The sequence below is a fragment of the Brienomyrus brachyistius genome, chromosome 18 (genome assembly GCF_023856365.1).
Source record: "Brienomyrus brachyistius isolate T26 chromosome 18, BBRACH_0.4, whole genome shotgun sequence".
In the NCBI taxonomy this organism is placed as follows: domain Eukaryota; kingdom Metazoa; phylum Chordata; class Actinopteri; order Osteoglossiformes; family Mormyridae; genus Brienomyrus; species Brienomyrus brachyistius.
This window is the reverse complement of record NC_064550.1, coordinates 15186484-15258002: the sequence shown is the minus strand read 5'-3', so window position 1 is coordinate 15258002 and position 71519 is coordinate 15186484. Positions and strand designations below refer to the sequence as shown.

The following is a 71519-nucleotide window of genomic DNA, read 5'->3' as shown; positions in this document are numbered from 1 at the left end:
GGGGGTTGCCGATGGTGTGAGGGGCGTGAAAGCAGTACCTCCCTGATTTAATTGTCAGTTCATCCCTTGGCCCGTTTGACCACCTTCCTGTCAATAATATCACCCCCTGCTGGAGATACCGTGGAAGTACAACACTATGTCTTTTATTACCCAAAGGTGAAACTGATCCTGGCATCCATCATAATTTTAACTTCATCTTCATCCATGTGTTCTTTGCAATGAGCTACAGTTGGGTGTGTGTGTGGGAGAGGGGGGGGGGGGAGGGCTGCTGCCCTGACCAGCAGAGCTCCACCCACCTGCACTGGTGCATATGGTCCCCTGACGACCCAGGGGAAAAGGTGCATGCACATAAACAGTGTTGCCATGGAGACCCACACGGATGAAGGAACGGCAGGGTTGCCATAGAGATACAATACGTGCCTATATATTTACAGTATATATAAAGTGCAGTGATGCCTGTGCCGGCCGAGATTCCTGCAGATGCTCCGCAGATATACAGCGCAGTTGTGTAAGGACTATAACAGCGGGTTGGAGATTCACACGCTGCTGGGCATTTTGCGGGGGTGTTAAAAGAGGAGCGGGCCTGTTAAAGCCCACTTGCGCCGCCCCTGGCTGCACCTCGCTCGCTGACATAAGCTGGCCCAGACTCCGAGAAGCCCCCCGATAGCATCTACCGCAGCTAATGGATGGCAGGGCGAGTGAGGAGACGCGGGACACAGTCAGGCCTGCTGTTTATAGTGTTTGACATGGCAGGTCCTCTGTAAACCGCAGTATCGAGCGTCCGTGCCCAGCCGCGTCGTAGGAGACAGCCTCCCCAGCCGATATGGCGGCGTTTAATAATGCAAGACCCGGGGCATTCCGGAGGCGCCAAGTGGGTCCCCCTGACCCACTAGCTTAAGAGTAGCGTCGCTTAGCATAAAACGGCTATCGGTTTGTTCGCTAAATACAGAGGGGTCCCAAGGTATCGTTGCTGCCAAGACTGCTGGGGGAATAGTGTGTGGTTCATCGGACTGGCACTCTGTGCCTGTGAGTGGAAGGTCAAGGGCTCAGATCCTATGCTTGGCAGACTAGTCGCATCACACTTTTGTAGAGGCAATACTCCAGCAGGGTTGCGTGATTGGCTGAGCCTGTCCTCAGACCCCCAGTGTGTGTTGGTGTCTTAAAGTAGAGCATGATGGGGTATGAGAAAACACATTCTAGTGTACCTGTACTGCAAATAAAGTGTCCCCTCATTTCAGGGTACAGAAGAACCAGTTTCAGGTTACTTACAGAGATTAACTGGAAAAGCCTTCAGTCAGACTGAGGGGCGTCGCCTAGTCCACACTGCTTGGGGCAACCAAGGTTTCTTTTACTTTACCTTTAAGTGCCAGGCATTTAAATTAAGGGGCATGTAAAACTGACATGTTGTTCAAGGATTGCTAATCAACCTCAGATCTGTCAGGTTTAATGTGAGCAGGGTGACGGCCTCACTGCCAGCGAGGGGGAGTGAGTCTCCCAGCCATTTCACTGGATGCCAAGGACATCAAAGCCATCCCATCAGCCTCCTAGCTGGCTTCATTTTCCCTTTCCGGATCAATCCGTAGCTTCGGAGTTTGCCGCTAATTGACTGCGCCGTACAGACAGGATCACAGTTATTAGAAAACCTGGGAGAGTACTCACTTGAGACAAGGCCAGGGCTCCTTGAGTTATTAATTAAGGACATTAAAAATAACAAGACTGCATGTGTTACATTTTTATATGGCACAAAATGGCAGACGGACATTTGTTGATTGCGTGTTTGCTATTTGCGATAAATAATGGTAGACTGACATGCTGAGGCTAATTGGAGTTGCTAAATTGCCCGTAGGAGTGCATGTGTGAGTGAATGGTGTGTGAGTGTGCCCTGCGATGGGCTGGCCCCCCATCCTGGGTTGTTCCCTGCCTCGTGCCCATTGCTTCCGGGATAGGCTCCGGACCCCCCGCAACCCAGTAGGATAAGCGGTTTAGAAAATGGATGGATGGATAATGGTAGATTATTTGCTTCAGCTGAGAGTGACAGAGAGCATGGAGTGTGTGTGTGTGTGTGTGTGTGTGTGTGTGGATAAGGTTTATATTACATTGTGGGGACCAAAACTAAAAATATAAAAACGTCCTGCATTCTGTTTGGTTACCTATAGTTAAGGTTAGGGCTCGGTAGGGGTTAAGGTCGTCATGTTGTGATCATTGTGAGTTTTCCCCATAGAAATTAATGGAGAGTCCCCACAAAGATATAATTGTAAACCAGTGTGTGTGGTGGTAGGGGGTGGTGGTGGTGGGTTGTGTATATATTATATTGTGGAAACCAAATGTCCCCTTATTTTGACAGTGTGGGGACACATAATCTGTGTGTATATTATAGGTGGCATATATATGTTTTATATAAACTCTGAGGTCGCTGTGATGATTCTTTGACACTTTGATGCATCAGATTCCTTTCTTTTTTCACTGACTTGTGTTGCTTTTTTACTCAGGAATAAATTAATCTTTGGTGTCTTTTTATGGGCTGTGATAAAAGTGAAGAGTAACCGTAGTAAAGCCTTTAGTTAATGTCGGAATGTGAAATATATATTATGTTTAACTGTTGTTCTGCTCAGATGCACTGAAGTTGTCTGCGGCGTTTTACCCAATGCGGTTGCCATGCGAGGCGGCTGCATGTGTGTGTGTGTGTGTGTGTGTGTGTGTGTGTGTGTGGGTGTGTGTGTTCATTTCCTGTTTACAGCGGAGAACAAGCCGCTGATCCTGAACCTAAGCGGATCTGACAGCTACTGCTCACGTCAGACCTCAGCCGTCTCCGATTCTCTCCTTCCTCTCCTAGGCACAGGTGATTATTGGCCCGTAAGAGGCACGTATAATGCGGCGAATCGTCGAAGAGCGTGAAATGCTAAGCAGCCTACAGGGCTGAGATCCTGACTTCCTTCTCCGACTCTGGAAAACGAGACACACGATTACAAAAGTGACCCAACGTCTCTAGAATGGAGGAAAGGGTTGGATCCTTCCTGCTATTGTCAGAAAGCATCAGCGTTAGTTCTCCACGCCGCTTCCTCTGCGTGTGACCTATAGGCTCGCGTTGGCGTGCGAGCGGGATGTTTCAGCGCACAAATGGGAATGTTTTCTGTTTAGGGAAAAAAAAAAAAAGAATGGGGATGGAAAAAGGATCAAGAAACACAAAGGGAGGTTAGGGTTAGAGGTGACGGTGCAGGAGACTCTGCCTTACATGGCAATGCACTGATTCCATAGTAATGACATCAAAGTAAGATGGATGGATGGATGGATGGATGGATGGATGGAAGATTGTGTGTACATTACGGTAAGGAAAACTCTGTGTAATGGCAATTACTAGATAGATAGATAGATAGATGGATGGATGGATGGATGGATGGATGGATGGATGGATGGATGGATGATATCTCACCACGCTTCCCATGGGGGGTGGCGTCTGAACCTTGTGGTCCCCGTGCTGGGTGGCCGTCCTCCCCCACTTCTTCGACCTCGTTAAATTATGCAGCTGGTCTGGCGCCTTCTCAAACCTCCGAATCTCCCCCCGGCCTCATGCAGCCACTTCAAATGGCCTTTTTTTTGCCCAAAAGGCTGTGCGCCGAATCCCCCCCCCCGGAGGTACCTGGAGAGAGGAGGCTGCACGGAAGTGAAAAACAGCCGGAGAGGGAACGGAATGAGCAGGCAGGGGCTGGGAATGTGGTTTGCCGTTACTTAAAAAAGTTTGCATGTCTTCCATTTGAGAACAACCTGAGGGGAGGGCTGGAAAGGGGGGGGCAGCCACGACCCGCAGAGCCACATAATCCCACCACTGGCTTATTATCTGGAAACCGGAATTTTCTGGCAATTTATTGACCATTAGCCTCCTTGCAGCCCTAAAGCCCATTCACCAGGGCTAGCCGGTGCTACATTAACCTGCAATCCCTCACAATTTAAAAGCAACCCTTTTCTGGATATTTTCGATTTTGGGTGCACTTCAGAGCATAAACATTATTTGGACGACTTACAAAAAAATAGCCAATGATTTGTCATGCTTGTATCCAGATAATGTATATGGATTTAGGATCTATAATTCGCGGGAACCTTCCTTGACCTTTTCAGTGTGAAGGAGATCTACTCTTTCCCCATGCAAAAAATCATAGAGGAGTAATATTTTAAGTAACAGTTTGTCATCCTTGCGTGTTCAGTCCCAGTTTTAAAAGTGTGGTGTCATTCTTGAGGAGGACAGAAGTATATTTATGTTATATTGTCTGAAATTGCTGTGAGAATTCTTTGACCTCTTGATGCATCAGAATCTTTTTTTTTCCACTGATTTGTGTTCCTTTTTTTCAGGGATAAATTAATCTATGGTGTCTTTTTAGGGACCGTAATCAAAGTGAGGAGGAGCCCTAGTAAAGCCTTATGGTCTCATTGTCTGAATGCATATATTATGTCTATTCTCAAGTTACCTGAGGGGTTTTTATTGATTGACAGATGAATACTGGTGATATTCGAGTTTGATTGGTGTTTATCACCACTTAAACCATTTGCCTGATGCCCCCTGTTGGCCACAAACTGTCACTACACTGGGGATGGAGCTTTAAAGAGATCCACGGCACCCGAATCCACGTCAAGACGCCTTTGAAATGCCAATGACACGCCTTTACCGTCCATTGTGGCAAACGAGCGCTAATATGCATGTCTGACTTTGATGAATGAGCAAGAATCCTCGTAGGTGTTTTAGCCCTCAGAGAGGCACTGTGATATGGAATAAGGCACAGCCAATTATCAGCCCCGATTCTGCACTATAATTAAGACCGGACGGGCTCGGCTTAAAGAGAGCACCTTAAAACCCAGAAAGACACCAAACACCAAAGATCCGATCCTCCCTCCAGGAATAGCCCAGCACTGCACGAGTCACGCATAGCTATATTTTGGGAAAAGCCTTTTTTGTTCTCCCCATATACCTCACTCATCCTACCTAACAGGGTAAGATCTGGCAGAACAGTGAATGTGTTAAATAGCACCTCGTCTGGTATCTGCGGGTTGGTGTCTGGACTGATCGGTACCGCGAGTTCTAGGTGTCTCCAGACTGCTGGGGGAGACCCCCAGACAGATGCGTCCCTCCCCATCTCCGTACCCCAGCCCAGATGTTCCTCATTGTGCCATGGGGAGACATGGAGGTGCGGCACCTTGCTGCCCAGTGGGGCATCGCAGAGGCGCTGCATGCGGGAGTCTAATTAAGCTGTTTGTCACATAATGAAGCACAATGGTGGCACGTCGATGGCATCTGCTCACCACAGCCGATGTACAAGCGTGACGCCCATTAATGCATAGCTACAATGGTGAAAATGTGTATTTATTTATTTTTTTACTTGTGGGATTATCATAGTTATCTTCTCGTAAAAAGATATTGTTAGGTAGCTATTATGCAGATGTGATTATCGAGCGGTGAAAATGCGCTTACACTATTTACCTCCTGGACAGTAGGGGGCAGTGGTGGGATTGTGGAAGGCATGTGAGTTATAATATGCGTCGCTAGTAGTTTCCTCTCATTTTTCTTCTGGATTCCAAACTGCGAAGCTACGTCTCTCTGTCTATTTATCCCCAGTTATCAGAACCCTAATATCTGTCATGTCGGGCAGCCAACGTGGGACACATGTAATCCCAACGGGGAGGGGGCTGGGTCAAGATCCAACATTCAGGTAATGTAGGGGGGTGGGGGGGGAGACCCAAAATCAGCCCATTTTCCCCTCACACTTCTGTCTCTTTGTCCAGCAGATGCTTTTATCCAGTGAAGGACACTTAAGAGGAAGCGTGTCAGACAATCCCTGGAACAATTGGAGGTTAAGGGTCTCGCTCAAGGACCCCATGCTGAAACCACTCTGCCAACATAAGGACTGGAACCCGCAACCTTCTGACCGCAGTCACAGCCCCCTTAACCACTGAGCCATACACCTTCCACAGAAACGCACCACTTTCTCCAGAATCCGATTTAATCTTCCTGCGCTAAAAGCATTAATGCCTGCATGCAGAAGCCCCGACAGACCCCTGCAGCCTCCACCCATGCAGGCCTTAACGAGCGTCCTCTCTCATCCGCGGCTTTTAAGAGCTACACTGGTCTGCTGTCTGACGCCGAGTTAAACTACAGGAGAACCTTCTCAAGCTACTGGAATATTACTACCAACTGCCATATTTGATCTCTTATTGAGAGTCAGAGTTTGAAGATTTAGAAATGCTACCTATTAACATCTTGCTACTTTTTTTTTTGAAAAAAGGTACATTTTGCCATTTGTTCAATGATGTGTAAGGCTCCTATTGAATAGGTAGGTAGGTAAGGACATAGAGACATACATATCAATGTGAGATGGCTGGAAGGATGGACGGACGTATAGATAGATAGATGGGAGGATGGACAGATATATACAGTATATATATATATACACACACATATATAAACTGCAACCTGGTTCTTCTCTGCTTCTCATTAATGAAGGGCTTCTGTCATGGCAGAACTGAGGATGCAGGAACAGGATTCAGGGCAAACAAATGGGGTTTATAAGCTGAACACGACTGGAGAAAAAAAACCAAAAGAGGATCACAGTGGATCAAAAAGGAGAGGCGAAGGCACACTGGACCTGGACACAGAACATAAACGACAGAACTAACCCAAGCCAGGGAAGCGCTTATAAAAAGGGCTAACGAGGGATCAAACAAGGAGCAGCTGGAGAGAATCACACGAGGAAGGACAAACGATCAGCAGGCGCGGCTCGTTAGAACCACGCCAGGGAGGAAACAGGAGGGTCAGGCAGGGCGGGACTTGATAGCTTCCTTGCTTTATGGGACTTCAGTCCTGCTTCTAGGAGCCCGATATGAACTGTCCTAGCAGTGCACTTCACACCCGCACTTAATGTTTCCCATTCCTTTTAAAGGTCATTTGATGTCATCTTCTGTTTCATGAGGTAGAGTCAGATAATTTGATGGTCATCTCTGCCGTTAGACAGTCGCTTCCACCCTCTACCTGGCTGCTTTCTGGCTGTTCCCAGTGTCTCCTGCTTCACCTTATTCTTGTGTCCTGCTGTCTCAGAAATTTTTAACCTGAAAGCAGCTTGCTGGTCTGTGTAGCCTCCTGCCAGCAGAAGCAGGACTAAAGCAGGATGGATGGATGGATGGATGGATGGATGGATGGATAGATAGATAGATAGATAGATAGATAGATAGATAGATAGATAGATAGATAGATAGATAGATAGATAGATAGATCTGCCAGTCCATCACAGGGCACATACCAGGGGACGAAAAGAAATAGGTAGATCTATTTTACAAAATACACACAGACAGTAAATAAGATATTTAGATATAAATAGAGTAATATTAAATAATACATGACAATAAACAATAACAATGTAAAGTGCATCAAGGAAAGTATTACATGGAATTACTGGTATTGCACTGTGGATTGTTCAGTGCAGGAAGAGGGTGACTCACTGTAGAGTGTAATGGCTGAAGGTAGGAATGCCCTAATATAGCACACTTTGGACCAGGGGTGTGCAGGGCGTCCATTGCCAGACTTTCCCTCACCAGGATCTGAAGGGGGCCTGACTGCTGCAGCGAGAGATGTTGACACGGATTTGTATTAAATGATTGATGCAGGTGCTGATGTGCGAGACAGACACAGAGCGTGACGGATGAGGGAAGCGTAGCCATGCAGAACTGCTCTCCACACATCAGAGCGTTTCCGATGAGTCCCGAGGCTCTCGGACATCCCGGCCCCCCTGAAGCACGTCGAGGAGGATCCACGAAAATATCCTGTGTTTGCCCCTCCTCTACCTCCCCCCTCCCCCCCCGTGCTCACATCCTGGACAGCTGAAGCTTCTCTTCGCTAAAAATCGTAAAATAGTGATGCATGTCACCAGCAATCGAGGGCAGTGATGCTAGGCTTGTCCACAACTGTCCACATTTAGAGGAGCACGAGTAGCAAGTCTGGTCACGGATTCTCCTCAGGGTCTCTGTCGCCGTAGGAGATTGACGTGTAAATTTGTGAGAAAATAACAAGTGTGATAGTCCCTCTGTTAGCAGAAGCCATGGGCTGTCAACAGCTCACAAGTTGACTAGGATCCTGTTCTCTAACCAGGCAACATGCAGCTCTGCATAAAGAAAGATTCTGCGTAAATCCGGGTTCTTTTCTGTTATAGTCCTTCATCAGCAAGGGCTCAATTTACTCATTTCAACCACACATTTAATAATTATCATACTGAGAAAGTCATCACTGTTAATAACTCAATTGCCACTTACCCTCAGGCATTCAATAAAAAGCTTATAAACCAATGATTACATCCTATTATGCTCATTATGTTCCAGACAACCAATCGGCAAACCCTTCACTGAAACACAGAAAACAGTTATTCTGAGTGAAATACTTAAAAATAATAAAATAAGCAGTTGGAAAAAAAATGCTGTAACAATGAAGAAAGGCCAGGAAATTAAGGTCAGAGTTGGAAGTCTTTGAAAATGATCTTTGACAGTGATAAGACTGTAAACTTTTAGAAATAATTAGTCTACGAACTATCGCCTATATGATTCTCCAACCACCTTAATGGGGAAATCTTTATACAGTAACAAATGGCCATGGTTTATATTTGGAGAAAACACACACACACACAGACCTGTACTCATATCCATGTGGGTCATTTCTATGGACCTTAACCATAAGTAAACAAACCAAATACAAGTCTTTTGGCATTTTTAGTTTTTTTATTTAGTCACAGATTTTTATAAAATAAAATAAAATTTCCACTTCTGTTCCACAATTGGTCTCCTCAATGTAAAATAAACCTAATCCACACACACACACACACACACACACACACAAAGAGCAAGATCAGAATCTTCCATTTCATTTTGAATCCAAGCCAACACGACATGTGTAAAAGATGACTTGAAGTTCAAACCAGTTGCCTGTCTACCATTTGAATATTCGTGATACTGTGATATCTTTGGACCAGCCTAAATGTTGATTTGCGACATCTCCATGGGGTCCAGAGATATGCATTCATACACACACCCCCCCCCCCCTCGTGAAGATATCCCAAAAAAATCATCACAACAAGAAGGGCGAAATACATAACAAAACGACAACAATAAGGAAATTCTCACCGTGACAAAATAATTTCAAACGGCAGCCTAAGCTCTCTGTCCCACTGGGTATCGGAATTACGGAGATAAAGTTCTGAAGAAAATCATCTGAGGATTCGGAGGGGGGGGGGGGGGACTGCAAGGCGGCAGAGAGGAGCTTGAAATGTAGTCAGCAGAGAACCTACAGGAGGGCTTGTGTCTGAGCAGAAAGAGGCTGCACATGTGTCTGGGTGACCTAGCCCTGCAGTCACTACTCTAAGGAAGAGGAGCTCCATTTGACATTCGGACGAGCATGAGCACAGCCACATTGGAATGTGTTCATTTTCACATATCCCACCATGCACTGCATTTTGAAGAAACACACACATATATAGAGATGAGAGTGAAGCTTGGGGTCTGAGCTCAGGGTCAAGCTGTCCATCCAGAACCCCAGAGCATTTTTCAGAGGTTAAGGGCCTCCTATTCAGGGTGTCCCCTACCCTGTACCCGGTGATGGACTGGCATCCCGTCCAGGGTGTCCCCCGCCCTGTACCAGGTGATGGACTGGCATCCCGTCCAGGGTGCCCCCCCTCCTGTACCCAGTGATGGACTGGCATCCCGTCCAGGGTGTTCCCCGCCCTGTACCAGGTGATGGACTGGCATCCCGTCCAGGCTGCCCCCTGCCCTGTACCCTGTGATGGACTGGCATCCCGTCCAGGGTGCCCCCTGCCTTGTAAAGGACTGGTATCCTCTCTCCTGTGTACTGCGATGGACTGGCATCCTGGCCAGGGATCCTGGCCTCCCCTCCCTTGTGCCTTGTACCACCTGGGTTTGGACTCCAAGTAAATTGAACAATATCTGCCAGAATAATCTAACATCGGCATCAGTTTCCACACACCAGATGAGGTATCTCGCTGTGGTTAAGTCTCACTCAATTGCATATTAAAAAGGTAAATAAATAAAGATCCTGAGCGGGAGAGGTTTAATTCGAGAAGAATGGCCGATAATGAGGTCCAAACTTTTTCATTAGCACCAGGGCCCCTCTGAATATTAAATACCGCAAAATAAATTTGTGCAACACCGTGCGTCATTGAGGTTATTGGTTTTCATTCCCTGGGTCCAAGCCCAGCTGGCCCGGGTGAGGGGGGGGCTGAATGGGGGGAAGTGATGGCGAGGAAGAGTGCGTCTCCTTCATTAGAGAGACTCCCTCTGCTGTTTCCACGGCGACTAGGGCGGCTTTCATTAGCAGAATGATTAATCTGGACGCCACCGGAGTGCTAAGGAATTATTATGTTGTAGACAATGGGATCTGGGCCTGCCGGAATCTCACCAGTGCTGAGGGAATTTTCCAGAAGGAGAACCGCAGGACTGGGGTGGAGGGGGTGTGGCTTTGAGGACTGCACAGGTGATGGCCAGCTTAATGAGGGATAGCAAGTTTGGGGGTGGGGGGTGGGACCACTTGTCAGAGGCATTGCCCCCCACCTGCACTGCCCACACACACACATGTGTTCACAAGCATGCATACACACACACACATACAGGTTTGTAATTATATCTTTGTGGGGACTCTCCATTCATTTCTGTGGGGAACACTCTAATCACAACATGGCAACCTTAACCCCTGCCCAGCCCTAACATTAATCATAAGTAACCAAACAAAATGAGAGACATTTTTTGTCCTTTAATTGCATTCACAGATCTTTGTGGGGACCCCCCCCACGACATCTAAATAACAGGCTTTTATCATTGTGGGGGCCACAAACACACACACACACACACAGCTTTTGTTTAATGTATGAGAAGCCAAGCTCTTGCTCCTGTGACTCCTGCATGGTCACCCTGTTCGGCCCGCTCAGCTCCCCTGTGACAGCTGAGACGCCTTCAGCAGGGACTGATGGGAGATTACAGAGCCGGTATTGTCGCAGTCAAGCTCACCCATGTGTCCGCCTTCAGACGGGAGCAGGTCGTTTTGCATCGCCATGCCAGCCGGTCCTTCATTCCTCCTGCTTCCCTAAGCCTGTTCTCCTTCCATACCTTCTCCCTGCCTCTTCTGAGCCCCTCGGATCAGCTTAGCATAACAAACACACCCAAAGTTTGATAGAAAATGGCAGACCTTTCAGAGATCGGCGCTTGACCCACCCTGGAGGGGAAGGTGTCACCTCATACATGCCCAATATTTAGACGAATGGAAGATCTGCTAACTGGCTGACTAGCTACCATCTTCTGACTCTACTTGCTAGCTATTTACTTAGTTTTTGCCATATCAGAAGTGACTTTCTGAGTGGCTCCACTGATAGATACAGGGAAGATTTCGTTCAATGTAATGCAGTACAGCCTGCCCCTATAGATCCACCACATATCAGCAACCTCCATTACATCTCCAAAGTTCCCTCAGGAGAGACGCAGACATTGACGACTTCATCTCGCCTGTGTGTTCCAGATGATTACGTTCCCGGACATCGGTTTGACACGGGTGTAAAATTATACAGCGCAAAGCAGGCAGGATGCAAAGTGAGGCAACCCAGGCTGGAGATAAAAAGAACATCAGGATCCTTGCATGCCAGAGGTCTGTTTTCATTATCGCTTGATTGCAGCCATTAATCTAGTTAATCACAGAGAATGAGGCGCAGAGAATCGCATTTATCAACGCAGCGACACAGTGAGGGGCCACTACCTCCTGTCCAGACATGAATCACTCACTGTCACTGGGACGCAGAGGATGTGGGATGGCAAACATCCGAATTCGATTCTTCCGGAACAAACAAAGAAATGCTTCACGAGGCAATTATTGATGATGGCTGCAAAGAACGGTTTTCTCAGTAAGGAGGGACTCTGTCTGAAAACACACTGGAGAGGGAGTGTGTCCTGAAAACACACCAGAGGGACTCTGTCTGAAAACACACTGGAGTGGGAGTGTGTCCTGAAAACACACCAGAGGGACTCTGTCTGAAAACACACTGGAGTGGGAGTGTGTCCTGAAAACACACCAGAGGGTGTGTGTCTGAAAACACACTGGAGTGGGAGTGTGTCCTGAAAACGCACCAGAGGGACTCTGTCTGAAAACACACTGGAGTGGGAGTGTGTCCTGAAAACACACCAGAGGGACTATGTCCAAAAAATACACAAAGGGGTGAGAATGTGTCTGAAGACTCGCCGGAGTGGGAGTGTGTCCAGCGTTGCTATTTTAATTTGAGTAAATTAAGGATTTTAATGGAAACTCAGTCATCCTGAAACACCAGATTAGACGCGGGCATTTCCCCCATCTTTTTATGGTGTTTATTTAATTCTTTTTCTTTTTATAATTAACATGTCAGCTTTTGCGGGTTACTCCATGAGCACAATGTTTGTCACTGGACAGTGTCAAGGTTTTCCTCACAGCTGTGAATTGTTTTTAATACATTTCCATGATTTAGATTGCAGAGCAACGAAGCACTTCAAATAATCATTATTTGTTTTAACCACGGCAAAATTCCTGTAGTAACAGTATGGAAATGATATTTACTGTACACACTGTGTCTAAAGTATTCATATCACTGTGAAGTCTTTCAAGGAGAGATCAGGTCTTCCATGCTATCTATCTATCTATCTATCTATCTATCTATCTATCTATCTATCTATCTATCTATACATCCATCCATCCATCCATCTACCTAATCATCTAAAGTGAAATAACTCTGCCACTCTATTGAGACTTTTCCTGCCTCCCAGTTGTTGGAGGAGCTTAATTACTCTCACGCTTATTTGGCCGATTCCAATTACCTTGTTCATCTAACCATTTATATCCTGCGTGCGGGCTAATTATCCCATAGACATCTTTGCACAGTCTGCGCCATTATCAATCAATGGCTAGGATCCTGGGGCATGACAGGTGGAGTCGAAGCCAAATATCACAAGAGTCACTCTGTCGTTGCCTTTGAAAGGTCACTATGCTACCCCCTTGGAAGCTAATTTACCGCTTTCCTGCAAAATGCTAATTTATATGTAGCATCATTTTTTATTTTTTTTTACCCCAGGTATTTTAGACGTGCAGCTTAATATTCGACTCATGAAATGCATTTGGTTGAACATGTCTGGTAAATACCAAGTGCTTCTTTCGGGGGTCGACACACCTGGTCGTACCAAGTTGCACTATGTCTACTTTTTCAGGGCAAAACTCCAGAGGCCAAGAGGATCTGGGCTGCTTCACTCAGCCTCGGTTAAACAGAGGCTTCAGCAGTTATTCTACTTTATGCAGCCCAATGCTTAAACACATCCCAAGTTTATAACATTAATGCTCATTTTGTTAGCAGTCCAGCACCACATGGAACGCATAAAGAAAGCCTCTTTTATTCAAGTCACTGCACTGTTGGGCCGTTCTCAATGTAGTCGATTTTTCAATAGCGTCAAAGGCGATGTTGTTAGCTTTCATTGTCTGCCCGTATTTGCTACTGCAGAATTAGTTCTTCTTCTGGAATATCCCTGGCTCTTTTCTTCATTCCCTGAAGTACTAGTGATTCTTGAAGGCATTGTTATATCGTAATCACATTGATTATATTACTCGCAGTTTCAGTTTCACGGAGCGGCTGTGGAATATCTGTGCATTGTGATTTAATCCTCACAAAACATCTGCTCCTGATCTTATTCCATCTGATCTGCATTTTCAAATCTCATTCATTCTTAAATATCCATCTAGGTACAGTGTGTGGCTTAGTGGGTAAGGATGGACATCAGTTCAAATCCCGGAAGCAGCATTGTGAGGTGACTACGGGGCCCCTGAGCAAGGCCCTTAACCCCCCAGTTGCTCCAAGGATTGTCTTTTCCAAAAACAAGTATGTTGCTTTGGATAAAAGTTTCTGCTAAATAAATAAAACGTAATTGCCTCCTGCAGCAGGACAAAACACTTAGCGCACGGCAAGACCATGAGTCGATGGAGCGATGAAGTAGAAACTACTCCATGATGGAGGGCAGACCTAGAGCCAGATGGCTGAAGCAGGAGACGAGCTCCGTTTATCTCGCAGACCACCTGCTTCATCGATCGCTGGGTGGGACAGATGTATTCAGAGTCACCTGTAGGCACGACACTCTTTGCATTGCCTTTTCATTCATCTTAAAATTAAAAATCTCTAACTAACAATACTTAGGGATTGTTCATGGATTCAGGGATTAACAAGGCATAGGCACAGAGGTGTGGGATTGTATAGGTTTTAGTCTTACTTAGTGAGAAAAATTACAAAGTGGGTCAATCCAAATTATTTCAGTAGCGCTGGTCTGAGTGGGCTTCTTGTGGCAGAATGGAATTCAGTAAAGGGTGGACTCTGCCTTCATTTATTTATCTAGCAAACTGGGTAGGACATTGTGCCTGTGTTCAGAAGGTCACCAGTTATATATTCCAGGGTCAGCAGAGTGATGTCACTGTTGGGCCCTTCAGAAAGGCCCTTAAATCCTGGTTGTACCAGGAACTGCCTAACCAGCATAGCACGGTTATGGGAGGAATGAATGGAGTCAGCCTTGTAAGACAGGTTATTTTTCCTTTCATTCTCTGTTGTCCTATCTTGTTTTTTCGTAGCTCATTTGTACAGCTTCAAATTACTATTTTCTCAAGAAATGTTCTGAATGATTCTGCTGTCTTGTGTATGTTGTTACCGTGTGTTTCTTCGATGCTCTTACTTATACTTTTTTTTTAATTATGGTGATTTCCTCGATAAGGAGTCTCGCAAAAACGCACTAGAGTGGGAGTGCGTCCTGAAACGTACTCGTGACAATGAATCTGACTCCGACTCTGCTTTCAAATGGTGCTGCGGCAGCCAAGCCAAAATGCACACGCCATCCCATCCTGAAAGCTGGAGGTGGAAAGTTCAGGTTGGCAAAGTATAAATCCAGACCAATATTTTGTTCCAACCAGCCAGTTGAACATAAAGAGTCACAGTCACAGAGTAACTCAACTGGCTGGCTGGAACAAAATCTTGGTCTGGATTTATACTTTGCCAACCTGAACTTTCCACCTCTCGTCCTGCATTTTGCTTTGTCCATTCCTGAGCAGAGCAAGGGCAGCGGGGGGCAGCGGGGGGGGATGGTGGGGCGGCTGCCTCTGAACAAACTGACACCATCTCTCTAGGTCTCCTTAGCTCAGACGATGAAGAGTACAATCGTTGTTATCCTCCCTGCTCGATCTGTAATGAAGTCTGTAATGAATACTTCATATTCCTAACGGCGAGCGTCTCGCACACACACATTCACATTGAAGGTTCCTCCGTATGACACTTAAAATCTGCCCTCGATAGCCGGGCCTCGGCGGAGGACTCCTTTAAAGGTCAGGTATGAAGCACACCTTCACTTTTTAATCCCTCGCTATTAAGACTACTTAAAATATGAGGACAGAATTATGCACACGGAGCTGTGCACACAGATTGTTTGGCATGGCTAATTAGCTGCTTAGCATACACATTCTTCAAAAGCGACTGCTTGCGTTTTTATTCCTGTTTATGCCCTTAGCTCATTTCAAAGAATCAGTGTCTATTTCAAAGGCACCTCAGGTAAGACCTGGTGTGACTTTATCTGTAATCACTATGATACCTTCTGACCTGGAAGTTGTACAGATAACAGTAATTCATACGCACACGTCTTACTGTATAAATTATACTGATAATATTTATTCATATTTTCCATTTATCATTTTCATTATCCAACATTTCCTCATCTAACAGTGCAACTCTACAGCAAGCAAAAAAGTGTTACATTAAAGTTTTTGAGTAGCATAATAGCATAACACTTAACCATCTCTCCCATTCGACTCACCCTGCCGGCCCCTGGAGGATGGGCTCCCCCTTTGAGTCTGGTTAGGGTTAGGGCTTCCTCTGCCGCCCCCTGGAGGATGGGCTCCCCCTTTGAGTCTAGGTCCCTCCCAAGGTTTCTTCCTTCTAGGGAGTTCTTCCTTGCCACTGTCGCCTTTGGCTTACTCACTGGGGGCTTTGGGTGAGGATGCTATAAAGCGCTTTGAGACGATGTAATGTCGTGATACTGCGCTATAGAAAAATAAATTTATTTGTTTGTTTGTTGTATCAAAGTTTTTTTTTTGTTTGTTTTAAATAATCCCTAACAAACTGTGACCAAACCAGTGCTTTAAAGTTCAAGCTTTTGTTTTAATAAAACATTTCCTGCAGTTCTGAATCCTCATTTGCAGGATATGGAAGACGGGAATCATAGATCACGGCATTTCCAACCATGTGATCAGCCCACCGTCCTGCTGGGGTCCGTTAGCGATGGCACACGTTGTATCGTCTGGGTCTCCTTATGTGAGCTGAGCTGCTGGGGTTTCAGCCACCCATCGAGATGAAGACAGCTGTCTATAAGAGTCCAGACGAGCACCATACACCTTACGTCAGCTTCACCTGGGTTACGTGCCCCGGCCAATCAGAAAAGGTGTTGTTTAACTGCATTCTATCGACACCTGCAGGTCAACTGTAGGACAAGCACATTCAGGAGACTACAAAAACAGCATTTAATTCATTTTTTATAGTTGATTGTAAAGTAGCAGAGAAACCTTTTCATTTGAACTTATCTTGGTAATTACATCCTGTAAGGGGGAGTGGATGGCTTGGACACCCCAAGGCAGAGAGGAGTCGGCAAAAAGCTCCTCATTCAGCTGTAGCCAAAGTCAAATAAAATACAACACAGGTCTGTCCGTCTTTCTTGCCCTAAAGACTAGATGTCCAGACCTTGATGTCCAGTCTCAGTCCCAGTCCAGTCTCAGTCCCCCTAAACATAGACCCACACCAATCGTGTTTTCTTGCTTGATCGCCCAAAAATAAACATTCTATCTGCCACCCAAGCAGTACGAGGACAGATTTGTTGGTCCTAGCCCACTAAAAAGTCATATTGGGCCCCCATCAGTGTCGGGACTGTATGTGGCCCCCATGCAAGTGTGTGATTTAAGTGGTGCTTATTTTTGGTATATTAAGCAGCAGCTGGGAGGCGTGAGTGTCCATTATTAAATGGCGAATGAGAGTGTCTGTTATATGTGCATTGTTCCGAAGAGCAAGAGTCGTATCATCTACAAATGGGCAGAAGGTGACGTTTTACTGGCGCTGGGCGAATCCTGAAATTTCAGCGTCATTTACCGCAGCGGCGCTCGTACGAGCGGCTGAGCAGGGGACGGGTGCTGCGCCTGTTGAGCCTCAACGCTAAGCAGGCTGCTGTCGCCCGAGTCCGTCAGCCAAGACGCAATAAACACACCCAGTGCCCCCCCCCCGTACCGTCTTACGACTTCTCGCTCAGGGGCCGTAAAAAGGCTCAAACCAACCGCGTCTGTTTCCGCTGATCGACATAGACTGCAGGTCATATTGTGAGTCACTTTGGAGCCTTCCGGAACGTTCCAGAACGATCTCCCTAATGTTGCAGTGACATTAACGGTGATGCCGCAGTGAGTCCATCGGGGACAGTCTCTGATTTCACGATGTGGAGAATTAGTGCCTCCACAGAGCAGGCTAGTGGCACTTCAGGACAGTAGTAGTTCTCTTGACCTAGCAGAGGATTGATTGAAGACTTACCACCCTATGACCAAGACTCTCTCGACTTTCCATGTAACTAACAATATGTTATGTAGCTGCAGGGCTGGAATTATTATTTGTAAATGACTCACTAAGGTGCAAGCTTCTCTCTTTATCCATAAAGATCTCACTGATAGTTTGCAAAGTCATTTTCTTGAACAAAAGCATCATGTTTAAAGGTATGAAAGCTTGCCCTTGGATCTGAAACTCTCTATAACAAAGTCTGTAGCAAGATTCGAGGTTCTTTATTTGCCTGTTATACATCAGTACCTAGGAATTCTTACTAGCGCCACTCAGCGAGTAACGCATAACAGGATTAGACAGCACAAAACATAACAAAGGCACTCACAGACATCAAAGTACACATGTAACTATAGGAACTGCTGTGCTTGGAGTGGGGGGAGAAACAGGTGCTAGAGCTCCCCTTGTTATTCAGTACCAGCGGATACCGAGAGACGCCAGAGAAAAGCGACGTGGTGCTGGTACTGCGTACTGGGGGGTACCGGCCCACTTCAAGCACTGCGTGTTTATGGGATGCAGATGAAAAAAGTACAAGAGATGCCTGAAACAGGAAGTATGGAGGAGTAAAATGCATTATCGTTCTGTCCAGTAAATTGTGTTACGGATTTATGAAGTATCGTTGTTTTGTATTGAGACTCTCTGTAACATGATCAGCTCTTGTATGGACCAATCAGAAGCAAGATTGAAGATCCAAGATACTTTATTTAGCCTTTTGTACAGCAATACGTGGGAATTCTTACTCACGACATCCAGTCAGTAACATGTGACTCGGGGGGCACAGGGCAAATACTCTGGCACAGCGTCAGTGAATCGCACACTCAAAGAGCCAATTGTTAATCCGGCCAATGGCAGCACTACTCTAAAACCATGTGACCTCCAGGGAAAACCTCCAATATTAAAAACCCTCTAAAGGGTGGTAGACCGAGGAGGCCTGCATTTTTATTTTTTCCCTTTAAAGCAGAACGAATTTGTATGTGTATTTTTGCATCAATCTAAATCCCCAGGCCTTCTGCGATGGGGCCCATAAGTCTTGCGTGATGAATATTGCATGGGCCGCCGTGTGACTGGCTGGCCAGCACTGGCAATTTAAAAAAAAATCCCAGGGAATCGCAAGGGTAAATTATCCAAAACAGCAGTGGCGGCGATTAATAATGTATTAGTAACTTCTTTGGCTCGGACTACATAAATATCTCCCCCGACGAAGGTCCTGTAGGCCAGCTGTTATTAGCATTTTAAAAAGCCCCCCCACACACCCCCCCCACACCCACAGGCAGGGGAAAAATAAATGATTGGGGCCTTTTGGCATGGGAGGGGCAGTCAAAGTGAATAGAGGCCCCGTGGTTGCATTTCTCTCTCAAATGGCCCTTGAGGATACAGGAGAGAGGGGTCTCGCCGGTGCTGGAACTGCCCCATCAGTCAAGGGATGTAAATATGCCTTTGTAATGTAGGATTCATGTTACGCACACCCGCACCCCCCCCCCCCCACCCGCCCCCACCCCCGTCACCCAGAGATGTTCATGAGTCACAAACTGCAAGTCTGACTCAAGTCTGACGTATCTGAGTTAGACTCCAATTCAAGTCGGAGGTCTCTGAGGGACGAGTCTGAGTACAGTGTCAAGCCTTTGAATTAGAATCCAAGTCAAGCCTCTGCTTCCAACTTGATATACATTCCAGGAGCTTTTGAATTGTATCCAGTGCAATAACTAATAAGGGCTAATAATGGAAGAACCACAATTACACTACCATTCATGCACAATGCCCAAATTCAGAATGAAGAAACCCCCCCCCCATACAGGTCGGGACCAATCACTCTATATTTTAAAAGATGCATTTTAAAATCCTGGTTTAATCGTGGTTCTGCTGGCAGGAGGCGACGCTGAGCAGCAGGTTGCTTCCTGGTTCAAGATTTTCAGAGACAGCAGGACACAAGAATAAGGTGAAGCAGGAGATACTGGGAACAGCCAGAAACCAGCCAGGTAAAGGGCGGAATTTCTATATATATATATATATATATATATATATATATATATATATATATATATATATATATATATATATATATATATAAAAATTCACAGACACACACCCATAAATTGAGAAATGCATGAAACAAAAAAAATTGTCTTTTGGCTTCTTCGTTTTGTCCAGCACTGCATGTCAGGAAAGGTTTTCACTTAAGCAGATGTTGGCGTAAATGCAAACATCGCCTCACCGAGTGGCAAAGATACAAGGGCAATGGCAACTTAAGTACAAATTAAGGCCTGAAGCTAATAACGAAATTATAAAACGTAACGAAGGCCCTGGAGTGAGGGCTGCGAGTAAGTACTGCGTGGACTTCCACAGTTCAAACAACTGAAAAAATATATCATCTAAAATGTGCCCAAAACTCAGCATCAGCGATAACATCTTGTAGAAATGCTAGTTTCATAACCAGAGTCGGCTTATATGAGTCTGTCTTTGCCTTCTTTTTCCATAGACTTTGTTTATTTGTGCTCTTTGTGAGATGCACTCGCAGTGGAGCCTAGCAAAAGACACATATGAATGCACAGAAAGCGACAGTACATTTGCAAATATTGTGAATAATGTGAACTAAGCTTGCATGACTTTTGCACTAATTGTGGTGAGACTGGTTAAAAAAATCATGGAGGAAAAACAAAGACTTTGCTCCTGCGGAAATGTTCAGCTCCTCGTTAACTTATGAAAGTTAATGTTCATGAGTCTTTGCCCAGGAGTTTCGAGTCAAGTCTGACGTCAGGAAAACGTGACGAGGTTTATGTGCTGCTGGACTTCAACTCTAGTAGGAGTTGCCAACTCAAGTACCCAACTCCACCGTGGTCTTCTTTCACAGTGATGCTTTCCAGTTAATGAAACTGGGGGTCTGTGTGTGGCTCGGCGGGTCAGAACCCTGTGTCCATGATCAGAAGGTTATCAGTTTGAATCCCAGGACTAGAAGACTCTTGCTGTTGTTGGGCACTTGAGCAAGACCCTTAACCCTAATCACTCTAGGGATGCTGAATGACCCCACACTGTGACCCCCCCCCCCCAAGCCTTCCTCTCACCGGTGTCTCCTGGAGAGCAAGATGGGGTGGGTGAAACGACAGTTTCCCCTTAAGAATGAATAAGGTGTCACTGTTTTATCAGAGAGAGCCAGCCTGCATGGCAGTTTGGAACTCAAACCCCTGCTGGTGCAGGTTTCCTGCTCATCCTGTCATTCCTTTCAGTCCCCACTAGACAAAAAGGTCTGTGTTTCAGGTGAACAGCCCACAACCCGGTTCAATCAGAGGGCGATCGTTTGCCCACAGCGGTGGCCTTATTAAGTTCATTCTGAGGCTGTAACTTGGAAAAAAAGTGAAAGCCACTATTAAACATTATTAAAACAAAAGCATTTTGATAGCAACTCAATGCTACATCACTTGCTGTGGTCAGAAAAAAAAACAGATTTCTCTGTGAGTTAAGGAATTCTGTCTGTGGTGGTACAATTCCCATAGCTGGAAAAGTCACCATATCACAATTGGAGCCCTGAGCCTGACCTTTAACCTCCCCTGCTCCAGGGACATGGTACTCTGGGTAAGCAGCGTGGAGAGGAGAGGAGAGCAGGCAGACTTCAGGAGAGTGGAGACAGGTGGACAGCAGATGTCTTTCACACAAAGACGTCAATTTAAATGACCAGTAGATATGTACAGGTGAACCGATAGACTCTCCTGATATCACCCATCCACCTCCCATCACAGCCTTGCGTCAACTTGCGTCTGCATTTGGGGCCGGGACCACCGGGAGCAAGTCGATCTGGGCGTATTTCGATGTAGTAGCTGTCCATGACATACACATTACTGTATTCATACTGTATGACAGGGGGTCATTATACGGCTGGCAGTGCTGCCCATTCTCCTGCTCCTGTTACACTAAGTGATACACAGCGTTCACATCTCCATGTAATCGCACGTAACTTGATCAAGCATAACTCGACGTAAAACTGTACGATGTTTTTACCCAAAACCGAAAGGTAGCGGATTAAGTCCTTCTCAGGTATTGCATGGTGATGTGCAGTGCTTGCCGACTGTTCGTTAAGTGACCAGGCGAACCACAGAAGACAAGTGCTTCAAGTAAAGGTCTTCGGAGCTGAAACACCTTTCTCCAGGGGTTACGTGACGCGACAGACCGCATCGACCTCAGCACCATTACGTCACGGGTGTTCCCATGGAAACTGGCACACCAAATCCGTCGCGTCACACCTGACTGAGCACCTGTTTCCTCCCTCTGCCAAGGTGCCGGCAATTAGTCCCCGCTGTTAGCTGAACAGGTACCCTGAAGTAGCAGAGAAAAAATGTAAACATATAAGAATTTTCGACCCATGCAGAGTCATATCAAGCGTCGTGTGTTTTTCTTTTTCCCCTTTTGTGTGTGTGTGTGTGTGTGTGATTTTGTGTGTGTGTGTGTGTGTTTCCTTTTTGCAGGCAGACGCCTCGCGACCAGACTGCAGGACTGTTAGCCCCACTTATCATTCCGGGTGGCCCTCTCGTTCACACCCTCACTTAAAAGGAAGCTCGGTGTATTGAAGGGGGCAACTTTTTGGGGTGAACGGCGCCTTTTGTGACACCGTTGCAAGGCTGCCTGGGATCACCCAGCCGCCATCCCTAGCCGGATGCCAGTGTGTCTATATTCTCTGTCGATTCTTTTCCCCCTTACTACTAAATGTACGAAAAGCGCTGACCTTAGCGTTTCCGGATTGTCCTCATTTGTGTCAGTGTAGCGGATTCGTAAAACGTGATAGAGGCCAGTATCTTTTGTCGCTTGCCCTAGACAGGGACGTGACAAAGGAGCATTCGGATATTTCATATTTTAATTCGATGTCATTTGACTGGATTTAACAAAGCTTTTCTACATGCACCGCTTGTGCTAACGTTTTATACTAACACTGAATGCAACGAAATATGAATATAAAAAGTAAAACTGGACAGACATTCAATAAATTTGTCTTGTTCTCACAGCAACCCTGACCAGGATAAGCGGTTGGAAGAAGGATGGATAGTTTTATCCTTAAATTAAAATTGAACTGTTTGAGTTCCTGGTGTCTGCTACAAATCTGCTGAAAAAAAAAACACGCAAAAAATTGCTTTGTTGTATCTAATACATAAAAATCATCCCAGGGATTTTCATGAAATTAAAGCCAAAAATGACCATATGTATCAATTTGGAAGTTTGGAAATATATATATATATATATATATATAAAATAAAATGCCAGAAAATGAATTTATAGTTAAAGTCCTATTCATTCTTCTCCTCTAACATCCAATTTAAACAGTGAAAAACATATTGTGAATAATTTAAACATAAATTACAGTGAAAGATTAAGTTATATGCAAGGTACACATGCAATATAATACAATGGAAAACTGGTGATGAAAGGTTATATTTTAAAGAAAACATCACTGGCTAAAATAATAGTTTTTTTCTCTTCCAGTCATTGAACGCCTGTTCAAGTCTATGAATAACTTGGCCGCTCACTCATTTTGCTGTATTGAAAAAGTAACATGGAAATAAAATGTTCTTTCTAAAGTTCTTGTACTGGTAACCTGGCAACCTCAAAGGGGCTTTTTTGACTCGCTATGTAAGAAGGGTTTAAAAGGTAGCTGGATCATATATTATGGAATGATGGTCCGTTTCCTCGTTACAGAAAGGGGGTGCATGAGTCAATACGACCCTTATACTGCATGTGCTGCATCTGTGGTTGATGCAGGTATTTTACGAAGACTCCAGCAATTACATAAAGGGCTACAGATGTATTTTCTTAACTAATATGCAGAAAGGGGCCTGCTTAGAGATCCTTACTGCCTTAGCACTGCATTTATTGCATACATGCCATCAAGCAGCAAAATTAAATATGCAGGATGCAAAAACCCCTACATTATATCCATCCATCCATTTTCCAAACCACTTATCCTACTGGGCCGCGGGGGGGTCCGGAGCCTATCCTGGAAGCAATGGGCATGAGGCAGGGAACAACCCAGGACGGGGGGCCAGCCCATTGCAGGGCACACTCACACACGATTCACTTACACATGCACTCCTACGGGCAATTTAGCAACTCCAATTAGCCTCAGCATGTTTTTGGACTGTGGAGGTAAGCTGGAGTACCCGGAGGAAACCCCACGACGACATGGGGAGAACATGCAAACTCCACACACATGTGACCCAGGCCGAGACTCGAACCCGGGTCCCAGAGGTGAGAGACAACAGTGCTAACCACTGCACCACCATGCCACCCCCCTACATTATATCACATTAAGAATATCCATAAAGACAGACAACGAGGAGCTGCAGAGGCGATGCAGACACTTATGGTAGCGAATGCCTTCACACACACATTTAGGTACTTCTAGCATACAAAATCAGGCACTTCCTGTTGATGTAATTTCCTGTTGATATTTTGGACAAGTGAGCCAGTAGTGGGAGACAGAGTGACAGCTGGCTGCGGGATTTGGCGGTCTGCCTGGGAATTGAGTACCTGCCCTGGGCCTACAGACCGTCAGTAAATCACAGCTGGTGCCTGATAACTTTTTTCTGGGTTATTATAAGGTTAGGATTTGGAGTTTGGGGTTTCTTGTGTTGGTTTGGCTTTGCCTGTGTTTGAGGGTTTCTTTTAAATTTTGGCTCTTAGTTTTTCAGTTTCCCTTCTTTGAAGGGGCTACGTCCTCATTTTATCTTGTGTTGTTATGTAACAGAATCTTTTTCGTAAATATAAACGCGGATCGCCTGACATCTGCGGCAATATTTATCATTTGAATTCACCAAGAATGCGTACATCGGGCCATTTTGGAATGACACCTGTTCCAGGAAAATAACATTTACTGCTGAGAATCCACTGTGACGTACTTTCAGCAGCTTTTGCTCCGTCCCATAACCTGTTTATTAAAAACTATTCTACAGCATGTAGCTGAAAGTCAGCATCACCCAGTGGAAAATATTTTAAAAAATAATGAACAAATCTGTGAAAACTCACAGTAACAGTTTTCACTGTACAGGATACACAGGATTTCACTGCAAAACACCTGGAGGTCAAACCCAAGTATCCACAGCCATAAACTTCCCTGAGATGGATACCCTGAACACAGAAACCATCACCTCACATCTTCCTGGACTGAGGGCTGTCAGGCACTTCACCCCCATCGCAAATTGACAGGCATCGGAAGCAAATAATGGCATCGGTTAGGCACTCTGTCTATCACCCTCATCTGTTTATTACTATTATTTTTTACTATAATTCATTATTTATTTATCCACTATATTTGCAGACAGCTGATACTTGTGTTATGCCGCTATGGCATCGTTACAGAAAATTATCAGCCGTGCAAATGCCACTGTCTGTCGCGCTCGTTTATTTACTACTATTATTTAGTACTATCATTTATGATTTATTTAACTGCTATTTTTCAGACAACATAACGACTTGTTACGCCACTGTGGCGTTGTTACGGTAATTTATCAACCGTGCAAATGTCGCACACGTCAATCAGTAACACCATCCGGCACTTACGGGAAAATATTCCTTACTCTGAGCCAGAAAAACTGCGACACTGGGGCTCCCGGTAAATCAGGCTACAAGGGAAAATCCAGCTTTTAACAAAGCGCCCACTGGCCCAGCTACACATGAATATGCATCAGCTTAAGCCTGGCTTGCTGCCAACTGACACGTGCTCCAGAAGACGGAGAGGGCCAGGCTAGTAATTGCCTGTGTATGGCCCGGGTGTATTAGAATACATGAATAAATTAATTAGCCGACCCACCTGCACAGGCCAGGGTGCGGGGATGGGGATGGGGAGGGGGTGCAGTGTAGCGCCTCACTGTCCCCATATTTAAAGATGCAGAAGCGAGCTTGTAAGTTAATGAGGTTTCTGTGTACCTGTATACACTGCTGTGTACTGCAGGAGTTTTCATTGACTCTTACGATGGGTGTAAATACCTCACATTCCGACAAGCGCACTCAACCAATAAACCATACAAGCGTGATTCCGCCCATAATGTTCCTTAAACAAAACGAGGAAAATTGCCACAATGTACTTGTAAGGTGTAAGGACTGCGAAGTTTGTAGTTCGGGTCAAAGTCTAATAAGCCTATTTAATGTCGAGTAACAGCAAGGGGCATTTATAATACCGGGCAAGTCGTGTTTAAAGGCGGAGCATGTCTCGTTTGGGGGATAGAATCATGCAAAACACTTTAACAAGTTTTTTAAAAATCACTGAATTTAACGAATGTAAAATGACTAGCTTTTGAATAGTTGTCTAGCACTTCTATACACAAACAGGCGTACTTGAAATCCTTTTCTAATTCAAAATAGAATGCATAGGGATTTCTTCTAATAAAAAAAGACTAAATTGGCATTCACCCTAAAAATCGGAGGTATCAGATTAACCATTTGAAGATAACGTTACCAGGGTCCTCATTTAACAAACTGAATCAAAACGCCTGTGGACGTGTTCCTTCGTCGAGGTAAAAGGGCGCCTTGTTTGATGACTGTCCCTCTCCCTTTTCCTCTCCTTTTCCAGCAGATGGATACAGAGAGTCACTGTTATGCGCAAGAGAATAGAGCCTCTTTGCATCACCCACTCGGTATCCTGCGCCTTGACTTAATATGGTAAATACGGCTGTGCTGCCGGTTTTTTGTTTGCATTCCTGACAGCACTGTGCTATTTATATTTGCCTTTTAAAGTTTTGTTTGTATGTAGTCACGGCAAAGCATGGCCAAATCTAAGCGGAGTGCTCCGGACAAATTAAACGTAAATTTACCACCCAGCACTTCATGCCGAGCAGGACGGAGCTGCGTTTTGCGATTTATAGTGTGTCCACTTGGTGGCGCCATCAAACAATAAATTATATTAAATTATATATATACACATTTCCTAAGAAGTCGTAAAACCCGGAGTTATCTATTTGTATTTGAAACAAACTAGACGTTTTTAAAGATAAAAGTATGACTTTTTCCAGCGAAAGGATTAGAAATATATTGCTGTCACTGCACTTGTTACCGCTTGCAAACTATTTAAACATTCAGAATGGGTTTTGTTTTTAATGAAAGTGATTAATTAGCTCACAAGACATGAGTCAAAATTAACTTGTCATATTACATGAGGTGTAAACAGGAGCGGACAGGAATTTGGATGCCAAAAGACGTGGCTCGGTTCGGACTTTGCCAAGAGCGTCCCCTAGCGGCCGTGCGCGCACGTCTCCGTGAAGTGTCACACCCTAACCGCTATATTCCTGTCCTGTTGGCGCGATCCGAGACAAGGTGGCAATGACGGAATAGGTCATTCGATAGCCCGGCTGGACGTGGCAAAATGTCCCTAACGAACCAGGCTCTGTGGCTGTGGTTTTCTGTCTGTCATTTCTGTCCCAGCAGTATTAGCCTGCTCTGCTCTCGATTGTCCTCATAAAGACCATTCTGTACACAAAAAAAGAAAGGCCAGTGAGAATTACAACTGAAGTAGACTACAATTATTATTATTTAAAAAAATGTGTGAATGAAAAGGCAAGCAGTCACCGTTTTGGCCAATTAGATCCACATACATGTAAGTAACACACATACTTGCATTAGGACACTGGGATAAAGTTCATTCGACATTTTAGAATCCAGTTGTAACATTTAGCTCTGTGAAGTTGTGAAGCTTTACGTAACCTACGTAAATAGGACAATAAGGGCCTCTTCTCGTTTTACCCCTGGGGCAGGCATTTATTGCATATGTTCTGTTTTCCATTAGCTTTGGACACCAGTGAAAGTGCTCAGCTGATAAAGATTAAGAACTTATCTACTCTAGTAGATATCTCTCTTTATGTGGGTTTGGCACCGGTCCAGGACTTTAGAGGACTCCCAGAATCCTCTCTGATTAATGGCAGGTACCGTTATTGCTGCACTCACTTTTGTAGACTCTCGCTGTGCACATCAAGGTCAGCTGCCTCCGAGTGCAAGACGGATGAGGCCGCTGCATTCCTCTCTCAGCCACCGTCGGCCCAACAATGAAAGGCAGACCATGTGGCCGACGCCCACCACTCGCCGGCCAATCACAGCCAGGGAATCTCGGTGATTGGGAGCCCCACGCCCCTGACGGGGAGGGGTAGAGGTGGGCGGGGAAAATGGTGGGATGACACGGCTTTTCCGTGTAATAGATATAGGGTTTATAAATATGGGCTTGGGCAGTGGGGAAACTGTTCCCTGTCCTCAGATAGCTCCGAAACGTGTATAAGGTGAGGGTCCAAGTCTGCCGGTGGAAGCCGGGTGTCACACGCACATTTAAATAGCACCTATAAAGGGATGCCAAAGTAGAGCATGTGGTGGAATGAGGGGCGACAGGGCAGGGCGTGCATTGTGTGTGAGGGGGTTCAGTGAGTTTAAATGCCAGGCATATGTTCACATAATCTCCTGTGGGGCAGAGTAATCCAGGAGCAGGGCTTCCGGGTGGAGGGGGCTTGGTACCCGTGTTTTAAATAAGCACCATATGATCAGACTGCCCATTCACCCCCCTTGGAATAAAATGTGAGATCAGGCGGCCGATCATGAGAGCCTGTCAGTCTCAAAAGTCCAAGGGTCTGTATTGTTACTTGCAGGCATATGAGCCTTGGGTCGGACACAGAGGTAGAACATCGATATTGGTCGTAATGCAAAATGAAAAGTAATAAATAACATATAAACGTGTAAGAAAATGTTTACAGTTAGTAGGAAAAGTTACAAATGAAATTTAAAGAAGGCCTGTTTCACGGATTATTCTGACAATGGGCTGAGTGATGTTAGTAGATAGCATTTAACATTTTACTTATATAGCAGACGCTTCTATCCAAAGCGATGTAGAGGTGAGAAGGCAGGACAGACAGTCCCTGGAGCAACTGGGGCTTAAGGGCCTCGCTCAGGGGCCCGACGGTGACATCATAGTGTCAGCTCTGTTCACGAGGTTTATAAAGGAGTCCTACATGCTTTTTGTCCAGAGGTATATTAAACTGATGTCGTACTACAGCAGGATCACTTCCCCAGAGGGACAAAGCTGGAAGGACTGGTTTTGTCCTTCAGGAAGGGTCTCCTGCCCAGTGTTTTAGTCACCCCCCCCCCAACCCCCCACAGAAGGCTTCCTGTCCCTGTCCCATAGAGACTGGTAAGCTCCTTGCAATTCAGCTCCCACACAGTAGACCCCCCCCCCACGATAATATTGCTGATACTGGGGGGGGTGAATTTTCCCTGAGCCATTCCATCTGCCATTTGATCCCCCGGAGCTGTGTGCGCTTCAGCATCAGCGGGAGATCTGGAGCCTTATTACTGATTACTATTTAATGTTTCATCGCTTACCCGGTGTTTTACCCAAGACAGCCTGTTACTTGCATGTATAGCTGGTTATTTCAGTGGAGCAAATCCGGTTAAGTACGTCTCACACGGATACAGCGGGACGGCTTCTCATGGGACATTAACCAGTAACCTTCAGGTCACAGGACCATTTGTTAGAGTTCTTGAGGCTCGCTGTCAGTTGGAAAGACTCATAAACCTTGTTTGTTGGCCCTGTTCCCCCAGGTAAGGTGAGGTCAAATCCCTCTGATGAAAACCCCAGGCTTTATGAGTTCTCGATAATTGACTGAATCGACTAAAACCGGTGCCGTTGCCGTCAATCTTTCCGGTTTCTCCACAGTTTCTAATGTACTTCTGTAATGGCTGAACCACGTCGGCCTCAATAACAATGCGATCAGCTTCGTTACCGCGCCGGTAGATATTCAGGTGTTTTTGGACTTGAACCAGTGACCAAATGGTAACTGCTTCATGAATGAATGAAGTGCAACCTGTCAAAATCAACCCAAATGACTTACGAACCACAAAAAAAATATCTCAGTAAGCACGAGTTTCCTGACAGCACTGTTGCAAGGACTGTGCTTTGACAATTTGTTTAGTATGTATGCATTTGGCTTGAGGTAATCAATTAACACTTATACTGTTGACCCAGGGCTGTCGGGGGGGGGGGGGGGAGCATAGATACCCTGGCAGGTTCAGGGGGCCTCACACTTGATAAGAGCCTTTGAATCATAAAATTATATGAGAGGCCATAATTTCTAGGTCCGCCCCGTGTTTCTGGTCTTCCTGCTAACCTGGCTCTGTTCTCCTGATCGGGTTCTGCATCCCACCCATCCGTCTTCCATAGTGGCCAGCAATCAGGTCCCTGCAACGGCCGCAAACCACACTTTCCCGAAATACATCTACAGCCCAACCACTGGTTGAAAAACCATGACATGCGGCATGCACGTGTGGCTTGTCAAATGCAGAAAGTGTGCAAGAGTGCATGTCAGTGCAAGGAATGTTGGAATAAATGCAGTTTGTACAGGACAATAATAATTTAACATATAGATCATCTGACCAGTAGATGAAGTTTAGTCACCGGTTTTCCAGGACTAATTTGGACCTCCTACTTTTTGGTCTGCTGCCAGACACCCTAGGGCTTTGTCACCCCCTGATAGCTGACATGGCTGACATGATATCTCTCTCTTGTCCTTCTGCTCTATCTCAGTGCATCCTTGCCTGGATAGCTGACCATCACCCCCAACTCAACGTTTCAAAGACGGAGATACTTAACCCTACTAGAAGTTCACATCACAAATTACATGTCCATCAGACACAACAGGAGAGCTCGCCAACTCAAACAGAATACAGCAGCATGACTTCTTTTCAGCAACCCCAAAATCTTGACAATGTATTACCAAAGCTTTAGAGGGCCAGGACACACAATATTCTGCCTCTTTCCTGGGTTCCTCTCTCACATGTTGATTCTCCTGGTTCTCAAGACTGCAGTTTCTCTCCCATTCTTCAGAAACGATTTTGGACATCACTCCATTAAACTACACTTGCTTTCCGAACTACTGAACTGCTCACCTTAAACACATTTCAGTGGGCAGGTCATCAGACCAGTAGATCGGATTTAGTCACCGGTTTACTAGGACTATTTTTGGCCCCCCATATAACGTGCGGCCCGACACCCCAGGACCTTCTCACCTCCTCATATCACCGTCTTGCTGATGCAAACAGATTTATGTCTCCCTTTTCCTCCTGGCACTAAATATCCCTCTAGTATCTCAACACATCTTGATATATTTGCCTGAATGGCTCACCAGACCCTCTACGATATTCCAAGCGCTTTCCAGTGTCCCCACTTCACTACAAGTTCACCACAAATTATTATTATTAATCTTATTAGGTTCCAACAATTCGAGGCCAGCTTAGCTCCCGGCTACCATAAAGACGGCCTCTGATCAGATCATCCTGTTTTTCGCTCTGCTCGACATGCTCCGCAATGGTACACTAAACGCTATAATGATTTAATCCGTCCGTCAATCCTGAGAAGGCTCAGTTCATTCAGAGTCTGCAACACCGTGTGACGGATGCGTTCTGCGAGCAGCAACCCGAAGGTGGTGGATGCCAAAAGACGCTACAAACTGATCAGGAAGGCTTGTTTGGTTCTAGGGGAGGAGCTGGACATCACCAACCAAAGGTGGAAAGTAGGATGCTGTCCAGACTTCGGTCCATTTTGGACGATGCTGCTCACCCACTTGACAGTGCTGTGGCTGGACAGAAAAGCACATTTATTCCTCAACATAAAATGCTCCACTGGACACCTCAGGAAATCATTCCTTCTGGTGACCATCTGATTGTACAACCAGTGAATCGCTCTGGGCAGAAGTGCAATACTGCCTGTTTCTGTACATACCTATAGCTTTGTGCAATATCGACCAGAAAATGTGTGTTTTGGCACGACGGTACTGTGCCTAGTTTCCATATCAACCTACTTAATTCATTACCATTTATTTTGATATAGGAATTGTTGCATGTGACATTGTGTATTTCTGTTTTTCTCCTTCATATATCTGTGTACTGTGCCATCTGTAACTACAAACAATTTCCTCAAGGATAATAAAAGTATTTTGAGTTTGATTCTGATCGTTGTCCCCTTCATCTTCTCCCTTCAATGCCTAGGGGGGTGGTGTGTGACTCAGTGGATTAGACTCTGTGTCTGTGATCATGAGGTCGCTAGTTCTGATCCCAGAGTCGGCAGAGAGAACAAGGCCCTTAACCCCCAGAGACCAGCTGACCCTGATTTCTCTACTGCACATCACTTCAGATAAAAGCTTCTGCTAAATAGATGCTTTCCAAGCACTGTGGACTTTTCAAATACACCCAGGTTTCATATAAGATGGTGAAAGTTAGTGAGATTATGTATCATAACTAATCCCTGCATTATTTTTTGATGAAAACCAGACACTTACCAAGCTATGCGTGGTAAATGCATCCACCCACCCTTCATGGCTAAAGTATTGCCTCCCTAACCCCCACCCCAACTGGAAGCATGCCGAGCAAATCTTAATGGGGGGGGGTGCATTAACCTAAAATATCAGATTTAGTGATTCATCTGCAAGGACTGTGGGAGGAATTCAGAGCTAGCGGGCTGGAAGTGGAAAAAGGTACTGATATTTTGGGGAGATGTCATGTGACCTCTGCAGCACAGAGCTGGGGGGGGGGGGTAGGGCCACAGAACCGCGGGGGTGTGAGGTAACCATGATACCCACCGAGTATCCAAGTGTGATGTAAGAGGCGCCGACGTCATGTGGGGAGACTGGCTGCTCAGGATACTTCAGTGTAACATGACGAGAAGAGAATATTTTAATGCAAAAAAGTGGCCGGCAGATTTTAAAATGTTTTGCTCATGTGTGACAAATAAACATCAGCCGGTTGTCTGTATTTTGCAGTTTCAACAAAATCCTCACCACTTTTTCCGTTCCAAAAAGAATAAATTAAAATAATATTTTCATGAGGCACATGACGCAAAGAACCAACGACCGTGATATTCAGGTTACATACAGTATTTCCACTAATTGTACCCATTCCAGGTAAAATTGCTACCCAACCTAAATAACACAATATAAAAAAAAGCTTAATAAAAATAATGACCTACCTGAAGGTGGGTGAAACTTAAAAATGATAACTTTTCCAGTACTTAGTCCTCCTCTGCTCACGTTGGAGGTATTTACTGAAACACACATCAGTGGGTCCATTTACAGAACATGAACTGTAGTTGAGGTTCTTCTGTGTAGTTAAAGTTGATCAAGGTACCCAGTGATGTCTGAAATATTCTCAACAGAAGACATTGGATCAGAGATATATAATATAATATAATATAATATAATATAATATAATATAATATAATATAATATAATATAATATAATATAATATAATATCCACTTTATTCTCATTCAGAACATACACCGGTTAGCGCACATCAGAACAAAATTACGTTGCATTTACTCAGCATTGGCCCAGCAGAGTAGGTTAATATTAGAAAAAAACTTAAAAATATAAAGTCTAAATAGAAAATAAATAGGAAATAGAATATTTAGTTAGTATAGAGTTATATGCAGCAGTGATGTTTGGCACCTTTCAAACCATGCATTTCCATGGAGCCACAGAGGATTGGGGTTCACAGAGGATTGGGGGCCCCAGTTGGCCACAAATAGTCACTACACTAGGGGGGTGAGGCCCGGGAAAGTGATTTTCTTAATGGGACCCCACAAACAACAATCCTGCCCCTGGATATATTATATCGTTTCAGACGAAGTACCACTCTGTTCTTCGAAGACACTCTATACCCTCTGGTTGGGTTCTTTTGGAGAAGAATCGATGCTGCACCAGGATAATGACCGCGAACATTCCCCGAAGCTTTGCAGGAACAAAGAAGAGCATGTGGAGTACTGATTCCACAGGCACCTGACCTCAACCCCACTGAACATTTATGGAGGCGGAGAAAGCCAAGCGAGCAGTAATGTCACCGGATGATCTTTGGAACATTCTCAAGTCACACTGGGGCAGCACGGCTCATCAGGTTTTCCACAAACACACTGTCACTAAAGTAAAAAAAGGGGAGGCACGCCGAAAGCTAAAGAATTCTGTAATTCATTTTTGTTTTCTAATTTTTTGCAAGATTCAACTTTTCACTCAGATATCATTTGGAAACGTTCGTATTAAATTAATTACACATCAATACAAAACAGAAACATTTTTACTAGAGGTCTCAGATTTGTGACGCCACTGTATGTATGAAAAAAATAAGTTTAGGTCAAACTAAAAATCGGCCAGAAATGCCATAAACTAAAGTCCTCCAGAGAAAAGAAATTCGTCAGCTTCCTTCCGAGTTAAATTATTCCTGTCATTCCTATACGTTCAAAGGCGATGTTAAACGGCAATGTCAGCACCCGCTGCGCTTGCAAAAACGTTTTATCAAGTTGCTGGGCGGGACTGAATTGTCCTGTATATCATTTGAACCAATTGTATTCTTATTCTCTTTTCTTGGAATCTTATCGTATTATCGGGGGATTTCAGTAAAAGAAATAAATAAAGGAATATCAATTGCACACAGAAAGTATGGGGTAGGACAGTTCAGGGTGCGAATAGTGGATGTGCGTTCCTGCTCCTACCAAGGATCTCGTTGTATGGCGCGGAGATGGAAGATCACACCGATCTCTCGTGAACGATTTTAAACGCAAAGTGAGATTTTTTTGCATCTGTCTGCTGGAGAAAAATTACACTTTTGCAAACATCACTTACCACTTTTACCTTATCACTTATGTATTGACTATATATGCACAGCTAAACATATCTCATGTATTTTTTTATTTTATATTATTCTTTTTATATATATTATCATTCTCTTATCATGCACAGCCACTCGGGTGATCAGGGTTACATTTCACTATATGTGAACACATAAAATTGTATGTGTACAACTCTGTACGAATAAACTTCTTGAATCTTGAATGTGCTTCGCACGAGATGACATGCCTTTCCATTTTCCGTCTGTTTCGTGAGCGACTTGCGAAACAGGTCTGCTTGCAGTAATCGCGGCCCCCTGGGGGGTCGTCCAGGGGCTGGGAAGACCCATTTAACGTTACAAGCGCTCTGCGCATGCGCAGCGGCTCCGCCGAAGCTAGTCAGAACTCCCACATCCCCTGGACTTTGCTGGCGTTCGGTCACGGATGTGCAGGACATAGAAAAAGGAGTGAAAATAAACCGATTATACTTAAGTTTAAAGGTGAGTGAATCTGCAGCTTTCCTGACAGTATTACGGAGAACGACGCTGTACCATTTATCTTAGGATCGCTGTTAATTTCCATACACAAGGTTCTTTTACTGCATACTATATAGGCTTACTAACAATCCATTCGACTCCGGGAATGGTACCATAATGTCCACGTGTTCAAAATAGTATAATTTATATTGCTGGTTTAGTTATTAGTGATTTTATAATTGCAGCATTTTCCACTCAATACCACGCGTTTGGAGGCAAACTTCTGATGAGGGTATTAAGTTGTAGTTCATGATGTTCTGACCCAGTTTTCGAAGTTGTAGTAAACTGGGCAGGGTTACCAAACTCAGACACTGATCTTTTATTTCACGTTCACCCGCCCCGTCACCGCTGTGCGTCTCACATGTCCAGAAACCATACACTTATAGCAGGCTGCTTGTTACTGACTGATCGTTTGCAGTACATTGTAACCCGAAATTTACCGCCACATCTTTTGTAATGAAAGCCCGGTCCTTGGTCTCTACGTGGCCGCACCGAGGTGCGCGTCTGGACTCTGCTCGTCCCGGAGCGCACGTGGGATCTATTAAAGTCTTCCCTTAAGATGGCTTACTGGGAACAAAGCTGACTTTTCTCTGCTCACTTTTGGACATTAAAAGTAGTTCTGTTGTTTTCTACGTGTGCCGCAATCAGGAGCCTTTTTTTTTCTAGGAGCCACTTCATGCATGTGAGCGACCGGCCGTAATAGTGACTTGGGGGGGGGGGTCACCACTTCACTCCACTTCACTCCACTCATGGATCTTTTTCAAAAATCGTTTTGCGCAGAATATTTTGGGCATTGCATTTTAAGTGGGACTGCGTTGCTTGACTCGAAATAAGCGTTACACCCCCAAAGCCGTCAAACACTCACTGATGAAATTGTCATTTAAACGGCCCGCACTCCATCTGCAGTTAATCAAACATTATACCTTAAATACTGACGTCTGGGGGCTTTGGATGGAGGTTTGAGTTCGACGTGTGTGTAGTAATAAGTTAGACAGGCGCCTGCTTTTAATTAAATGTCGGCCGGAGTTAACATGATCTAAGTTAATCTGTTTCATCACCCAGCATTTTATCAGGTCGCGTATGGGAGGGGATTGTCAGAATTGTACGTTCTGGCATTTTAACATTGACTCTACATTGGTTGAATGACCGTTTGCTATTGGGGGTAGGGGGGTACCCCCGATCACTGCCAGGTAGGGTTGTGAGGCACTGGTTGTTGGTGTTTGTAGATCGTAAAGTTAAACTAGCGCATAAAAATAAAACACGGTTAAGTTTGACCCTTGTGGGTTTCTGCAGCATTTTGAGCATCAAAGCAGTTTCACAGTATGATGGGTTGTAGATGGAAATGTGTGTCCGGATGGGGTCTGTGGTCTCAGGGCGATGCAAAGCCTTCGCTTTTGCACTTCCTGCGAGGTCATATCTATACATCTATAATGAAATAATACCCTGTACAAGTCCTTGGTCTTAATTGCAGGCTTAGGCTAGTTGTACAATTGTAATAAGTTTAACGATGTTTAGCGTTTCGATGTAATGGAAAACTAACGCAGTCCACGCGTCATAATCCAATGTGGTTTATTCCGGATTTATTTGATGTTTAATATCAGCTGGGTTGTTAACTTTGGTCAGCAGGCTGGAGTGAGATTTTCAGTTAGAGACAAGACTGAACATGCATTCACATGTATGTGAGTTTTACTGTCATGTAAATATTCTGTAGGGTTTGCAAAATACTCCAGCGCGATTGATATGGGTATTACGTTAAATTGATATTATTCCTTTAAGGTTTCTTACGTAAGCGTGCGTTAGAGTCGGCAGCCCTGATATCAGTAACCGGGGGGGCGAAGCCATTATTAATCAACAGGAGGCGACTGTTGGAAGCCTTTCCTTAGACGGGGATGCGGGGTCTCTGGCCTCAGTCCTGGGCAGGAGCGCCGTGCGTCCGCTCCCGAAACGAATGATCAGTCCTGCGTGCGGCGCCCGCATCGCGGACAACGTTGTGAGGTCGAATCAGGACTCGTCAAGGTCAGATAGGCTTAGGGAAGGTCTGTCCGAATCATGGCGAGTAGTGATTTTTAGTGACGGCGTATGCAGACGCGCCGGGACGCCCGGTGTCCACTTTGCGCTTTCGTGTTTCGTGCATAATATAATAATTAAAAATGAAAAGATGAAATTACTAGAATGCGATATAGAAAAATTGGTCTACGAACACTATTAGATATGACATCACACATAATACACCTATTAAGCCAAGTGTGGGATATGAAGTACAATAAATAGGTCTGAGGTCTTGAACTGAGGGTTCTGTGTAATATTGATATAGCCCTCACCACTAGAGGCGCAAATGAAGCGTGGGGTCCGGGTGCTGGGTCAACTCTCCTTCCAGCACCCTGGAGCTTTTGTTCGGTCAGGTTAAGGACCCAACTATTGTGTTGTCCATAGGATTTGAATCTGCAACTGCGTCTGACCTCAGGCATGCTGAGCCATACAGCGCCTCCTTAAAATGTGGTTTTCTAGCTGTGTTGCAGTCCCCCCCCCCTTTAAACTCGCACTTCCCTTGAGCCCTGGGAATCTCTGAGTTCGGCAGTGAGTGACGCCCATTCCAGGTGGCCTTCCAGATGTCAGTTATGGAATTCCTGTGGAGAGAGCTTGTCCGTGGTTGGATTTGTGTCCCTCCACAGGCTAAAGTCAAGTGTCAGCTCCTCATTGGCATGTTAAGATCCTTCCTATATAACCTGCAATGCTAGCTGCATAGTTGGCGCTTTTGGGAGCGGGGGAAGGGGGTTAAGGATAATCTTCCAATGGAGCTGAGTATTGTAGTTTAACAGTGTGAGCCTGTGGTTCTCAGCCCAGTTCTTGCAAGCACCCTATAGTTCATACCCAGCTGGTGCATACCAGTTCTACAGTACTGTGACTGCTTTCATTTCATTAGTTATTTACATGTCCACAGAGCTGGAGTTACCTTTTGGATTGACCAATCAGATCCACCGGTGTGCTTACATTTTGTTTATCTAGTAAATGCTTATCCAGAGCGACCTATGATTGAGACGGTCAGTCAATTGGGGTTAAGGGTCTGGGGCGTCCAACAGTTTGAAGCCATGGGATCTGAACTAGCAGCCTTCTGATCAGGGGTATAGAGGCTTAAAAAAGGTCTTTGTCAAAGCTGGATCAAATGACACAGTAGGGTTAGGGTTAGGTGAGTGTTACTTCAAAAAGGTTGATTATTACCTTTATGTTTAAAGGCAAAATATGTCACTTATGTCTTAACCGTGTAGGTGAAGGGAATTGTGGGGAGAACTTTTTACGTAATAATTTTTGCTTCATGATTCTCAGGGGTACAGCCTTGTCAGGGAGATCAGTTGGCAGTCTGTGGGTTTCTTATGAAATCAAATGGTGTAAATACTTTTTCATGATCCTTAATTCCTCTGCCCAGTTTCAGAATTTGCGGACTAAACTCCCACTCGGCCACGAATTGAACAAAATCAAACGTAAATCATATGCACTACGGAAGAAAATCATAACTTTAATGTAAGGTAGGGAATTTAATCATCTAGGTTTAAGGCCAGAATGGAACTGGGATCTGTAGCCAAAGATTGTCCTACCAGTGTTAAATTTGGCCCTTGTTTAAATTAACGATGTCATACTAGACAGGTAAGTTGGTGGTGGTGACTGGATAACGATGAGTTCTCTTTCTCCCCCAGTTAGTACGATTCAGTGTTTTTGTTTAGATAGTAGGTTGTTGGCTCCACATTTTAGATTCTGATGCTGGTGCCTTAGTCTTACTGGATGTCCTTTTTTGGGAAGCGACCTGTTCTCGCGAACTGGAACAAATCCTAAGAAATATCCCCCAATACGGCGGAAGTTTTCCGAGGCACGATTGCAAAGCGCCGTCCCGCATCGTCAGGGCGTGTGAGCATCTCTACACTCATCTTTCATGCTTCCTGCCTTCTGTCACACTCTGCTCTTCCACTCGCTGTTTATTACTCCGCTTTCGGAATTGCATTGTCTTCCCTTTTGGGTCTTGGCAAAAAAGTTATCAGAGGACCCAGAAGGCACTGCGATCCAGCCCCCCCCCCAATCCCCCGGTGCGATTTCCAGTTCTTGTAGTAGGATGCAGTGTGAAATTGACCCTGTAAGTAGTGATAGTACAGAGGCAGCACACTTTCTAAGACTCTTATATGCCCAGTCAAAGGTTGATCAGGTAAGCTTGTCTAATACTGGAGGGCTGATGTGTCCCTCCGACGCTTGTTATCGGAAGGCTGCAGGTTTGAGTCCCCGGGTCACTGTGTGGGCCCCTGCGTAAGACTGCCCCTATCCAATCGATTGCTCCAAGGGCCATTTGACCCTGCTTTCTCCAAATTAAATGTCATTTTGGATAAAAGCAGCTTCTAAATGTGTATTTTCCTCCCCGGTTTAGCTATGAAGGACAGATCTGTTATCTCGCATATCTCTGCAAGGCAGTTAAATCCAGGTGGGACCTTTCAGTCATTCACCTCATAACTATTCCCATGAAGTCAGCCTTTTGTGAGATGCCTTGATTTGAATTGAGCTCAGGGGAGAGATTCCCAATGTCCAAATGATCTTCCTTACCCATTGTGTAAGTACTGCTTACGGGTGATTGTGTGGATTTCGACGACTGTGGAAACCAAACGAACCGTCTGAAGCATTTAAAAAGCCAGGCTATCTACCCCACATCCTCCCCGTTAGCCTCACAGTGGGGGCTAGGAATAAGTTGTTTTCAAATTTTTAAAGTTAATTTCAAACATTTGGGCACGTAATTTGCATATGTGACCCATCACCACGAAATGAGTCTTATGGGTGTATTTCTACCAGTGCGACTTAAGACTCATTTTGTGGTGATGGGTCACATATAATGACCATATAATTCTTTGTGAACACACTTTGAAAGACTTGGATCAGTGTTTCCCAGCTCGGTCCTCGGGGAACCCCGGACAGCTGACGTTTTTGCTCCCTCGCTGCTCCCAGCCAATCACAAATACTGAATAGTGGACTAGATTGGGAAACACTGACTTGGATGATGAAGTTGCCTGCACATGGGTTGAGATTAAATAGGCCCCTGTTTGTCATGCAGCCACAGTTGAGCAAAGTTCAGTCCGTCCCAAGAACGGTTTGCCATGAATGATGGCACATTAAGTGTTTTGTTGTTGGTAGAGAATTTTTAAATGTCTATGCGCATGCAGAAGTGAAACACGGTTTTGTGTGTGTGTGTGTGTGTGTGTGGGGGGGGGGGGGCGCGCGCGCGCGCGTGTTAAATTATTAAAGAACCTAAATATTTCTTATTCATTCCTTTCTGCCCTGCCCCCACCCCATATGTTTGAGGAGCTTGGCTCAGGCCAGCTGGTCAGATCTTTGTTTGCAGGTAGCCAATGCTAAGCTAGTCTGCTAGGAGATGCGTGGTTCTCCATGATGAGATCAGAGGAAGCGGGCTTCTTTCATGGCCTTGCCTGCATCATACTGAGTGGGAAGTTGACGTCTGGCCCCAGCTCGGCAGGGTGTGCTTCTGGCCTGCAGAACGTGACCTCCTGCTTCGTGAGGTCGGCATGCCGGCGCTTTTCTACAGAGCTGCTCTTCATGGATGGCGTAGGCTGGAGGAGATTCTTCTCACATCAAAGGCAGAAAACCATGCATGGAACAAGGGAATTAAGGCCGTCTCCAGCCTTCATGAAGCCTGAGGGGCCTCCGCATGCGCCCAGCATTCTGATTTTGAGTCTCCTAAGATCTCCACATCCCCTCGAACCGTCTGCTCAGTGTGACTTGGAGGAAAACTATTTGTTATCCTGCGTTAACATTTCTGAGCTGCACTTTATGTTAACCTTGTACTCCATATGTATTTCACACACAAGTAGCATAAAAGATCGTAGGCCCTGGGTACTTCTTTGCTGGGTCCCTAGTGTGTTGCTCTTTAAACGTTGCTTACTCATAGTAGCATATGCTAGCTAAGCTTTTTTCTAAATTTTGTCTCGTGGGGCTGCCTGTTAAAACCCGATTTGCAAACATGGCATGTGGCCAGTTACTGGACACGCGCAGATGCATTTCCAGGTGGTCACCTTGCCTTCCCGCCGGCGCCAGACTGTTTAGCCAGTGTTGCATGTACACTGGAACCAGGCTGGCCCTGTTTCCAGTGCCCTTCCTAGGAGGACTCCTACTTGAATCCCACTGTAGCCGGTAATTAAAATCCCACAGCTGTGTCTGCCACAAAACGCGAGTTTAATGTAGGCAGAATAGTCAAATTGCAGTGAATTTTATGTAGTTATGCGTGTGTTCTATTTTAGGGCTCAGTAGTTGTCAGCACGGAAGGTGGAGGTGTGAGGTATTTGTGGTGTTGGGGCCCTTTTAAATGGAAATGGAAGCAGATTTTGAGAAGCGGATAGATATTGGGGGTGGGTGAAAATCTTTATCACAATCCTGGTTTTGATGATTCAGTATCCATTAACGAAATGCCGAAATTAATAATTTTTGCTTTATCCCCCCCCCCCCCCAACTTTGAAAATGTTTTTGCTGAATTTTACTTGTATTGGTCCTGTTATCGTATAGGTAGCGCTACTTTCTCCGTAACCGGGGTTACAATAGTATTGTGCAGTTGTCTTGCGCTGCCATCTTGGTGCATCGTCAGTCATGTATTCCATCATATGAATGCAAGCAAGTCAAGTCACGTTGGGCTTTGTCATGCCGGTCATACGCAGTGTCCTCTTTACAGTGACGCAAAATAATGTTTTTTATACATTTTTTTGCTTTTCATTTCAATGAAAAGAGAACTGATGTTACTGGATATAGCATTCTGTCATTTGAGTTTATTTTTATTTTATTTTTTTTCTCCCCCAAAGTCATGGGTAACGCTGGCAAATGAAAGCAGCGCAGTCTATAGAGTGTTATTTTTGGCTGGGTACAAGTGAAAGTGAGGAGAAGGTATCTTGGTGTATTCACGGGTAAGTACAAGAATAAATTGTCATGCTTTGTATGTTTTCGCCGCAATGGTACCAGTTACATTGCTTTGTTCTGCAAGGTTACCGCTGCAGTGTTTTGTGGCTTTTATATATACATATAATTGCGCATTAGTGAATGTCTCTTTAACGTAAATTTAAAAAGAATCAGTTCCCAGCCGCAGACAAGACCTTTATGTCTTCTGTAATTTGACTTGGCCCACATCTTTGCGGTAAAGTTCTTCTGAAACATGGTATGTGAGTTTAGACTTGCCTGTGTTTTATGATCAGTTATCCTTTTCAGTCAGAAGTAATTTTTTGTGCTTTGGAAGAGATGGGTTGGTTTTGTTTTTTAAAGATTTTGATATGAGAGGCTTTTGCCCTTTGAGTTTCCACAATTCCTGTCCAGTGAAATTGCCTTTCTGAACTCAAGCTCCATTTAGAGATTTTTAAGCGTCACTCTGAATATGGAAAAGCTGCTGATATAGTATTTGAATCTTTTATTCCAATCTGATTCAATCAAATCATTCGCTTGTGAATCAGAATTGAATCAGGGTAACTGTGCCGATAACCAGCCCTAATCGATACTGTACTCAGGGTTAATACACATTTAGACCGAAAACACATTCTGGACTATAATGGCCAGTGACGGTAAATAAATCAATGTGTAGTGGCTGTGGCCAGTAGGGGGCTCCTCAGACCTCAGGGGCCCCATATAAACGTGTTAGATTGCTGGTAAACGCCGCCATTGGTCACACCCCGGAGTCCCCAGGGTGCTGGATTTGGCTCACCTTCTGAAGAACTGAGAGCTTCTTGAGGTGTTTTACAGTGGCCTGTTCAGTGTCGCTTTCCAGCGCATGTTGGGTGCAGCTGTTTGTTCTGCACGTGACATCAGGGTGTTGGCTCCACTTTATTGTTTAGCTCTTTGTTCCTTGACGGCAGCTTAACCTGCAGTAGCACCTTTTGCCAGCAGAAGATCCCAACCTTAAGACCGTCTTGCACCTTTATGACTTGTCCCCCCCAAAAAATGTTTGAGATGTATGGGGGAATGGTTTGGGTTACTCTCCTTCTCTGTTCGGTGCCCTCCACTAAGATCTGTCCCTGTGCCTTGGTTGTGGAGAAGAGATGCGTGTGAATTATTTGAATGGACTGTTTGCCTCTTGATTTGGGCGAAAACGTGTAATTAATTGTCTCCGTGCAAGTTGGCCCAACTTGTGCTCTTCACTTATGAATACTGAAGGGACTAACCAGCTGGGGATGTTATGAGGCCCAATGGGACCGTGTGCCTGTGACCAGAAGGTTGTAGGTTTAAATCCCCAGGTTAGCAGGGTGACTTCACCTTTACCCTTTTCCAGGGACCGTCTGATCATACTTTCTCAAATGTATATTTGTAAATATAAATATTGTGCTTTCCCTACCTCAGAAGTTCCTAGGCTGAGTCGGTTATGTGAAAGAACTTTGGATTGTCTTGCGAAGCTCGGGCCAAGTGAGAGCATGGATGTCAAGGTTCGTGGGACCACTCTTCCGTACCTCCCGTCCGGTGTGTCGGGAGGAGTCCCTCGGGTCACGCACTCGTCCACATCCTCCCCGAAAAGGGCAAGATTGCAAAATGCATGCCGGGTGGGGGTGGGGAGAGGTGGATGCCGAAAAGGAGCCTGGTGTCTGGCTTATGTTTGGACAAACACACCCCTCCTTCCTCCATCGTCAGAGGAAGTAGGATTCTCAGGATTTTGTGGTTATCTGACGAAGAAGCTTAAAGATCAAAACCACCATCTCTAGTTAGGTCCTACAAAGTCTCCTGAGAACAATGACCAGACCCCCCTTTTGTTGTCTGGGACATGCTGTGCAGGCTCACCTTGTTTGGGTTCGTCTCAGTGGGTTAGCATGCCAGCAGCCTTTGGAAGATAGATCGCTGGTTCATACCCAAAATATGGTGAAATCGCACTGCCAATGAGCATGTCCCTTAACCCATAACCGCTCAAGGGATTTGCTGACCTTATTTTCTCAGTTATACTCCTGCATCAGATAAGTCTCTCCCAAATAAATGTTTTTGGTATTGGACTTAATTGGATATGATGATTAGATGGCTACCCCCCACCCCCCGCCACTTCACACCTTGGGGAGGGGGAGAAAAATTGATTGTGATTTATCTCAATACTAGTTTTTGATGATTCTGTATCGATTTCCCTAAATCCAGATATCGACCGAGTCATTTTAAGCCTTTTCCTTGACATTGAAAATCTATTTTCACTAAATTTTCACTTAATCTGCCTCTTGTTTTGAAGTGAAATTAGTGATCTGAAGTATGAGCGTAAGTCGGCCGGCGTATGGGCTTCCCTGAGCGCCCAGTGGCGTGTCCTTGAAAATCCTGTGGCCACGGTAGCTTTACGTTCCATATTCGGTTTTCCGGCTGTATATTATTTCCACAGACCTTTGTCCGCAGACTGAGACACTGGTCATTTTTGTGTTTGGAGACTTTCTGCGGTGTATGCCAAGTCGTCTTTATGAATGATGCGGCCATCTCTGCTGTAATGAGGTTCCGCCTTTTAAGTTGATAGCTACTCTTGCACATTGTGCTCTTCGAGCTCACTAGCTGTGGTTCGCTTAGTCGCTGGTGGTGAATGGATGCAGTGCAGTTACTAGTAAGATGTATAGAAACGCATAGATTGGAAGTGGAGTGCATTGTCTCCATGGTCCGTTCCGTAGAGCAGACGTCACTGGACACGTCTGTCATCGTTTATAGCTTTTAGCCCATTTTTTCTGGCCTTTTTCCTCCGAATGGTGTAATTATAAATAAACATGGATGTCGCTCTGCTAATATGCTAACACCTTTGTGTTCCCTAACCCTGCATTGTGAGTGTGAGTAGAAGTGATGGACAAAGGGATGTCACATGGGTTTTGACAGGATGAAATGCGTAGCCATGTAGCGACCCATGGTTATGTGACTGGCTGATCACTGCACACACTTTTATGTGTATGCACTAGGGGAGTGATCATGGTGTCAGTAAGAGAACCTGCCTTGGTGTATTACATTGCTGATAGTGTTGTGATATTGCTTATCTGACTGCATCTGTTTGGTTTTGTTGAGCTGAAACTATAGTTCTAAGTGTACTATAGTGCACTTTGTTTAAATAAACATTAACATTGTCAAACATTAGTAAATCAATGTATTGATTCTCACAGTATTGTTCTAAAGACATTATTTTGGCAAAATATTTGAATTGAACCAGGCACTTGAGACAACTGGATCAAAGTGTGAGGTCAGGGCCGATTCACAGCCTTATTATTGACACGAAGGGGTGCGGTCAGGAGTAGGAGGGGCCTGAAGGCAGCCAATGGCTGTCCGTGTGAACTTGCCCGGTCTCACTGTGTTGGGCCTCTGAAGGACTATAAAGGTGAAGCTCTGCACGCTGTTGTCATTCAGTGTGTCAGAGGGGTTCTGCTATGGTCTGAGCTCATTATCTGAGGGTTATCTGCCACTGCTGGCCAAGGGTGGACCTGGTTGGACTTTGTCTAGAAGAATCCTCTGCTCCTGGGGGCTGTGCAGCTTCTATCTCCGGGTTTCCTGGACAAATCGCAAATCCACTGTGGCTGTGTGCGTGTTCCAGCTTCGAAGCTTGATCGAGAACAGCTGTGCGCCCATTTTTGGGTGAATTCCAGGAAGGTAGGAGTCCTTGAGCTAAGGGCAAGCTTTAGGGCCACCAGTAACTCATGCAAACAGACTTCCAGAAGGTGTCTTGTGTATTTCTTGTAAACGAGATGTTGTTTCATTGTCATTTCAAATCTGTAGTCGAGCTTTTGTGTGTGACGGACTGTCAGTAAATTGTAAATGTTAGGTTGACCGTCTTGCCCCGTCCTTGGACATGGAGGCCACTATCTAATGGGGGGTCCAGGCTACCCCAGCACCCTCTAAGGTTGTAGAAGTTAATTTATGCCAAGGGCTGTCGTGCACTGCATTGCTCCCTTTGTTTATTTCCACACCTCCCTCTCTGTAAGTGGCTCACCGGCGCCGGCCCCCATTCCATTTCGGGTCGTGCTAGCTGGCGTACTGCTCCTGCTCTGTTGCTGCTTCAGGAACAGAGGCATGTGAACTTCATGTGACAGCCCCCTTGCTGCGGTTGTTGCTGTACAGCTGAGCTTATTTAAAATGCCACCCCCCCCACTGACCTTATTGTTCTCGCAACCCAAGAACAGAGGCTGTTGGCCTTTATCGTTACGCAATCTTTAGGCAGAAGTCCGGCCCCTCGTGTCTTTTGGTTTCAAAGTCTATAGATGGATGTAACCTATAGCTAAGTGCGTGCGATGGCTGGAGACTTAATTTCATTTAATTCTTTCTTTCTTTTCAAATTCAATTTCATTACAACAGCATTTTTTTTTTTTAAACGATTTTTTTTTAAATCTCCCCTTTTCAGCGATTTATTTTTGAAGTTATTTGTTTTATGCCCCTGTTTTCAGTGTGTCATGCTTAAATGTCTTTCATATTTGTGTTCTATTTATTTGTCTTGCGCTACCACCAATGAGATCAAAACTACTCAGACTGATATATCATATAGCTGAAATTCTTCAGTATCTTTGTCTTGACTTCAGCCCGCTTGTTGCTTTTGGGTTTTGGTTGTCAGTTTCTGAGCATTATCTCCTCATTTGAATCGTTTTGGTTGACATCGGAGATGCGAACCTTCGCTCTTGCTTCTCTACATGCTTTCTGCTGACTGTGGATGTTGGCTGGATCGGAAGATCTCTGCTTTCCAGTTTGTGGCCTTTTGTCTTTCTCTAACCTCACCCCCCCTCCCCCCTGTATATACTGTACCCTCTGTTTGGTGACAAAGGTCTGGGATGATCATCCTTGTTGGCCAGGGCTGCATGATGAAAGTGATCATCCTGTATCTGTGACTGTGATTGAGCCTCTGAGTGCTTGGGAGTGTTCATTCATCTTTTAACGCAGGTCAATCAGAACCGTGTACCCCCCCCCCCCCCCACATGCCCTGGGTTAGGAGAGAATACTCCAACCTCATAAATGCACATTTTATGGGACAGCAATACTTTTCCATATTTCCTATTTCGGCCTTTTCTATTATTTATTTCATATTAGACTTAGACCAATCCTCTATTGAGCCATACAGTCAGGCCTGCTACAGCCCGTGGTGTCACACTGTAAATCTCTTCTGATCTGATTGCATTGGACTTGTGTACTAATCAATGCAGAATCGCGCGCATTTGTATTTGCGTGTTTTTCAGTCGGGAGAGAAGCACTACGCAAACTACAACGCGATATGAACTTAGCCTGAACCACTACTCGCACACAAAAACTACCCACGTGTTGGACGGTGATGCCCGATTCGCTGAACGAATCATTATTTTCAACAAATCTGTTGAATCTAGATTTCAAATCTAACAGAATCGCAATTTTATGTACATCCATGCATAGCACAGGTCAGTCTTAATTTTGCCTATTTTCAGAATCTGTCAAACAGCACCGTTTTTTAAAAAAGTACTTAATCTGCTTTTTGTGAACTGTCTATACCCATGTTGTCATCAGTGGCCCTCTGCATACCATAATACTTTGTGCTGTGTGTGTGCTTGCCTGCCTGCATGGTGGATAAAGGAATATCACATGGTGGATGTGGCGCACTCACGATTTTTATTATGACCCTTCTTGAACCATGTGCTGTATTTTTTGACCCCACTAGATGGTGCTCTCTGTCCAAAAAAGGGCTCAAAACATGCCCCAAAGCAAACCCAATAGCACCATCTAGTGGGGCCACAAAATGGTAGTGATTTCCTGTAACTTAGCATTTTGATAAGTTCAGCAAGCTTTGCACATTCGGTTGAGGCAGTTATTGGGGAATTTTCACGATTCATAGGATGTATAGGAGATGATTATAATGTTTTATTTAAAAAGCATATCATTACATTTTTAGTCACTGGTTTTATATAAATCATTTTGTTCAGTTGTATTACCCTAATCTTATTTTTCTCATTGTATATATTGCAATTTTAGTGAAACAAGGTTTTTCAGGAACACGTTAGTCGCGTTGTAGCAGGATTGACTGTTTTTTGTTTCAGCTCTTCCTTCTGGTTCATATTTATTCCATAAATACATACCTCTCCTGTTCCTAGTTAGGTCTACTTTTGTTTTGTGCCATGTAATCCTGTTACGTGTCACTGACTGGATGGCATGTCCAATATACTCATGCACAAAAGTAAAGAACCTTGAATCTAGGCACCAAAGGTAACGGGACTTGTGCTATGGTTTGCCAGGCCTGTTTACAGATGACATCAGTTTTAAATAAACTGATAAACCGCACACACGTCTCGCATGTTCAGCTTTGTCTCACTCGGCAGAAGCTCCCTTCTGTGACTTAATGTGGGAGATGGTCTTTGGGTGTGGGAAGCTTGCCATCTACTCCTTGGAATTTGAGTGTAATTGCACCTGAAGTTAAACAGTGACTGCAGTTAAGCCATGTAATTATGTGGCTACAAGGCAGTTTAGGAGCTTGTCTTCAATGCTTTGGTAGGTTTGTAGGTCTCTAGGGCTGTCGACCTTACCGGGATCTTATGAGTAGCTTGAGGTTGACTGCTTTGCGTTTTGCGTAGGAATATTATTGAATTTATTTATTTTTTTATCGTATGAGGACAACATCTCGGAATGGACGGAGAACCATAACATGGCTCGCTCGTAGGCATTTACTGTGACCTTGACTTTTCAGAGGTCTTGCAATGAGGTACCGACCCCTTCAGTTCTTACCTGAGCCAAACCTCTAGTACTATGTGAAATGATACAGCTACCATAGACTCTTATCAGTGCTGCTTACCGGGATGCCCCTCTACCTCACAAGTGATGTGACTGAAACCGAGTATTATCCTGTCAAGAAAAAGTCAGCTGTAAAAGACCTGTCAGTTTGAGAAAGCTGTTTCAGTCCATTCAAAGTATACAGAACGGCTGCTTGCAGAAAACCCTGGCAGTTCGGAATGGGTAATGATGTGTAAATTCTGTTTGTCTAAAGGATCTAGAATGCTTGTAAGGCCGCGATAATGTAGTCTGTTGGACGTTCAGGCAACTCGCGGTCTGATTTCAATGATGTCTTATCAAGCGTCAATGGCTTTCTGCACTGTGGTCATCTCTGGTATAGCTGCTCAGTAATTGCCGAGTGGACTGTGGATGTCTGTGCCTCGGCACCTGGAAAGCCAGCGGTCTTAACATATTTATGACTTCTGTGCTTCTGGGCAGCTTCCCTTCATGGCTCTCACTCTTTCCCCCTCACAAGGTGGTGAGGTCCTGCTGAAGAACTCAGCCAGAGTAGCCATGCCGCCCGCCGTCGGTGGACCTGTGGGTTACGCTCCTCCCGAGGGTGGCTGGGGTTGGGCTGTCGTGGTGGGAGCCTTCATCTCCATCGGCTTCTCCTACGCCTTCCCCAAGTCCATCACGGTCTTCTTCAAAGAGATTGAGGTCATCTTCGAAGCCACCAGCAGCCAGGTCTCTTGGATCTCCTCCATCATGCTGGCAGTCATGTACGCTGGGGGTAAGTAGGATAGTTGTTCTAGGGTGTGACGGCACGCATTTGTACTGAAAGTTTTCGGTACAGGTGTTTCAATTCGGCGCACATACCGGACAAATACGGGGCCTCTGTGTTTCTGTGTTTGTTTGTGTGTGTGTGTGTGTGTGTGTGTGTGTGTGTGTGTTTCCCCCAAGTCACATTCTGAAAGAAGCAGATGAAGCCGTACCGCTATGCATGCGTGTATCGTTACGGTGAACAGAGATAAATCAGTACTTAAAGACCTTCCGCTGCTGGATATTACTTGTTATGCTACGTCTGTATTCTTTGAGCCGATATTTGTGTTGCAAGTTTTCATAAGAAGCTGAAAGCTGCTGATGTGAGTACAGTACAGATCAGGCACAGTTAATTTTCTAAATGTGCATCTTAATGGTTATTTTTATGTACTAATATTGTAAATATTACTTTTATTAGTGGATTGCAGCTGTATTGAGAGACTAAGGAAGGTGGTCATGCTTTGTTCCGTAAAACTCCTGTTTAATTTGGGGAAAAAAGAAGCAATTTGTTTTGGCACTTGTACCAGACCATGACTTCAAAAAAGAGGTACATACTGAACTGTGCTTTTTGGGTACCATCACACCCCTATCGCGTTCCTCTTGGATTTGTTGATTCCCCCCCCCCCCCCCCCCCCAACTGCTTTAGGAGGGGGATTTTGTGGACTGTTGGCGAGCAGCAGTGTTAGACCTGTGTAGTACAGCCACCTTTTTAAAACTGCTCAGTATTGTGTATAATATGAGGTGGAATTTAGCATGTACTTTGTGTATCCCCTCAGTCTTTATCAAACGCCTCAGAAAGGGAGACCCCCAGTTTGAGGAAGGTTTTCCCCCTCTCTCCCCCCGCCACGCTGCCCTCTGCAGTTGGTTTCCAGACAGCCCTCGGTGAAACGCCGCTCCCACATCTGTGCTGAAATCGCGTGTTTGTGGAGCACAGACCCACGGCGAGAGAGAGCAGGCTGAGGTTTGAAACCCAGTAAGATGGTAAAACAGGAAGATAAAGCACTCTCTCTCTCCTCTTCTGTACGTCCAGTGAGCAGATTACATTTATTCAATGGCCATGCTTTGTGTCCACTGTCAACTCTACTGAGACTTTGCACAGATTCTTTTTGGGTCTTTTGGGAATATGCTTCATATATCCTTGTTAAAAGGTGGAATGTCTGCGTAGCTGTATATTATCCCATTAGTAATTATAAAAACCAATGCATATCCAGATTAAATTTCCATACCTCTAGAACTGAGGTTCCCAACTCCCCAGTCTGTACCCAGTATTCCACTGGGAGGTGGAACACTGGTGTCATTCAGGGGGATGGGTTTTTTTTTCCCCAGTTAAAAAAAAATAAAATTAAGCCACGCCTTCTTTCCTTACGATAAGCTTGTGGTTTGTCGGGGTAAACACCACCACTGGGTGAAGGTTCCCTCTTCTGTCACGGTTGTACTTACTTGTGCAACTAAGTATGCCATCGAGGCTTCTATCAAGGTCACTGCGTCCCCCACGTCAGCAGAGAGAAACTGGGCATCGGTCTGACTGCGGCCGCCGAATCCCGAGAGTCCAGGGCATAGTAGCGCACATTAGCAGTGAAATACAGCCTGGTCAATAAGAAGCTTTGTAGCTGGCCAGTGAATAAAGATCCTGTCTAGGAACATTTTATCCTGAAACTTCATCTTTTCCCAAGAGGGCCCTTGCTTGGCGGGTTTCTTTACCCCCCTCCCTTAATGACTGTGTCAAGTGTGCTCTGCAGACTGTGGTTTAAACCCTACCCCCTGAGCACCAATCCCGTGGTGGCACTGGGTGATGTAATACAGATCCGGCCAATGAGTCAGGTCGGGGTATGTTGGTATGGTAGGCTGACTCCTGTCACCCCCGTTCTGTGGCCAGGCAGAGCACCGTGGTCGCCGGCACGTACAGAGTTTTTAATACATGCGTGCCTTTATGTGGATTCCGGTTCTGCAGCACCCTGGGCGGTTCCCACGTCGGAGTCTGTTCCGCTGCTTTGCTTGACGGAACTCGAGGCTGGTTTATGGGAAGCTACTCAGACTGCAAAGAGCCCAGTTGTTATCCACACTTCCCTTGCTTTCCCCACACACGTCTGAAAGCGGAGTGTTCCTCTTCCAGGTAAATGTCGAGCCTTATCACGACCTTAAATATTGGCACGGGGAGAGAGAGACGCTCCTTATGCAAATACTTCCTCATTCATGAATAATAGCATCACAAACTCACAGATGCAGTCTTGCTGTGCCATGTCTTGGACGCATGCTTCAAGCTCAAAGGGCACGTCAGCTACCAAGATACTCAAAAAATGGGCTGAAGATAACTAACCAAAACTCCGGCGTTGGAGATTGATTAGCTCAAATGCTATTGGAAGACTGTCCCAGATTCTCTTTTCTCAGAACAAATGGTAGCTTCAGTTTAATCTTGGATCTTTCTTTCAGACCCTGTCATTACGGTGATGCCCTTCTGCCAGTGCTATTTTTGTATCTGCAAACTTTCCGAAGCAGCACCCGAGACGTTTATGAATTAATCTTAGGCTGTTTTATAGCACCTGGATTTACATTAACACTAATAATTGTCTTAATTCACAGGTTTGAGTGCTACTGTCTGAATGAGATGGAAAAATGAGTAATGACTTTGACATACCAGTAACAACATATACAACAAACTATCTAGTTTCTCGGTAATCCTGCTACATTCTTTAGTCCCTGGCAGCTTCCTTAAGTCTTTCTCTTTAATGTCAATCTGCTGCGTTACAGCCACTTAACCCTGTCAAAGCTCATTTTCCACCTGTTTATAGAAAACTGTCTTCTACGTGTGTTTGTGTGAAACTAGTGTGCAGTCTGCTTGTTCAGCTGTTTGTCTTCCTTCCCTTGCGGCTCTTTGCTGTAATGTTTAAAACGGCATTAAAGGCTGGAGTTCCAAAAGGGGAGGAGAACCTTTGGATTATTAATAAGGAACACTGAGAAGCTATCTGGGGCTGCAGACCCTATCTCAGATGTATGGTTATGTCCATCCGTCCATCCACCCATTCATCCATCATTGTAACCATTTAATCTCTTACTGGGGACATGGGGGGACTGGAGCCTATCCCAGGAACAGTGGGCACAGGTGGGAACCAACCCTGGGCAGGCCCCAACACACTCGCACAACTACAGGGCCAATTTAGACACGCCAATCAGCCTACCCTGCACGCTTTTGGACTGTGAGAGGAGACAGGCGCCCCTGGTGAAAACCCACGTGAACTTGGGTAGAGCGTGCAAACTCCACACAGAATGGACCTGGGAAGGCACGTGCATCAGTTCCTCCTTTTGTCATCGAGATCATGTAGTTCTCACCCAAAAGATGTGGCTCGCCCACCTTAGTTCATGGTTTGCTAGTTGATAGTTTCATTCCCTGGTCTTGCAGACCTCAAACGTTTTGAGGTTCTTGAACCAAGTGACACTTGGTTAACAACTTCATTAACACCTTATTTTTTTCAACTTTAAGTGATTTTTCAGCCTTTTAAATACTTACCCTAGTCAGTTGTGCAGGACCAAGTGCCTGTCCTAGGAAGCAAAAGGGAAAATATGCTGATGTACTTCCTAGATGGGATGGTGGACCGTAAAATTTACATACAATTAAATTGAACAAATTAAGCCGTGGGCCTAGATCACTCTTAAGGTGAAGGTCTTAGGGCATTTTCTCACGTGTAGTTTGGTTTCTTCATAAACTTGTAGTGTTGTCCTCTCGGTTAACTAGTTTCACACAGGAAAAATCCAAGCGAAGCAGCAATGTGGCAGTACAAACCACGTTTTGAATTTCCGTTCTGCTTATTGGTCAGATGTGTCTGTAGCGGGAGCAGGAAGGTAAATACAGGATCAAGGTCCTGTGTCCTGGGCTATGCAAGTGAACATCTCTCACTTGTATATTAGTGCCTCAGTTTTTTTTTTTTTTACTTGGCACTGTTCAGTCGACCAGCCAAATCCTCTCTCCTTCAGCCATTGACTGAACAGTTTGAAAAGTTTGACTTTTTATGAGCTGGTTTTTAAGAGCTGACAGATGTAGTAATCTGCCCAGATTTCAAGAAGCCAGCACACCTCCCTTCTAGGCCGAGTAAGACCTCGCTTCCTTTCCCCTCCTCCGCCTAGCTGCTGCCGCTACTGGTTTGCATGCTCTGCCCCATCCCAGAATGCAAAGCACACCCGGCTACAGGAGCCATCTAGCTCAAACTCGCAGAGCACACCTGGTACCTTCGGCCGGATCACGGTCACACCGCAAACAAACCCCTCCAGAGTTTGTTTGGGGTCGGACTGAGTCCACTTCCTCTAGGGTCCCGTACGGTTCTTTCGGTCTGCTCCCGGGTACGATTACTGTGTTCACACCTGCCCAAATGAATCGCACTCAAACCAGAGTCCATTATAACCACTAAGTGCTCGTGTAAAGACGCCCTTGGATCACTGATCTACATGTAAAATTCCTTTGACTGTCAAACGCGTTTTGTCATTGTCCTCCTTTGAATTTCATTAGAATTTCTTACTTTGCTCCTGACTCTCTCAAAGAGGTGCAGTGTGTAGTGATTTTTAATAATCAAAAGCTTGAGCACCTTATTTGGATCGTGTTAAGTTTGTAACATTTTTTGGTTGTTCAATCTACTTTAATACCTATATACTTTTGCCATGGATATAACCCTATGTTGTCAAGTCAACATAACTAACCAGTCCTAAGCCCTGGAGCTGAGGTTGTCTGCCTGTTCAAAGTGATTGAGGCCAAACCGTGTCTGCAATGGACTTTTGGCTGCATTAGCAGGGACATGCAGTTTGCAGGAGTTACTAGGCAGTCCAATCTCTTCACTGCGGCACGTTAAGCTTGGTTGGAGCGCCACCTTGTGGCCTGTTCACCTCCATGATGCTGAATGCATTTTGCATTTTGATGTTGGGACAGCGCCGCAGGCAATTTTTACTATTGTTCATTAAATTTTAGTTTTTTTTATATATATATTCTTTTTTGGGGCGGCATGGTGGTGCAGTGGTTAGCACTGTTGCCTCACACCTCTGGGACCCGGGTTCGAGTCTCCGCCTGGGTCACATGTGTGTGGAGTTTGCATGTTCTCCCCATGTCGTTGTGGGGTTTCCTCTGGGTACTCCGGTTTCCCCCCACAGTCCAAAAACATGCTGAGGCTAATTGGAGTTGCTAAATTGCCCGTAGGTGTGCATGTGTGAGTAAATGGTGTGTAAGTGTGCCCTGCGATGGGCTGGCCCCCCATCCTGGGTTGTTCCCTGCCTCGTGCCCATTGCTTCCGGGATAGGCTCCGGACCCCCCGCGACCCAATAGGATAAGCGGTTTGGAAAATGGATGGATGGATATTCTTTTTTTTTTGGATCTTAGGCAAGTGGTCAAACAATCAAACTGCGAACAGAGCTTAAGAATTTCCTTTTAAAAAAACTGTCTATTTAATGCCCACCCTTTCCTCTTAGGTCCAATAAGCAGTATCCTGGTGAACAAGTACGGCAGTCGTCCAATCATGATGATCGGTGGCTGTCTGGCCGGCAGCGGACTGGTGGCTGCCTCGTTTTGCAACACCGTGGAGGGGCTCTACTTCTGTGTTGGGGTGATTGGAGGTATGTCCATCAGTGCAATATGGCAGATCCTTCTCACTATAGAAATCAGATTCCTATAAGTTTTTTTCTTTTTGCATGTGTTTACACAGCTTGATTCACATGAGAAGGCCGAGCTTTTCAATTTATTTTTGAATGACTTCAGCAAGCCCTTTCGTTACCTGATGCATGACATTTACTTTACTTTCAACATCTGCAGGCTTAGGGTTGGCTTTCAATCTCAACCCGGCGCTCACCATGATCGGAAAGTACTTCTACAAGCGGAGGCCCATCGCCAACGGCATCGCGATGGCGGGCAGCCCAGTCTTCCTGTCCACTCTCGCCCCCCTCAACACTTGGTTCTTCGACCATTTCGGCTGGAGAGGAAGTTTCTTGATCTTGGGGGGGCTTCTGCTCAACTGTTGTGTGGCCGGGTCCCTCATGAGGCCCATCGGACCCAAGCCAGCTCTGGAGCCGTCCCAGGACACGGGCAACACCAGGGTGGATGGGAAGTCCGTGGAGCGGAAGACCTTAATGCAGAGGATCAACTCCGTCATCGACCTCTCCCTCTTCGCCCATCGGGGATTCCTGCTCTACCTCCTCGGCAATGTCATCATGTTCTTCGGCCTCTTTGCCCCGTTGGTCTTCCTCAGTAATTACGCCAAGAGCAAAGACATCCCCAAAGACAAGGCCGCCTTCCTGCTCTCTATTCTGGCCTTTGTGGACATGGTGGCCCGACCCTCAATGGGAATCGTGGCCAACACTCGATGGGTCCGGCCCCGCGTGCAGTACTTCTTTGCCGCATCGATCCTGTACAACGGCGTGTGCCACGTGCTGGCTCCGCTTTCTGAAGACTACACGGGCTTCGTGATCTATTCCATCTTCTTCGGCTTCGCCTTCGGATGGCTGAGCTCCGTGCTCTTCGAGACGCTGATGGACCTGGTCGGGGCACAGCGGTTCTCCAGCGCCGTGGGTCTGGTGACCATCGTGGAGTGTGGACCCGTGCTGCTGGGCCCTCCTGTCCTGGGTGAGTGACGTTGCGTTGGCCCATAAAGTGCATAACCTTTAGAATATGTTTTCAATAGCTTGATCGATGCTACTAAATGGCTTAGTGTTTAGAGTCAATATGAATCTTGTCATTCACTAAGTGCAAAAGGTGCAAGGAATTTTCGGTGCAGGCAGTGGCAGTGAGTAAATAAGATGGCGCATAAATAAAAGCAGTAAATATACAACAGAAAATGTAAATAAAGATGTAAAATGTGTAGACAGAAGTGAAGGTGACACCTAGATGCAGGTTACCAGTAGCTTTGAGGTATGTGCAAATAGGCTTTTATGGTACATGCAAATACGCGTGGTTACTGAAGAGGGCACACAGTGTGTAGACATACCATTCACTGCACATTGGTCCATGGACATGTCACGCTGGACTTGTAGAAGATCTAGATGACAGCACGACCTGGCTGGTTGTATGAATCACCCATAATGGCATTTGACACCATGTTCTATTCCCACAGGCCGGTTTAATGACATTTACCATGACTACAAGTACACTTACTATGGCTGCGGAATCATTCTGATGGTGGCCAGCGTTTTCCTGTTTGTGGGAATGGGCATCAACTACAGGCTCTTGGCGCGGGAAAAGCGGGAGGAGGAGAGGCTGGAAAAACTGGCGGGGGAGGACGGAGACCGAGCCGGGAAGGAGAAGCGGGAAGACGACGTGAACACGCCCCTCAAGGCCAGCGACCCTGACAAAATGGCCGAGGACACAGTGTGACGGCAAAGGAGAAGATCCTGCGGACACGGGGATCGTGTGGGAATTTGAATAGGTTGTACTTCCACTTGGGTTCAGCAGATGGCAGCATTTCTTAAAGGGGGAAAAAAACCCTTTGCTCTCCAGAATCGATGTTTGTCACTGTGAGATGCATCGTAATAATATAACATTCCTGCTATATGGCAAAATGTTACGGGGGGGTGGGGGATTAATAATAACCAGCCCAACCCCCCTTCACTTCATCAATGGTCCTCAAACTACCTGCATGTGTATACAAATGAGAGGGTTAAGTGTGGGTTTTCCTTTATTGGGGGGAGGGGGTGTCAGTGAGAGTCTGTAGCCTTTTGACTTGTTGCACACGTGTTTATCTTGTAGCTCACACGAGAAGATGGACTCTACTTGTTCCATCTCAAGTAACTATGTATGTAGATTTGCACTCCACATGCGGTGGGCCCTTTCCAGCATCCCCTGCACACGTATGATAGTTGCCCCAGTTGTGCCTATCAGCCTGCTAATCAACCCCTAATCCTGTCCATGCCGTTCAGGTCCCTAACTAAACTGACTTTTTTTTTGCAGGGTTTTATTATTTTGTATTTTTTCTGGCATAGTGACAAGTCTGGCTTTTTTCATGTCACGATGCAAAGCTCACCATGAGGAAGTTCCCCTCGTAATTTAAAATTAGCATTAACTAGTGGGCGTGCGTCGACACATTGCCGCAAATGCACCTAGCATATAAGTCTGCGTATAAGTCGAGCACAAGAGGAATTCACGTTAAACACAGTGGTCGTATTTAACAGGAAGAGACTAAAATTTCCTTTCCCACTGTATCCCTGCACAGGGGTCTTTTAAAATCTCCCTTTCATATGTAGTTTTTCTCCTCTTCTCTCCCTAAAAATAACAAGCCACTGATTCCCTTCTTCCGTTTTCTTTGTGTCATGTACCGTTTCAGACAACGTTACGAATTTGTTCCGGTTTGTAATTCTGGACATTTTCCCAGTGTTAAATACTTCTGTCTATTGTGAATATTGAGTGTCTGGATTTAGAGGTTGATATTCAAAGCGTTCGACCGGCATTTGCTTAGATTGTGCCGCAACATCAGAACTATTTCCGCTGTTTTCCAATGTGTGTGTTTTTATTTTTTTTTTTATAGGTCTAAGGTATTTAAACTTAGGTTTTTCAGCACCACACTTTGCAGTGACACTCTTTTAGTGCTTTCTGCCCCCTACCCCCCCTCCTGTGCCAATCTTTATGAACAGGAAAGAGAGAAGTTTGCCTTGATGTCGAGTTGCAGTCGTCTTGGCAGTTGGCACTATGCTCAGTAGTGCATCATGGTGTAAACTAAGATTTTTTTTTGCCTTTGTGCCTTAGTGTCACATACTGTATATCTACAAAGCCAAAGGGTTGTTGATGTCAAGTTGTAAACTGCCTACTACAAGTTGTCGTGCCCTGATAACAGTGACGGTAACCTAGGAGCAAACAATTTTAATTCATCCATGTCAAACTGATGTAATTGTGCACTGACAGAGAGCGGAAATGTAAGCTAATGTAATTAAGCCTGAACATGTGTCTGGTGCTGCTGCCAGCAACTACTGCAAATTTTATATGCGAGAGCGTTTCCAGTTCGTTTCAAGGGTATGGGTTTCCTTTTTATCTTTAAGGGTTGTCAGAATTCCTAAATCTGGCTGCTAATTTAACGTCTGATTCGGTGTTTTGATTTTAGTTGTTGATTTCTTGGAGGTAATCCGACCACTGCTTTTAATGAAGGTGTGTGTTGTAGTGCACAGAGCTGGAATCTCATTGCAGTTTGCACATATGGATTGAAGCCTCCAAAGTACTCCGTGTTTAACCCTTTGCCCCTCCCTCCAATTAGTTTTTAATAAACATATTCCCTGACTTACCTGCATGCTCACGGAGTCATATGATGATTTCATTATCTGACAAACTATCGTGCAGTTACATCGTCAAAGGCCATTTAAATTTGCTAGTCGGATGCCTACCGGCTATTTAAATCCAATATCTCATCAAAGATATATATCACTGAAATAGGCCAAAACATTTAGGCAAAATTTCTAATTGTACTGGACATCAAATCCAGAGTTAATGGTGACTAAACACGCTTTGCTCTGCAGTGCTGCATTTATTACAGAATAAGCGTAACTAAAACCTGGTCCCTCCTATGCTTCAGCTTCATTTATATACAATAAGGGTTTTTCTCAATTTGTGATGAGTAGATTTAGAAAGTAATTGGAACATTCTGTAACATTGCATGGGACTATTTTAGCCCTTGTAATTTAAGTAGGTTTGTTCTTGGTGACAACCTGAATCAAATATTGCCTTGAATAAAATTTTGAAATGTTTTTTTTACAGGTATGTAAAATACATTTCTGGTTTCCTCACCTCTGTGTTTGATGGGTCCAGACTGGAAGGAAAGTAATTTAAACGATGTGCAATTACTTCACGTTTAGTTTTAAGGAGTGTGGAAAACACTAAGCACATAACTGACGGACCATATTTTAAGGTGCCCTGCCCAAGAAAAGTGAAACAACTATTATCCTTGCCTACGTTTTTAGAACGAAGTATTAAGCCTTTTTGTGTAATTCATATCATAGTATTTTTTGTGAAGACCCAATGTTTAGCTGATAAAATTGTATTTTATGCAATATTAAATGAATTGACTAAATTTGGCTGTGCTTTCTTTTGTCAGTCTGTCAAAGATGTCATCCATATTTCATAAGCATGTCATTTTGGAATAATGCCTTTGGGTTATCAGTTTCATTTCATGCATACGTCTACGCAGAAATTGTAGGGACCCCACTGCAGATTCCTAGTCCCAGATCATAATGTCAAACGGCGTTACAGAGAAGTGCTGTTGACTGGTACATACTGGGTCAAAGTCACAACCAGGGTCTGATGTGTGTGTCATGTTTTCTGACTTGCGCAAACGGAAGAGGTCTTATGGCAAATTATGGCATTTTATGGTAGTGTGTGGCTCAGTGGGCTAAGCCTGTGTGCCTGTGCTTAGAAGGTCACCAGTTCAAACCCAGCCTTTGCACGTTTGGGTCCTTGAGCAAGGCCTTTAACCCCCAGCTCCCTGGGCGCCCCAACAGGTGGCTGCCCTTTGTAGCCAGGTTACTCTACAAAGAGCGAGTTGGAGGAGGTGTAAAAAGACAATTTCCCCACGGGGATCAATAAAAAACATGACATTATAAAACTAAAATCACCTGCATCGAAAGCTTTGGGGTACTTTGCAAACCCTACAGACTGTATCGGCAATACACGAATTTAGCCACCTGTAGTCTCTTAGACATTCTTTTTTTAATCTACCAGCCGCCTGTGCCGGTCAGAAGTTGGAGAACATCGGCAGGATGCATATTCACAGTCTGGACCATCGCAGGGCAATTACACACAACGGTCAACTTACAGACGCCACTCGGCAAAACTGCATATCTCTGGACTTAAAGAGGAAACACACAGTGAGAGTGGAGGTGTGAGACAAGAGAGGTACCCACCAAGGCACTTTTCCAACAAAAGTAAGAAGGTTCCGCTGGCCGGAAATCGCTTGTGTCACTTTCTTATGCATCCCCCATAAACAGCGTCCTACATTTTAAACAATAAATTATCGATATACTTCATATTATGTTTTATGCACCTATATGTGCATATTATAAATGATATCATCATAAATATAATATATTTATTTAATCATACATTTAAGCATTTATATGCATTTGCTTTCAGTGTTTCCTCTGCGGGGGGAGCATTTTTCTTTCAGGACCGCTTCCGGCCAAGGATCGAAAATAGAAATGCACTCCAAGTAACATGACATGGGGTTGCTAGTTCTTTTTTTTATGAATAAACTAATGTCATTTTGTAAATAGTTAAAAGGCGAAGTTTATAGCGACGACTGACGCTTTGTGAGTATCGTGTTTTAACCGTGCTGCATGTTAAGCGTATGACAGTCTGTCATTTTCGTATCTAATGACTTGGTGAAGCGATGACAGCCTTTCTCGGTTGTCCAGAAACATGGGACACACAAACTCCAGATGTCATGAATGACTTTATGCTCTTGTCAGGGTCACATTGTCGTCGTCGTTGTTGTTTTATTGTATACACCGCATTAACACTGTACCTGTGAAAACTGATTTGTTAAAACCTGTTAAATTGTTGGGCATGTGTTAGGAAACACAGGCATTTTTTTTGCGTTATTAAAATTCATTTTGTGTCTGGGTATAGTGCATGTAACGGAATGCTGCTGCTCTACTTCATAGACGAGCATCAGAGGGCGAAATGCCGTATCTGGGCTCCGAGGAGACGGTGAAGGAGCTGAAGAGGGCTCTCTGCAACCCCAACGTCCAGTCTGACCGACTGCGCTACCGGAACGTGATCCTGCGCGTCATCCGGTGAGAAGGCGACTTAGAATGTGCCGTTTGTCCGCCGTCCTGCTATAGTTGATGGAACACAGTCGTACGTGTGGTGAGGACTCCGCAGTTCTGTTATTTGAAAACTCTTCTGGCATTGTAGTTGATTGCCAAATGTCCTCACAAGGCATTATGGGACAGGAACCCATCTACTGTAGGTATCTAATACACAACTTGTAGAATGCAATGGTTATGAAACACGTAATGTTCTTTAATTATGTTGTAAATACATCAGAAATACGATTGTTTGTTATACATAGGGCATATTACGACCAGGCACAGTCATTAACATCCATCCATATAATCATCCACAAGGTTTCTGTACTGGTCATCCAGTACAGAGTCATGGTGAATCTGAATTCCATCCCAGGGTGTGCAGGCTACAAGGCAGGGCACAGCCAGGGCGAAATGTCATACACAGTGGAGATGCACTGATGGTATGTTAACTATCGGTATCGGCTAATACAGCAACAATTGGCCATTAGCCGATGGTTAAAAATGAGCCGATATTCACTGCTGATAATTCCCTTTAACATGGTGACCCATAATGCTTTGCACACCTACACCTACTAAACAGATAGAAAAATGTCTGCTGTGTAGAATTATTTTAATGTTGGCAAAAATGGAAAATTTCACGAGGAGGATTTACTAATAAACATTTCGACACAACAAATTGGATTGGTCACTTTAAAGTGAGACAGGGAAACGTATGAAGGGTTTCTGAAACAAATCTGACGGTACTGCCTAATAATGCAAGTTTGTCAGTAATACAGGCATTTGGTAGCAAAAGAAAATTCAAAGCAGACGAAATCAAAAGATATTACATTTTACCGCATTGGATAATTAGAGCTTCTCTGTAAAAAGTAATTATATATGTATAAGATGTATACAGTTCTAGCGTTTTGTGCTGTCTAACCCTCTCACATGTTACATGTGATCTACTGGATGGTGCGAGTAAGATCTCCTATGTCCTGATGTACAAAAGGCAAACCGAGGATTCTGCACCCTTTGGATTTAAAGAGAGTGCCCCCCCCCCCCCCCCCCCCCCCCCAATGTGACAGGTTCATGACGCAAGGCCTGGACATGTCCCCCCTCTTCATGGAGATGGTGAAAGCTGGAGCCTCGGTGGACATCGTGCAGAAGAAGCTGGTTTATCTCTACATGTGCACCTACGCCAAGCTGAAGCCCGACCTGGCCCTACTGGCCATCAACACGTTGCGCAAGGACTGTGCCGACCCCAACCCCATGGTGCGCGGCCTGGCCCTGAGGAACATGTGCAACCTTCGGTGTGTTGGCCAGCCCAGGGGGCCTGGGGCCCTTTTTTAGGGGATGCATCAAATGCTCCCTAACTGAGTTATACCATCTGTAATATTTCTCTCATACATTTGTGTTAAAATCTGCTCACCTATGTTCTCTAGACATGACAACTGTCGCTAATGGCCAGTTACCTTCCTTCCATAGTTTAAGGGATATATTTCTTTATGGAATGTTGTGTTACAGGCTGTTGTGTCCTGTTTTGGATCAGGATGCCGGGGATCACGGAGTACGTTCAGCAGCCGGTGCTGACGGGACTGCGGGACAGGGCGTCATACGTGCGGAGGGTGGCTGTGCTCGGCTGTGCCAAGATGCGCAACCTGCAGCCTGATGCTGAAATAGGTAATAGGTGACTTCCTGTTCGACAGACTTTCTTTTTTATGTACTTTCTGTTAGCCTCTGCTCTTTGCATACTGCTGCTGTTCCTTTTTTTATATCCACAGCGGTTGCATGGATTCTGATGTGCTAGTTTGCAGGGGGCGGGGCAACATGTGGCTCTGCAGGTTAAGGATCTGTGCCAATGTCCGGGAGGTTGTGGGTTCAAATACCATTGCTGTCATAGTAATCATTTCACAGTACGACTCTTAACCCGAACTTCTCCAGGAGCCCTGGATGTTGTGTGACCCTGTGCTCTAACCTTAATAGCTGTCTCCCTTAGGGATAATAGGATATGCAAAAACCAGCACTGTTCCAAGCTAGAAAACAGTCGGGCATTGTTGCTTTGGAGCCCGAGGCCTGATATGTTAGGTTGCTAAGCAGCAGGGGATCTCCGGTTGCTAGCAGAGGGACGTACACCCCTCCACTTCTCCTCCAAGCTCTCCGGTTCATTTCCTTGTAGGGTGTGGAGTCAGTGTGGATCTAGTCATTGTACTCATTTTATAGCTTTAGGTTTATCAATTATTATCACTGTATAATTCGAACAATAATAATAAGTGTATTTAATGTTGCATTACATTCATGCTGCCACCCGATGGTTTTTGGACAGTGGTTCTCAGTCCTGTTCCAGGCGCCTCCCCTGCCAGAATGTTTTCATTCCAACCCTAGTTTAATGCGGCAGGTTGGATTCAAAACATTCTGGCGGGGGGCAGCATTAGGAACAGGATGGAGAACTATTGTTTTTGCCCTATACTGATGTCGGCCCTATTTGTGTTTCCTGCCACCTCTAGATGGCACTGTCGTCAACGAGCTGTATGGGTTGCTCAGGGATCCGGACCCGGTGGTGATGGTCAACTGCCTGCGGGCCCTGGAGGAGATCTTGAAGGCGGAGGGGGGTGTGGTCATTAACAAACCCATCGCACACCATCTGCTGAACAGGTAGTGTCTTCCAGGGCATGGCGGTATCAAGCAATGCAGAATTTTATGACAGAACACAGTAAACTTTTGCAGAACTGGACGTGACCATCACCCTCTTTATTGGGGATTTACCCGTTTTTATCAGTACAAATGGTAGATGTTTTCTTGCTCAGGGACTCAACAATGTAATCAGTCGAAACTAATGTAACACAGAAGCACTCTTGGTTCAAGAACAATGACCCTGGTATTCCCCAACTCCGCCATGTCTACAGTGCAGTGCTTTTTGGGAAATGATCTGTCCTTTGCCATGTTAAAAGAAAATTTACTTCTGCAGCAGAATATAGGATCAGCTTTGGGTGGGAAGTTCCCGCCGTAATTCACACGCTGACTGTGGTTTTAGGAAGAGGAACTTAAAAAGTGGAAGTGTGTGGGTTACGGTACTGTCTCTGTGATCGGGAGGTCGCTGGTTCAAATCCCAAGGTCGGCAGTGCGATGTCAATGTCAAGCAGCCACTGTCCCTGCTAACTTAACTGCATAAAAATGTAAATGTGAGGTGAGAATGCAAAAAGGGGGAGCCAGGAAAAGCAGCACGGTCCAGCATGTTGATGATATGATACCTGACACGTACTGGGCTGTCTGCCCCCACCCCCCCTCCCCAAACAGGCTGAAGGACCTGGATGTGTGGGGGCAGAGCGAGACGTTGGGCTTCCTGCTGCGTTACCGGCCCCGTGACGACGCCGAGCTCTTCGACATCCTCAACCTGCTGGACGGCCACCTGCAGGGCGGCGACAGTGCCGTCACGGCTGCCACACTGCGGCTGTTCCTGCAGCTGGCTTCGGGGCACCCCACTGTCCAGGCGGATGCGCTGGTGCGGGCACGGGGCCCCCTGCTGGCTACCTGCACCGCCAGTTCACGCGAGCTTCGCTTCACGGGCCTCTGCCACGTACAGCGCGTCCTGCACAGCCTCCCGGCGCAGTTCTCCCCCCACTACAAGAAGTTCTTCTGCAGCTACTCGGAGCCCGGCTACATCAAGTTCCGCAAGATGGAGATCCTGGTGGAGCTGGTGAATGACGACAACGTGGTGCTGGTCCTGGAGGAGCTCCAGGCGTACTGTACTGACGTCTCTCCAGAGTTGGCACAGGCCGCCATCTTTGCCGTCGGTAAGACCTGAGTCAGGGGTACGCTGGTGAGCGTGGGGGAGGGTACAATATACAACCCCCATTTCCAGAAGAGTTGGGGCATTTTCTAAAAATGCACTAAAATCTGAAATTTTGTACGGTATTTTCATTGTCCCTTTGCCTATTAAACGTTCAAGTGAAGTACCAAATTACATATTTTAGTTTTTATTGCATTTTTAGAAAGTGTCCCAATTTTTATGGAAATGCGGTGTACAGGATTAGTTAGATAGGATAATTAGGATGGGATGGTGTGGTGTGGGATGGGATAAGATAAGACAAGATAAGATAAGACAGAATTTTATTGGTAAATTATTACATAGTGACCGTGGTCGAAAGGTCACAGGTTCAAATCCCAGGTTCAGCCAAGTGGGCCCTTGAGCCAAGCCCCCAACCCCCATTTGCTCCAGGGATTGATAGACCTCGCTTTCTCAAAAAAGTACATTGCTTTGATTAAAAGCGTCTGCTAAATGATGAAAAGCAATTCAGATTTGCCGTCTCTGACATCGGTCTCATCAGGTCGCATCGGGCGGATGTACAGCGAGCGTGGCCTGGCCATACTGACGGGATTGCTGGGGCTGAGGCAGGAGCACATCACTTCAGGTAGGCGGAGCCACTGGGGCTGAGGCAGGAGCACATCACCTCAGGTAGGCGGAGCCACTGGGGCTGAGGCAGGAGCACATCACCTCAGGTAGGCGGAGCCACTGAGGCTGAGGCAGGAGCACATCACCTCAGGTAGGCGGAGCCACTGGGGCTGAGGCAACAGCACATCACCTCAGGTAGGCGGAGCCACTGGGGCTGCTACTGCCGTAAAGTATCTTTGGATTGCAGTGGGCACACGCAGTCAGTTGAACCCTTTGATGTCTATACACTGTCTCTCTCTCTCTCTCTATACTCTTCACCGTGATTATTCTCTTCTTAAAGGTGTGCTCTTATCTTCCAGCTGTGGTGCAGACCTTCCGGGACCTGGTCTGGTTGTGTCCCCAGTCCACGGCATGCGTCTGTCAGGCCATTGCTGGCTGTGAGGAGATCATCCAGGACAGTGACGTGAGTAAGACTCGAATCCCATGTTGGCCCCGTCACTACACTAAATATTATATAAAGTAGTATCAGAGCAAGAACTATATAATGCATTTGAGATATAGCAAGAACCAAATAGGAGTATACAGTCAAAAGATAAAGTACAACACTAAGAGCATCCAGAAAGCACAAGAAGCCAACAAGGGCAACTGGAGTGGCGTAGCTTAGTGGACGTCTTCCTGGAACAGATGGGTCTCGAGGTTAATATTTTTGACCAAGTTCTCAACTTTTTCCTGTCCAGGGGAAACAGGCTCTGATTTGGCTGTTAGGCATGCATGGGGAGCAGATTTCTGGTGCCCCCTACATCCTGGAAGACTACATTGATAGCCTGAAGACAGAACTGTCCACCTTGGTGAAGCTGGAGCTCCTGACGGCAACGATGAGGCTGTTCCTCTCTCGGCCCGCCGAGACCCAGGAGATGTTGGGACGCCTGCTGCATTTCTGCATCGGTATGTCGAGCCACCGCAAAGCAGGCTGTAAAGAAGCAGAACAGTCGTCACAGTCCTATCGAGACAACGTAGCATTTCTAAACGGCAACTCTACATAAAAGTGAAAAAAGCAATAGTTTCTGAGAGTGACAATTATCATTTTTGCTTAACCAAACCCGGCGGAATGTCATCCGAGCTCCGTTGACCTGGGCGTGGCCTCTTCGCATGGAAATGCAGATTGCAGGTTGACTTTGTCTCCCTTTCCCTTGGCAGAGGAAGAGACCGACATGTGTGTGCGCGACCGCGCCCTATTCTACTACCGACTGCTGCGCTGTGGGGTGGAGGAGACGCGACAGGTTCTGGGGGGCCCCAAGTCAGACCCGTCCCTGGGCCTGATCGCTGGCCGCCTCGAGGAGCCCATCAATAACTGGGCTGCCCATTTCAACACCCTGGAGCCAGTGTCCAGCTCGGGGTCTGGTGTGGCTGGGGGCGGCTACAACGGTGCTGCCCTGCCCACCCTTGGCGGCTCAGATGGCACAGCCCACAGCGCTGCAAACTGTACCCTAGCAGGTGGGTTCTAGGTTGGGAAGCCCAGACAAATTCTGGGTGGATCAGGGAAGCATCCGAGGTGTCTCACCAAGGCCAAGGTCTATGGTTTCAGCGACCGGCTGATGTGATGGGCTGGGTTTCTGTCCCAGCTTGGCTTCACAGTGCTTCTCTGCCTTTCTTCACTGTTTCCATAGTGCAAGAAGCAAGTGAAGATCTCTGCTCAGGTTTGCCAGAGGAAGCGGCGAGATTCAGCCTCACCCTGGGGCCTCCCTTGACCCCCGAGGCCTTTGAGAAGCTCTGGTTGGAGCTGGAGACCTTCCAGACTGTGTCGCTGCCCTGCTCTGAGCCCAGCTCTCAGCCAGAAACCCTGCAGGCTGCCCTGCAGCTGGTGCAGATCCAGGCCTTGGCTTTCAGTCGACCCGGTAGTGTTCCCTGGAAGGCCTACCTGTATGGCCATGGCTCAGAAACTATCATCCTCGCCGAGCTTCTGTGTGGTCCCGGTTCTGAAGAGGATAGGCTACTTGTGACTGTCAAACAGGAACCCAGAAATGAAATGGTCCTGAGAGGCTTCCTGTCCGTGCTGGAGACTGTACTGCAGACACTGGTCAGTGATGCCACATAATTTAACGGTTTATTCCTTCTGAAGTCAGATATTGAGCCACAAGCAGAGGTAGACAGTTCAGGTCCAGAAAGTAAAAATCCAGATCAAGATTTTGTTTCAACCAACCAGTTGAGTACTCTGTGACTCTTTATGCTCAATTGGTTGGTTGAAACAAAATTTCGGTCTGGATTTTTTACTTTCTGGACCTGAACTATCCACTTTTGGCTACAAGACATGTACATGGACTGTATGGTTATGTCATAATCGCAGCGCCTGCAGGTAAAGTATATTTTGTCCATGAAACCTGTGGAATTCAATTTTGTTTGTCTCATTTGTTCAAGTGAGTCAAGTGAGTCATGCAACTACCAGGAGTTATTGTAATACACTATTGTAATAGTGTTTGTCTTAAATTAAAATATTTTTGCTCTAATTGCAGTGTCATTCAGTTCTATTCAAGTTAGCAGACTCATGCAGTTGTAATGATGGAACATAGTTCCGGCACGTCATTGTTCCAGGAAGACCAGTTAGTATCCTACTTTGGTCATAAACAAGATATTGATAATACTAGGCATAATAACCAATTTTATTTGTATTCATCCATCTGTTTATCCATCTTCAGTTCTTTTTTGTGGTGTGGGTCACTTGGCAGCAGACTGAGCAGGTCAGACCCAACCATTGATTTCCTTTCTTCTGCGATATCCCAAGAAGTTCTCAAAGCAGCATGCGCTGGGTCTACCTTTGGGCCTCTGCCCAGCAGGACGTACCTGGAGGAGCTTCCTTGAAAGCTGACCGACTGGTATCCATATCAGAGCACAGGACCCACCGTAGCCGACTGCTGTCCATCTGAATGAGCAGCGACTCTAATTCAGGGTTCCTCTGGCGCGCAAACTCCCCACCCTCGTCAAGTAATGAAAACTCAGACATTTTCAGTCATGCAGCTCATGTCCGTAGGCAAGTTGCCCCCTTGGTGTGGGGGTGCGCAGGGTCGAGTTGACTTGTGCTAAGTATATAAACACACATTACTACATTCACAAAGGTGTGTTACATTCCTGTGTGTTACAGTCATACGCCATTATCAAGTCCACAAAGACATTGAGACAGTATCATGAGCATTCCCACAGCCCCATACACAACTGCACTTAAATTTAAAAAAAATAATAAATCAAAGTACTTTCCAGTGCTGCTAACTGGATTTCTCAGGAAGGGAACTGAGTACTCATGGAATATTGAGTAGCAATTGTTGTTTAAGCCCTGATAAATAAAGACAAAGAACTGAAGGAGGGAGTACTTTCTTTTTCCCATGACTGCATTGCAGTAAGCATTTAGGGTAAAATATGGATCCCTGCTCTGTAACGCTGGACATGGCCTACATTCCAGGTTGCCTAGGACTTTCCAAAGGTTGACACAAAGCCTTGTATTTTATTCCATTTATGCAGCCAGGCATTGTTTGGCTGCTTGTAATATTGACTTAATCAATCCCCCATGTACTTTGGCTCTTGAATGGTGCACCATTGTATCCCGTTCGTAACACTGACATTCATGCTGAGCATGTTTCGTCAGTCAACGTGTAGCTTAAAGTTATAGGGCTACCTTTAACACTCACATTACTAGATAAAAAATGCAATGTTCTTGAAAGAAAGAGTACTTAGTTTCTCTGTTTTTCTTTAATACAAAATGTATTCGTAGATTGGTTTCACGAAGCTACCATTTTGATTTTCCTCAGATACACTAATATTTAACATAAGTGTATGCGTTTGAGAAATCTGATGCCGATTATATAGTCTAAGCAAACATCATGTATGACTTAAAATGAGCAGCATGATGAAATTGAATTTCTTAGTAAAACCAAAAACAACGATGTATACATAGTAATATTTTAATGTTTTCATCTCAGACTTGACGGTGACTTCAGGAACGCCGAGGAGTTAATCATTGTGAAGCGCTGTAAACCGCAATCATAAACGATAATCAAATGTAACGTTTCACTTACCTTTGGGCTTTTACACACGCAACAGAAAGTGAACTGGCACTCGCAATTAGACACGCAGTGATGCTTCTTACCAAGTGAATGGAAAGTCAGAATCATTAGAAAAACCTTATTGATCCCTGAAATTGTTTCTGCTACGACTGCACACCTGAAGAGACACCATCGGACACGATGAACACTGTATAACAAAATGAATAAAGGTAATATATCCATCCATCCATACATTTTCCAAACCGCTTATCCTACTGGGTCGGGGGGGGGGGGGGGGGTTCCGGAGCCCATCCCAGAACCTAAAGGTAATATACCATAAACAAAAATCAGATATAAATAAAATATATAGATTGACTAAATGTCAAATTAACTACCATATAAGCTCTTTCGAGAGAGAAGCCATATACTCTATTTTCAATGAGCTACTATGCGCAACTATGTAACTAGTTTGCTATTTAACTAGTTCACTGTGAATTTGAATGAGCTGAATGCTATATAGCAGAAGTTCCTGACAAGGTGCATTACTGTATATTCTCACAGTAGTCGCTCAGAGCCAGAGGTATATTACACGTTAATATTGATAATATTGGACAAAGTGATGAAATATTCCACATTCAAAGGAGGGGCTTGGTATGAGCTGCGCAAGTCGGCAGCAGCAGGCCAGTTCTTGTACATCAGTAGAATACAAAAAATGGACTAAAGACAGAGTAAGGGAGGGAGGGAAGTAGCTTATTGTATGGGTGAGTGACCTTGGGTGTTATAGATCGAGTCTAATGACTATGCGGAGGAAGGATTTCCTGTGGCGTTCAGTGGAGCACTTCATGCTAGTCAGCCGGCACCTCAAGATGCTTCTTGTCCAACCACATCCCGGTGAAGTGCGTGATCCACATTTCCATCAACGGGCTGAAGTCTGGCCAACATTCTCCGATCTACGGCAGTTTCCCGGGTGTCCAGTTTCTCGCTGACCGCAGAGCCAGCCTTCTGTTTCAGTTTGCTAGACCTCTTTGTGTCTGCCACTCTCATACTGCTCCCCGAGCATGTCGCAGCGTAGAAGATGGCACTGGCCACCAGTGTCGAAGAACCTCTGCAGCATGGTGTTGCAGAGCCTATATGATCTGAGTCTGCGTAGGAAAAATAGCCTTCTCTGACTCTTATTACATGCATTTTTATGTTAGTTCTTAGACCAGTCCAGCTTACTGTCAATATGTCCCCCATTAGGTACTTGTAGTCTTGAACAATCTCCACTTTCGCTACATCTAAATTTGCCCCATGCAACGTGACGTAAAACCAATAACCAATAAACTAATGGCCTCTTTCAAATAGTGTTAGAAAAACCGAATCAATGAAAATTAACTAAATATGATGAAGGGTGACCAGGTCGCTCCAATGTTTTCCTGTCAGTTGGCCGTAATGTTTGTCAGTTTTTCCAACTGCAACATGGAGAGCATTTCACTAATCCAATTGTAAAAAATGGAGGCTTATCTGATTTCCACTGAAATAGAATTAGCCTTCGAAGCATTAGTGCTATTGCATTTGCTTGTGATGCAGAAATGTTGACCTGTGTGTGTGGGGGGGGGGGGGGGGGGGGGGAGAGAGAGAGAACCCAAAGATAGAGATGTATGGGGTAAATATAATTGTCTTCCTACACAAGCATGACTGGACCTCAAAAATTCTACGGCCTACAGTAACTGGACCTTGATCACAACGTAAATACATTTAATTAACGTTAAGATATATTATTGCAAATTTATCATTTGAATAGAGCAAACGATGCTGTACTTTAACTAGCTTCAGGCATCCTCTGATGCATAAAGAGCAGTTATGAATACATTCCAGGCAACGTTGTCAGATCTTCCTGGAAAGTTCAATGTTTAGGTCCTGTTCCCATGCCACTTTGGTTTTGTCCAATGACATTTTCAAGCTTTACTGATATATTTACGATCCCGCATTTAAGATCAAATTGTAAATAAGTGCTGCAATGTTACAATAGCGCTGCCAACCTCGCTCTACAACTTTACACCGACAGATACTGAGTGTCACCTAAGGAATTCATAGAATACCTTGAATTATTAATAAACTGTTC

The 71519-nt window shown here is 45.3% G+C and overlaps 2 protein-coding genes and 1 long non-coding RNA gene across 8 annotated transcripts in view; all 3 read left to right on the top strand.

The window, feature by feature from the left end:
* LOC125713220 (uncharacterized) overlaps nt 1-5653 on the top strand; it is an 18964-nt gene extending 13311 nt beyond the window's left edge. The window contains exon 3 of the long non-coding RNA XR_007383516.1: nt 5603-5653. This is a non-coding gene — a long non-coding RNA (uncharacterized LOC125713220). The remainder of the gene's footprint in view (nt 1-5602) is intronic.
* A 28985-nt stretch (nt 5654-34638) lies between these two features.
* LOC125713210 (monocarboxylate transporter 1-like) lies at nt 34639-59280 on the top strand. Of its 5 annotated transcripts, none has more exons than XM_048984178.1 (5): nt 34639-34747; nt 48981-49235; nt 54710-54853; nt 55050-55856; nt 56344-59280. In XM_048984178.1, the coding sequence occupies exons 2-5, from the start codon at nt 49019-49021 to the stop codon at nt 56601-56603; spliced, it is 1428 nt and encodes a 475-aa protein (XP_048840135.1). In that variant the 5' UTR covers nt 34639-34747; nt 48981-49018; the 3' UTR covers nt 56604-59280. The 5 variants fall into 5 exon arrangements, with proteins under 5 accessions (XP_048840135.1, XP_048840137.1, XP_048840134.1 ...); XM_048984180.1 differs by lacking the exon at nt 34639-34747 and adding an exon at nt 36643-36835; XM_048984177.1 differs by lacking the exon at nt 34639-34747 and adding an exon at nt 45121-45379.
* A 1086-nt stretch (nt 59281-60366) lies between these two features.
* On the top strand, nt 60367-67888 carry ap4b1 (adaptor related protein complex 4 subunit beta 1). 2 transcript variants are annotated; one of them, XM_048984168.1, is made up of 11 exons: nt 60367-60514; nt 60869-61000; nt 62080-62304; nt 62544-62674; nt 63499-63646; nt 64289-64785; nt 65320-65403; nt 65744-65847; nt 66122-66329; nt 66582-66878; nt 67052-67888. In XM_048984168.1, the coding sequence occupies exons 2-11, from the start codon at nt 60888-60890 to the stop codon at nt 67477-67479; spliced, it is 2235 nt and encodes a 744-aa protein (XP_048840125.1). In that variant the 5' UTR covers nt 60367-60514; nt 60869-60887; the 3' UTR covers nt 67480-67888. The 2 variants fall into 2 exon arrangements, with proteins under 2 accessions (XP_048840125.1, XP_048840126.1); XM_048984169.1 differs by lacking the exons at nt 60367-60514; nt 60869-61000 and having other exon boundaries at nt 62127-62266.
* The last annotated feature ends 3631 nt before the right edge of the window (nt 67889-71519 follow it).

Excerpts from the sequence above, each read along its gene's own strand:
- ap4b1 (XM_048984168.1), top strand. The coding sequence starts at position 60,888 with ATGCCGTATCTGGGCTCCGAGGAGACGGTGAAGGAGCTGAAGAGGGCT. Across the intron at positions 64,786-65,319 it reads GGCCGCCATCTTTGCCGTCG|GTCGCATCGGGCGGATGTAC; the intron begins GTAAGACCTGAG and ends CGGTCTCATCAG. Across the intron at positions 65,848-66,121 it reads AGATCATCCAGGACAGTGAC|GGGAAACAGGCTCTGATTTG; the intron begins GTGAGTAAGACT and ends TTTCCTGTCCAG.
- LOC125713210 (XM_048984178.1), top strand. The coding sequence starts at position 49,019 with ATGCCGCCCGCCGTCGGTGGACCTGTGGGTTACGCTCCTCCCGAGGGT. Across the intron at positions 49,236-54,709 it reads GGCAGTCATGTACGCTGGGG|GTCCAATAAGCAGTATCCTG; the intron begins GTAAGTAGGATA and ends CTTTCCTCTTAG. Across the intron at positions 55,857-56,343 it reads GCTGGGCCCTCCTGTCCTGG|GCCGGTTTAATGACATTTAC; the intron begins GTGAGTGACGTT and ends CTATTCCCACAG.